The sequence below is a fragment of the Sphaerodactylus townsendi genome, linkage group LG05 (assembly GCF_021028975.2).
Source record: "Sphaerodactylus townsendi isolate TG3544 linkage group LG05, MPM_Stown_v2.3, whole genome shotgun sequence".
Classification (NCBI taxonomy): domain Eukaryota; kingdom Metazoa; phylum Chordata; class Lepidosauria; order Squamata; family Sphaerodactylidae; genus Sphaerodactylus; species Sphaerodactylus townsendi.
Genome location: NC_059429.1, coordinates 114685329 through 114746276, shown reverse-complemented (window position 1 = coordinate 114746276; position 60948 = coordinate 114685329). Strand labels below are relative to the sequence as shown.

Here is a 60948-nt window from a genome sequence, read left to right as displayed (position 1 = left end):
TGTAATTAACTAGCCGGCACCAACCACTTGCTCGCTTGAAAGAAAAAGAGAGACAGCGAAAGGCACAGGAAAGTGCTCTTCCACTGCAGCTGCTTCGCCCTTTATTAAAAGTAATACACTCCTAAATTTCGCCCACCCGAGCCTATCCCTTTCCCAAACGAAATACGTGCACCGGAAAATAAAAGAATCCCTGCGCGTTGCGACGGGACGCTTCCGCCAGCCCAACCCACCTCCAGTTTCCTCCTTTTTTCCCTTTCCTGCGCCCGCCCGCCTCGCCTTCCGGAGCCATCGATCAGCGGAGTCGCAGCTCACTTCCCGCGTGGCGGTGACGTGGGCGGCGGGAGGCGGGGCTCGCGGCGACAGCGGCTCAAGATGGCGGCCACCACGGGCTCGGGTGAGCGGGGACCGGGTAGCCCAGGCCAGCATGGCCGGCGGGAGGAGAGCCGCTGGCTGCGGGGGCGGCCCCGCGGGGCGGCTGAGACCCGATTCTCCCGGGCCCGGACGGGGAGGCGCAGCTCCAGGCCGGTCGGGCACTCCAGAGCCGGGACTGGCCGGCTGGGTGTGTCGTGGCCCGAGGGGCGGTGGCCGTGGAGGCTCGTATGGAGGGGGGGAAGCTGGGAGAGGAAGCGGCGGCTAGGAGAGAGAAGCCGGGGTCTCTATGGGTTGGCAGCAGGACAAGAGGTCGGCCCTCCCTTCTTGGAGGATGCCTCATGGCAAAGATGTGGTGGGGAGACCCCAAAGGAAACATGTGGGGTGAAGGGGTGGGCTTTAGCTAATAAGAGCTTCCGTGTCTACAGGCACCCTACCCTAGAATGCGTGTGGGTGCCTCATTGCACAGATATGGTGGTGGTGGGGACTCCAAAGGAAACATGTGGGGTGGGTGAGGTTGGCATATCGGAAGAGAGTGCGTTAGCTTATTTAGCTGAGTAGAGCTTCCGTGTCTAGAGGCAGCCTACCCTAGAATGCATGTGGATGGGAGGGGAGTTAGGTTGATACATGCGAGGATAATGCATATTGGGTAGGTTGGCTTAGCTTCCTGATTGGAGGTACAGTATTCCCGAACATGAGTTGGTTTGGGGTGGGGGGCAGATACACATTCAGGTTAGCCTAGAACTTCCATTGCTGGAAGCAGAATCCCCCTAAACATGTGGTTTGGGTTTTTTTTTTCGGGGGGTGGGAAGGGAACTAATCAGCCACAATAGGGAAATGGAGCTAGGCTTGGAAGACATGTATCTTAGAGGGTGTATGTGGGGAGGAAGTGGATTTGGCGGTGTTTATCTTTCAGTGCATTTTAAAAGATGGAGGATATGGGAAAAGATATATGTTAGCCAGGTTAGTTACATGACATTCTATGTTCAGAGGCAGCCAACCTCTCAATTCCAGCTGCTGGCAGGCATATTAAGGGATGGCTTTGTTGACTGTATGTTTCCTGTTGTGAGAAGGAGGCTGCTGTTCTGTATAACTTTTATTCTGATTTTGGAGGGCTTTTCTCCCTTTTTAAAAACAAAATCATAGCATGTGTTCAGGAAGGCTGGGTGGGTTTTATGGGAAATTCAGAGGAATTTATTTGCAGTTTAGCAATGTTTTGTGTGTTACTTTTCTACTAGCAGCAGTTCCTAAACTGGGGTAGCCATAATGTTAAAAAATTGAACTGTACACTTGTGCGGTAGATCAAATCCCACCTCTTCCCGAAGTCTGCTCTTGGATAATATGTAATCTTTTGTCTTTTAGGTAAAGTCCCCCCCCCCTCTCCCAGTGTGCAAAATAAGGCTAATATGATTTTACTGTACTATTTTGCGGGACTAGCTTGAAAATTGGTACGGTAATGTATTGAAGTATTGTTGACTAAACCAATACTTTAGCCCCTGCTTTGCCTCCTACCCCCAGCACTGTTTTGCTTCCAGAAGGTGCTAGAATATTTGGCAGGATAAGGTAAAGAAGGGAGGGGAGGTGATGATACAAAGGCTGCATTCTGTTCCGGTAGAATGGTTCTGAACATATAAGAATGTCTCACACTGAGTCGCACGACTGATCCTTGTCTCTTCTGATAAGTAAGGACTCTCCATAAGGTCTTTCTCAGCATCTGCCTCTTCATCCTTTCACTGAAAATGCCGGGGACTGGATCTAGAACCTTCTAAATTCAGAGCAGGTACTGTGTCTTTTGAGTTTTTGTCTTCCCTTTCGGAGTCTGGGGTTGGTACCATGAGCAGGAAAATCTCCAGGAAAGCCAATGCAGTCCTATATGTAAGTAGCTGGATTTGGGAGATGTGAATTCAGGTGCCTCCAGTTCTGTGATTTAGAACAAGTCACCACCTCTTGGCCTTGGGTTTTTTTCCTCCAATAAAATTGGAATAATAGCAGTCTACTTCACTGGGTGGTGGTGATGGTGAATAAAAATAGAAGTCCGTTTTGAAAATTAAAAACCCTTTAATGGGTATTGATTTGTAGCCACAGTGGCCTTTTAAAGACCTTTTCCTTTAAATATGAGGATAGAGAAACGGGAAATTTAGCAGGGTTTTCTGCACTGGAATTTTCTTTCAAGTGTTCACTTTCAGGCGGATGGGTAGTATTACGTTGCTGATTATTTTGGATGCTGGATCATCTCTGTACCTTAGGAGGAAATCCCTAAAATATAATAGATCTCAGATAAGTAGGGATGCATCATGGAAATAATATTGCAGAATATAAGGTATTAACAAACAACTGGACTTCTTGGAGTAGAGTCTTAGTCCGACCATATCCTAGGGTAGAAAATGGGATGGCATGTATGTAGAGGAAGAAACTGATTTTTATGCTCAGGATGTAAGCACAGAATGTGCTTCATTGTAGAGAGAGTAATTGGAGGCACAGGAGAATCCTGTCAAATGTAGTTGGAAGGGAATAATGTCACCCCCTTCCGTGGCTCACTTTTTAGGCTTCACTAGCTTTGGTTTTGGGTATGTGGGTGTGTGTTAATGGTTATTATTTGTGCAGTAAGAAATTAAATGCAGCTGACAATAGTGATGTGAGGATCTTGTCTTCACAGTGTAAGAGTTCTCATTGGAATTCTAGATAGAAACAAGGGGATTACAGCCTTTCAAAAATGCTGATGCAAACACTTTCTCGCTCTGTGTATCCAAAGCAGACATGAGGCTAATTTGGTTCACTTTTCTGACCTGCAGAGAGCCTGGACTTGCCCCATATAATGCATTTTTGTGCTTAAAGGAGAGTTCTGTCATCTTCATCAGTGGATTATGCTGGCCACAGCGTATTTCTCTTAAGGAATGTATCTTAATCTTTTACCCTCCACTCTAATGCTCAAGGTAACTTTTAATTACTTCTAAAAGTCAGTTGGGAGGTTATCCATTGGATTGTCATTGATGCAGTACTCTACTTTCCTCTTAGGGTTTTTCAACAGCATATTCGCATCTTCCTACCCCTGGTCAGCAGTGGCGTAGTGGCTAAGAGCAGGTGCACTCTGATCTGGAGGAACCGGGTTTGATTCCCAGCTCTGCCACTTGAATTCTGGAGGCTTATCTGGGGAATTCAGATTAACATGTGCACTCCCACACACGCCAGCTGGGTGACCTTGGGCTAGTCACAGCTTTTTGGAGCTCTCTCAGCCTCACCTACCTCACAGGGTGTTTGTTACGAGGGGGGAAGGGAAAGGAGATTGTAAGCCCCTTTGAATCTCCTGCAGGAGAGAAAGGGGAGATATAAATCCAAACTCTTCTTCTTCTTCCTGCCTTTTTGGCCTGTTAATCTAATGAAGGTATTTTGACTATTAAACAGCCTGACAGAGGAAATGCATGTTGTGCTAGATTGGTGGGATTGGAGGATTATTTACTTCTCAGATCCAGCTCCTCTTCCTTGAAACTCTGAGTGGTTTATTTAGGTGCTGTACTATTTAAAATAACCTAATATCAGAGAAAATAATACATAGGGCTGTACATTATCCATAAGTTTCGTATTCCAGTATTCGATGAATAATATCCAGTTCTTCATAAATCTGTTGGTTAGATTGCTGTTTCTTTCTCTCATACAATGTATGGGTTAACCATGTTAAGAATGCTATATTCCAGATGTGTCTGCAACATTCCATCATTGATGATGATGAGGCCTTAGATTTCAGTTTTGCAATAATTTGCTTCTTGCAGTTCCTGTTAGAACTGCAACCAGTTCTATGTTGTCTGTTCCCATACATTTTTAGAAAAAGCAGCAGGAAGTGGTGTACTTTTTTGCCCTCACAATGACCCTTTGAGGTAGGCTCAGTTGAGAGTGTGAAACTGGCTAAAGGCTACCCAATGAGTTTCTGATATTCAGTCCAAGTCTGACACTTGAATCACCTCATGACTAAGAACCCTATGGCGAATCTGCTGGCAGAAGCAGCACGCAGCTGTGCCAGCTGTTTTGCCCTCCCTGGGGCACTTACCCTGGCGGAAGGGTAAAACAGTTGGTGCGCGGCTGCCGCGGCCCTCTATAACATTGAGACACAGCGCCAGCATCCCTGTGCCTCCGCTGCCAGCTTCGTGGGGGCAGTCCAGGGCCATGGTTGGCCATTAATCCCATTGCCCTGGCGGACAGGATGGCTGACAAAAATGTGGCACAGGTCTTTTCTGGCCAGTAGGGGCTTCCTGGCAGTGGAGAATCTTATTGAGCCTCGCCACTCCACTGGGAAGCCCCTTGGGGGTGGGGGGTGGGGAACTAGTCTTCTACCTCTGTTTTTCCTAGACAGTTTTGTTGAGCAAATTCACTTTGGCCAAGCCCCCTGAGCAAACGCCTGCATTTAGTATGGAATTGTTGTGTTCTGCATAGAAGCTCTGTATGAATAACGAAAGGCACCTCTAATCTTAAAGCACTCATCAAGTTCCACTTTGCTTTTCTGTACTAGGACCTCCTGTGTTGCTGGGTTAGAATGGAACTGTGACATTGGTTTTACTTTTGCATTCTTTTTTGAACCATTAGCACAGAGGCATATTTGAACGCACATTTAAACATATGGTATTCAGGAAATCCTTCTTGCACAAGGAAATGATGAGCAGTCGTTGACTTGTATCTTTCTCTTCACTTTAGGGTTTCAAAATGAAAGTAGGGTTCACAGAATTCTGTAAAATGGCGGATAGTGGCTCAGTCTCATTTCAGTTCAGCATTTGGTGATAGGGTGTCCTAATCTTGCTACAGATGGCTGCTTTTACAGCAGCCAGAGTTGAAATGTGGGTGCTTTTCATTGTTCAGGTTTGTATTGGTCATATTATTTTAAACAGAAACAGGGAATGTATAGTAACAGAGATTCTGCAAACTCCATCTTTTTACAGCCACAAGGCACTGTAGCTATCAGAAAGGCAGCCAGATATAACAGAAAAGAAAAAAAATGGAAGAAAAGAAAAATAGGTTTCAGGAAAGAGATAAATGGAATATTGCACTGGTAGAGAAGAAGAAGAGTTTGGATTTATATCCCCCCCCCCTTTCTCTCCTGTAAGGAGACTCAAAGGGGCTTACAATCTCCTTTCCCTTCCCCCCTCACAACAAACACCCTGTAAGGTGGGTGTGGCTGACAGAGCTCCGTAGAACTGTGACTAGCCCAAGGTCACCCAGCTGGCATGTGTTGGAGTGCACAAGCTAGTTTGGTTTACCTGATAAGCCTCCACAGCTCAAGTGGCAGAATGGGGGAACCCGGTTCTCCAGATTAGAGTATACCTGCTCTTAACCACTATACCATGCTGGTTCTCTCACATATCTGTTTTTTTTAAAAAAAATCCGATGTTACAGGAAGTTCTCACATCAGTTTGTATAAAAGTTGATGCTAATGTGGGACTTCATGGCCTTTCATCCCGTCAAGCCTTCATTCCCTTAGTCCTCTACAGCTGCTGACTTTGTGGTTTACAGTTGGCTGGAGGAGCAAGACAAAATGACTCGCCCCCCCTGCCCCAATGGCTTTGAGGTCCTTCACTGAGAGATACTGTAGGAAATGTGCTCCCTGCCTGTCAAGGCAACTGAGATCCAGCTTTGGTGGGTGGTTTCCACATGGCAGAATAATAGTGTGGCAAAGTAGAATCTGTCAGCTACCATACATTTACAAGTTATCATTAGAGCTGCTTTGACGGGCCTGCCAAGATGCATTGAATAAATCTCTTTTTCAGTAAGTGGGAAAGCAAGATGCGCAGACACAAAGTTGTGATTTTAAAGGGGAAGACGGCATTGCTTGGTTCCTCTGTCAGGAGTGCTTTGTTTGTATGTTCCTGCGTTGCAGGGGGTTGGACTTGATGGCCCTTGGGGGTTTCTTCCAACGCTGCGGTTCTATGATTCTCTCTTGCTTGCTGGATTTGACAAGAGAAGAAAAGTCTGAACGACTGTTCTAGTAGGCCAGAGCTCTCTGAGGTGTTCTGGTTCTTCAGTTGTGATTGTGGGACAGCACATTTGTGTACTGACAGTGTCACATGTGTCTCTTACAAGCCTGCAGGTTGAAAGTAAATAACAGAAGTTGAACTGTAAAAGCAGAATGTCTAGCCTGCAACATAAGTTTGGACAATTACGAATAAGTTTTGGAGTAATTTGAGAGTTGGCTGCACAGTTGCTCTTCATACATGATTTCTTCTTGCTATTCTTTGTTGTTTCTGTATTACACAGACATAATAACCTGTAGGAGCCAGTGTGGTGCAGTGGTTAAGAGCAGGTGCACTGTAATCTGGAGAACTGGGTTTGATTCCCTGCTCTGCCACATGAGCTGCGGAGGCTTATCTGGTGAACCAGATTTGCTTGTGCACTCCAACACATGCCAGCTGAGTGTCCTTGGGCTCGTCACAGTTCTTCGAAACTCTCTCATCCCCACCCACCTCACAGGGTGTTTGATGTGGGGGGGGGGGGAAGGGAGATTATAAGCCCCTTTGAGTCTCCTACAGGAGAGAAAGGGGAGATATGAATCCAAACTCAAACTCTAGGAACAAATAGAATAAGGGACAATGCAATTACTGCTGCTTCAGGATGAAAAATGGTGCTGTACCTGCCGTGGTGCATGTACATGAAGCAGAGGTCTGTCAGTTTGAAATCCTTATAACCGAGGGTGCTGGGGATTGAACCTGGAACTTTATGTATACATAACATGTGCTCTGAAGTGAGTTATGGCCACTGAGTAATGACCATTTGCAAGGGAGGGGGGGGATCGCCGTTGCATTCAGCCAGTTGGCTTTCCCTTTTCTCTTTCTGTTCCTTGGCATGCAACAAATAGTGAAGTCACATGAGTTATGCAATGAAGTCAGTAAAGATTGTTCATTTTTAACCTGCTAGATCCTACGGCAAACTAGGGAACCCGTCGAGACTGCAGCTTAAAGCCAGGAGATAGTGTTTGTGGTGTTATACAAATGCTCCCAAGGACAGCGTGTTACAGTTTTCATCATTACTGAGGGTGCAAAGATGAACAGCAGCAATACATCCTATTATTATTATTATTATTATTATTATTATTATTATTATTATTATTATTATTATTATTATTATTATTATTATTATTATTATTATTATTATTATTATTATTATTATTATTATTATTATTTATATTTATAAACCGCCCTCCCCCGAAGGGCTCAGGGCGGTGAACAAAACATACAGATAGAGCACACAATAAAACAATAATATCAAGTTAAATTAAATAGCATAAAATAGTGGCTCTATATATGTTAAAAACTACCCCGTTAAAAGCAGTGTTCAGTCAAATAAATAGATGGCGTCCTACTAACAGATCCCCAAAAAAGAAAAAGAGGGAAGGGACGGCAGGATCCAACAGATGTTATAAAAGGAGAAAGAGCCATCAGCGGCCGGTCTCCCCAAAGGCCCAGTGGAACAGCTCGGTTTTGCAGGCCCTGCGGAATTCGTTAAGGTCCCGCAGGGCCCGCGTAGCTGGAGATAGAGCATTCCACCAGGCAGGGGCCAGAGCTGTAAAAGCTCTGGCCCGGGTGGAGGCCAGCCGCATCATCGAGGGGCCAGGGATCACCAGCAGATTGGTAAAAAGTTTTAGGTTCCAAAGTGTGCATGTAAGTCAGTGACATAAAGGCTCTTTTAGATGCTTCTGCTAAGTGGAACTCTTAATGTTGAATATTTCAGGTCAGTCTATACTAGTAGAACAGAATTTGAGTCAAGTAGCACCTGAGACCAACAAAATATTCACTTCCATGAGGCAAAGCTGAGTGGGAAATGTTGTTGATCTTTAAGGTGCTGCTGAACTCTGTTTTCTGATGCTGACAATGACTTTGGAAAGATCCCACTTAATTTTAGCATTCAAATGCATCTGTTTAGTTGATATAATGAGAGATGACAGATTCTGGTTTTCATTCCTCAGATGTCTTTGGGAGAATATACTAATGTGAATTGATCTTTTCTGAATAAGGATTCCATAACAGTTGAAAATGTGCCTACTGTCATAACTATTCTCCCCCACCCCCCTCCCCATGGCAGAGTTTGAGGCTTGGGAGGAGCCCAGCGGAGGTGGCTTTCTATTGGAGGAAGATGCAGATCTGGGCCTCATTTCATCTCTGCAAGTGCAAGGAGACGATAGGTTAGGAGCAGATGCATCAAGGGAGAAAGAGACCGGGTGCTGGAGAAATTCATGCCAAAATAGAAGCAGCAAATTGCACTGAGTAAAAATGGTGCCGAATGGCTCCATGGGGAAATTTTGACCCTAATGTTTACCAGTTCAATCTTGGGCGGCTTTGATTGTAGATGGTACCCCCAATCCTGTTGACTTGTAACTCACGTTACAAACCAAATATCCTCCTTAATATTTGCTGATTGAATTATAGCACCCACAGTGTGTTCCCTGGCACTGTGGTAGCTAACAGTGAATAGCAGGGCAGGGGAAGTCGCATCATGACAATGCCATGTTATTCATTCTGTTAGGCTAGAGATTACTGGGAAGATGGGCGGATGAGGCTCGGGGTGGTGGCTGCATTGTTGGTCCTATCTAGATCCACCCTGAACGAGATAAAGCCATACAAACATGAAAGTGGCAGGTGGTGAAGGATTGTTGGCAAAGGCAGGTGATGATTCTTATTTGTGTTATTTGGGTAGAAGCGTCTAACATGGGTGGAGTCACAGAATGTGGGGCGGGAGAGCAGAAAACCAGTTTTTGGATCACAGCTTTAGCAAAGTCTAAATTTCAGCTGTTGTAAATTCTGGTACAAAAGCACAATTCCATAGAGTTCATCACTGGCTGGGCTCCCATGTTGATTTCTGCAGGCGTGGAGTGGGTGGGCTTTTTGCCAATTCCTCTTTCCTGCAGCAGCTCCAAACACTTTTCAGAATGGTTCTCCTATTGGATAAGTGACCCCCAGGAATAGCTTCAGAGCAGTGGTTCTCAACCTTCCTAATGCCGCGACCCTTTAATACAGTTCCTCATGTTGTGGTGACCCCCATCCCTAACATTTATCCATTTTGCAGATGGAGAACACTGATGCAGAGAGTCTTAGGCAACCTCTGTGAAAGGGTCGTTCGACCCCCAAAGGAGTCCCAACCCACAGGTTGAGAACCACTGCTTCAGAGATCTCAGAGATCTCCAGTTGAGGGGAGGAATTGGTGGAAATTGTCCTCCCTTGTTTTATGAGAAATCGACTCACAGAGTGGATGGAATGGCTTGGCTTTCGCTTCTGCCTTAAATGCATACTAGTTAGGAAGACAGATCACAAAATTATGGATGATAGGCCATTAAATTTCAAAGTTGCTTGCTTTTTTCAAGTTAATATTGGGTTTAAGTCTGTTTCTAGTTGGTCTGATGCCATTGAAAATGCAACCTAGGTGACATCTTTTATACTTCATTGTATTTTTACCCTCCTTTTCAGCCAGGTGTTCCCTTTTAAACAACTTTCAGCTATTTATTTAAATAAATAAAAGATATTGGGGAGCAGTTCTTAGTGGGGGTCTAGTTCTAGTCCGGACATGATGCAAGCATTCTTCCCCTTCTTCCTTTCATCTTGCTTTTGCTGAGCATTTATTGTTTGATTTTTCCTCTGGATAGCCTAATGCAGTAAAGCATGACTTCTTACCAGCTTTATGCATATTGAACTCACTGTCACTGCCATATTGATTGACCTCCTCTCCTGTTCAGTCCGTTGCTCACACAGCTGTCTTCTTATGCTAAGACAGGCTGCTTGCTTCCTTTCTCATTTTCCGGTCTGTGTCAGGCTCAGTTAATTTTTGGGAACTGCCCCTTACATATGTAGTTATTTTAAACCTTTCTCCTGAACCCTTGAATAATCATCCCTGTCGCTGACCTGACTGGGAAGAGTAGTTTGTCACGGCATTTGTGGCTGGTGGTCATGCATGCAAGGGTGGTTAAAGCGCATCAGCCCAACTCTTGGCTCACAGCCCTCCATAGGAGCTTCCTTAAATTGAAGCAACTAAGTTTGGGGCTGGGCTACTGTTTGGTGAGCTGGCGCAGGGCGTGTAAAGGATCATTCATCAGCTGCCATCAAGAGCATAAGGACGGTTTTGGAGCTCACATACAGCTGAAATCCCCGCACTACTTGAGCAAGAGAGTCTGAGCGTCTGGGAGGTCTGTGTTCTGTTTTTTTGTTTTGCCTTTTTTTTAAGATAGCTCTATTTCTAGGGTTCTTTGTTGTTTTCATTTTGAATGATGTTGTAAGCCATCTTTTGGCAGGGAGGAAAATAGGAGATTAAGGGGGGGGGGATAATAATTATAGTTATAGAAGGTATGAAACAGAACTGAGCTTTCCTCATTTGCTCATAGCCTGGCCCAAATGGTCCCACTCTACCATTGGTAATGCTTGGGTATGTGAAAAGAAGATAATTTTCCTTTTTCAGATTGCACTGAAAAAATGAGAATTGTCTGGACTGTTTTTTGGTGTGCTTGTTTGTGGGGGTTGTAAATAACACTTGGAACCAAAAATTGTTCTCCTGTGCATTTGTTACAGAGACTTAGCTGATGTTCTTTAGTTCTCTAGACTGCTTAAAAAACCTTAATGTTCTACATAATTTTATCAGTGTTTTCCAAACCTGACAGAAATACGTACTTGAGGGACTAAAATAAACTGAATAATTGGAATAAATTGAATAACTGGAATTTTACTTCTGAGACATCTGTACTCTTTGACCCATAGTTGCTCTTTAGGCAGGTGCTGCCCAAGGTTGGGCTTCTCTTGTTCATGTTAATGAACAGTGGGATTCATGAGGAAACCTCTTGGTTATGATAAGAGTCACAAAACATTGTTAGCAATCCATACCATTGAAGGTCACGGCTAGCCAGTACTACTAACACATTGTAGAACCACAGTGTTCTTCACAATGCCCCCATCTCAGTTTGTGGGCTGTCCCACATACTGGCTGCAACTTCCAGAAAGTCTTCCAAGCTTGTTATAGTTTGTGCTTGAAGATGGCTGGTAGGCCCTTGCTTTCTTGTAAAGGATTACAGTTGGCATATCAGATATAGGGATCATATCCTCTAAGAGGAATGGATTTAGTCAAAACTGTAGCTTTATAACATTAAATGCCCATCACCTGTTAAGGTGGGCGTGGGTGTTTGTGGAGAGAGAAAGTGAGAGCTTTCTCAAGCTCTCAAGAGGCTGGATAGCCAAGTTGTGGTGAAGGACAAGGAAGGCCAGGCTAAATATGAAACCTGTGCCAAGGTCCTAAGGAAACATCATCACAAGGGCTATACTTAACTCACACAGTGGGTTTGTTTGTAGGTCTCTGCGGAGAAAGCACCTAGATATGGGACAGTGAAGCCTCTGAGGGTGTGTGTTATTTAATTAAAAGATTCAGGAGTGGGTTTTTAGGTGGAATACCCCAGAGCCTGCTCTGAGAATCCCAACGGGCCTCTCTTTTGGTGAAAGGAGTCGCATATTTAAGTATCTGTCAAGTTCTGTGAAGGAAAGATTTTCCGTGCGTAGGAAGTTTAGTAGGAACGTTAAAACCGAGCCGGAGAACTGTTTTGAAACTATAATAGAATATCTGAAACAACTAAAGTGTTTAGTAAAATATCCCTGCCAGAGAAAAAGAAAAGTTTAATTATTTCTGTAACTTATTTTTTTGTAATTCTATAAATAAATGTTTCATCTTTGTTTGCCTGTTAATAAGCCTCAAGAGTCGTTTAAGAGGGAAAGAGCCAGTTGTAGAGGGAAAAGTAAAAAATCCCCTCACAGAGCTGTGAGTATACCCAACCGGTGGCAGTAAGATAGGAACTCCTGAGGAACCTTAGGTGTGTGCCTTCTTGGTCTGCGCTAGCCACCGTTACGGGGGGGAAATAATAATTATAGTTATAGAAGGTATGAAACAGAACTGAGCTTTCCTCATTTGCTCATAGCCTGGCCCAAATGCCATCCATTTTCATTACACCAGCAACTTTCTTTTAACCCATTCACTGCTAGCCTCAAATCCTCAGGTCTTTTCGCACTTAATTTTGCTCAATATTCCTTTTGTTTTAACCTTGTCCCCTGGCCTTCTTGACACTTCATCACCGCGCCTGCTTTTTTTCTCTTTCTTGTTCTATTTATGTAGATCTCTATTCTTCTAATTGGTGGCAACATACACATCTCTCACACAGCGATTCCATACAGTAACAGAGTCCCCAGTGCAAGCAGGCAATGGAGCTGTGCTGGCTGTATGTGGGTAAACTATCAATGATTCCACCACACCCTCTTGAATTGAAGGAGAAATGGACCAGTGGTCAAGATGTTTCTCATACTTGCATTTTTTTGAGATGTGTTTTAATCATCCACAGAAACATTGGCAGCATTAGTTCACACAATCCACAAACACCCATGAGAGGCAGTATTATAGTATGTATTCATAAACAGACAAATTGATATCTGGCTTACAAGCATGACTTGATACAGTTTTTGTTATCTTTTACATAAATTAAGTTTGTTCCGTTTTCTATGATATAATCAGCCATTTGGAACTAGAAGGTAGTTCAGTATTGAGCTGTTTGGTTATCTAAGCCGCTGTGCAAACAATTATAAATCACACTGTAGTGTGTGGAATGGAGAATGCCAGTGAAAAGCCCAGAATAAAATTCAGAGGATCAGATTGATTTTTACAGCCTGTATCAATTCAGTGTTATAATTTTCCTCCAATATTTCTGAATGACAGGACATTGGTGCCACATAAAAAGTCTCTTTTTAACAGGAGCAATGCATATCATTATTGGTGTCATATATTGGTGTCATATGTTGCTGGTAATGTAACATACGTTGCAAGTGTGATATGGCGTGAGATACCAAAGCAATTTGCATACATTTTTTTCATATTTCATGGTCAATGAGGAAGGTAGACCATTGACAAGTAATGTATTCCAGTTTGAGAAACAATCAAATTCGTCTCCCTTTAAAATTATTGCTCAGATACTCTTCATTAAAACAGAATAATAGGATACATTTTAGTTTGGCGTTTTTAAGTATTTATGTACCTCTGCTGGCTTGCTTTAGGCATACCATGCCCAAGGACGTAGGTAAGGGGTGGATTCACAGGTTTGAAACCCCCCCCCCCAATTCGGTGGCGTATTTACCCGGGTCCCCGGGGGCCACTACCCTGATCACGTGGGGGCGCAAAATCGCCCCCCCTCCACGTGACCAGGAAGAAGTTGGGCACCCTCAACCCGGGGGGGGGGGGGGCGGCATGTCAAGGGCTGGGAGAATGCATGTGGGCAGTTACCGAACCCACCCCATTAAAAATCTACCGTATACCTATGTCCCTGACCTTGCCATTGATCATCACTAAGTAAGATTAATAGGCTGTTTAATATAGTCTTAATCTCCAGTTATTATTATTGGTAAAGATAAAATTTCAGACCTGGAAACATAGGTGGCAACGGCTTGGATTCTGATATTGTTATGAGCAAATGGGAGGCACCTGTATTAGTGGAACCTCTCTCTGCTTCCCACTGCAACCCAGTGCTGTCCCTGAAATGCTTCTCGGGGAGAGGGATGCTCAGGAACACCATGAGACACAAAATGAAATTCTGCAGTAGGAAGGGTTTAGTAGTCGGAAAACAAAAAGGGAAAAAGCTACCTTTTTCATGAGCAGAAATGACCATCTGGGTGCTTTCTGTCAGAACTCTCAAATCCATCCGACATAAATTGATTAATTACATAGCTAATTACATAGTTATGTTACAGGCTAATTGTCTGCTTTTATCACCTGATAGGTGAAATACAACGTTTAGCAGAATACCTGGGCTGGTTTTCCAACATTGGTGTCGCTATTTAAATAGGGACCTTGGGATAAATATGTGAGGTATTTTTGAATAGTTTTGTCCAGTAGCTTTAACTGCTCTAGTAAGTTGCCAGGGGGTGTGGGTTGAGCAATAATAGATGGGAATTACTGGCAGGAGGTGTTTGGCATCTCTTCAGGTCATCAAGGTGGCTTCTGCAATCAGCTAAAGATCTTATATTATTTGCAGCCTGCTCTAGAATGGAAAATTTCGTTTGTTTATCATGGAACAGGTGCTGCTGAGTTACCTGCTTCCCTAAGGGAAGAAACTGTAACTGTAACCAGGGTTCCAACCCCCTAGCTCCATGGTGGCCAATTGGCCATGCTGGCAGGGGCTGATGGGAATTGTAGTCCATAACTTATGGAGTGCCAAAGGTTCGCCACCACTGCCCTAGCTATATAGGTCAAAATGCTATAACCCCTAATTTGCCTCCCCAGGGTGAACACCCAGTCCCTGGTACCCACGGAGAACAGTCAGAAGGAAAGAGTCAGACTTCCTCGCAGCCTTAGCTTTATCAGTATGAAAGTACTCTTGACACTCCCAGGGCCACTCCATTTCCTTTGGAGGTTTGCTGGCAGGGGCTGATGGGAATTGTAGTTCATGAACATCTGGAGAGCCGCAGGTTGCAGATCCCTGTTCTAAACTATTAGCATAAGGTTACTTTTCTGCAGTAGAAATTAAATTCTAGAAAAGTTCTGTTTTTCCGCAGTCTGTTACTGATTGGTGGTATTAAGATTTAGCTGTGGGCCCAACATGGGGTTTCTGCTGGGTCAGGAGCTCAACGACCGTTGGAGGAGAAGAGAGTGAGTTTTGCCGGTTTCTCTTGCAGGTTCCCATATTGCACCCAGAACTGGTGGGGCGGGGCAGGGCAGTAGTATGGATGAATGTCATTCCGTGAGCAGAACTTTACTTCTGCGACCCACTGTAACTGCTGCATACAATCAAATGTACATCTTTAGCAGGAGTGAACATCAGGAACAAATGTTATAGTTTCTTGAAGTGTGGTTGCTCCTTCTTACAGCTGCTGCTTCTTACAGCTCATGCCAGTTACTGTGGCAATTAAAACAGGTATATGTGGGTATTCTTTTCCCTTTGCTCCTCTGAACTGTGCCGTTTATAACGATTGAACCATTTTGGCAGAATTCCAAAGCAGCAGGCCAGATTGCTGGTCTTACGTTCTTATCTCAAAAGCTTTTAATACTCTTTTTTTTTCCCCAGGAGTAAAAGTTCCTCGTAATTTTCGACTGTTGGAAGAACTCGAAGAAGGCCAGAAAGGAGTAGGCGATGGGACTGTTAGCTGGGGTCTCGAAGACGATGAAGATATGACACTTACCAGATGGACAGGCATGATCATTGGGCCTCCAAGAGTAAGCATCAGTAAAGATAGACCTGATTTCCTTATGGGGTCTGCAACCTGCAGCTCTCCAGATGTTCATGGACTACAATCCCCATCAGCCCCATGCTGGCAGGGGCTGATGGGATTTGTAGTCCATGAACATCTGGAGAGCCGCAGGTTGCAGACCCCTGCCTTATAACATGGATTTTTTTGATAGGTTTCTGTTGGATTTCGTGGGCCAGACTTTTTTGCTTGCAGTTTATTGCATTGGAATGGTCATACGAAATGAATCGTAGAGTGGAAAAAATGAGATGTAAAGGTGTATTCTGAAGGCCTCTGTATACAGCTCTCACCCCCCAAGCAGGGCCCACCAGTTATAGAATGGGGGCAACTTTGCATACTGGTAAACTTGCCTGCAAGTTGAAGATGGCCTCTCCTCTTTTTTTTAAAGCCCCCTCCCACAGAATGTTTACTTTTTTTGTTTTTGAGTTAATGCAGTAGTTTCCCATAGATTTTCCACCCACCTACTGTTTTGGGGGATGAATTCCACAATCTGTCTCCAGGACTGGCTTTCAATTTTGACTTAATGGGTTCTTAAATCCGTTGTGCAGTATCTGGCCACGAGTAATAGAATTATGTGAATGTATTTCCAGCTTCGTGGTGTGATGTTTTGGACTAAAGGATGAAGGAGAAGGTCAGCTGTACAAATTAGAAATCGCCTTGTTTCTCCTCTGTCAGAATTGGTAGCAATCTCGCATGTCTTCTGCTGTCTAGACGAGATCCCTGGACATTGGGAACCATATGCTACTACATCTAAGCTCATGAGAGAGAAATGACAAAGCAGATGCCACACAGTGGCAGATTCTGCATGGGCCAAAAACAGCTGTGTGAAAACGGTGTGGAAGTGGTGTAAACCCCTTTACACCGTTTTAAACCATTTTACACACACCGTTTTCACACCACTGGTTTTGGCCCATGCAGAATCCGCTAGTGTCTCTTAAACACAATAACTGACATTGAAGAGCTCGGTGTGTGCTTAGTGCAGTGTTTCCCAACCTATGAGTTGGGTGCAAAAGTAAGTTGCACGCCAGCTCTTCATAATGGCTGCCCTTGCCCTGTACATCGCTCACTTTCTGTCCTCCCAAAATGTTCCCATTATCATCTTCTCCCTCCCTTTGCAACAGTAACAGAGACAGGAAGCCCTCTGGCAACTTAGTGGTAGAAGCAGGAAGGAGTAGGGAGAGAAAGCTGGAAAGTTGTCAGGAGCTGTTTAGTGCATGGAAAAGCAAGAGGAGAGGAAGAGGCATGCAAGGGAGTGGGCTCTGTCTTAATGCTGCTCCTTCAGTGGACTGATCTCTTGCCCAGCCCCCTGCAGCCCCTCATTGTCCCCTGCCTGCTGTAAGAGATGTCCTGCACCCCACTGACTCCTTGGCTGCCATTTTCACGTGTTTCCTCAACCTGGTGCCCACCCCCAGAGCATGCCTCCTCAAACTCTGCTGTGGCTCAGTAGGCAAAGAAGGAGCAGATAACAGAGAGGGGGCCTCACTCAAAGGTACTTGACCTCAGGGTGGGAGCCTTGTGAATTTTCAACTCAAGGCATGTCTGTTGGCTTGTTGCATGGATGGACTTGGTAGATTTTCCCCAGCAGTGACAGCCATGACTCCCTTCTATATTTAGATAGAAACTAGGGGTGCTGATTGATTGACAGAGAATTAACTGAAATGTTTCTTGATGCATACTAGGATGATTTTCTTAGAGAATTGGAGGGAGTAATGGAGAAGAGGGGTGGAATGTCACCTCCATGTGGAAAGGCTGTGTTCTTTGCAAAGCCAATTGCTTGGGCATAGCTGTCTTTTGTGCAACATTTGTTGGCTTTTCAAAAACATCCAGTTAGCCACTATGGAAATTGGAATGTTGGACTTGATGGGAGATATGGTCATAGTTTACCTAAGGGTGCCAAAAAACCTTAGGCCAACCATTCTGGGTAATTTGGACTGTGGATCACCATACCAATAACGATCTAATGTATAATGGAAATCACTGATCTAACACAGGAGAGTCAATGTGGTATAATGGTTAAGAGTGGTGGAGACATGGGTTTGATTCCCCACTCCTGCACATGAATGGCAGACTCTAATCAGGTGAACCGGATTTGTTTCCTTTTTCCTGCACGTGAAGTCTCCCGGGTGACCTTGAACTAGTCACAGTTCTCTCTGAATTCCCTCAGCCCCATCTGAGGTATTTGTTGTGGGGAGAGGAAAGGAAGGAGTTTGCAAGCCACTTAAGACTCCTTATAGGCAAGAAAGGCAGGGTATAAATCCCAACTCTTCTTCTCCATCATCTTCCATGATCTCTTGGATAAATTAAGTCTGAACATACTCCTGATAAATCGTGTCTTATCTTTCATATGAGCTTGTGCCCTGCTGTGCGAAAAGGGTACTTAGCTTATGGAAGTACGGCTTGGTCTTCTCTTCCCCAAATAGACTGGGGAAGGCAGTGGCAAACTATCCCATAAACATAGTCTGCCTACTAAGTGTGATGTGATGTCACCTCATGGGTCGGTAATGACCCAGTGCCTGCACAGGGTCAGCTTTACCTTTACTTTTTACCACAGGTGCACTGAGGACTCATTTGACTTTCTGGGGAGAGGTGAGGGAAAACTGGGAACACTTTCAAGCACAAGCACAAATGGATCCAAGTTTTGATAGATCTGGTGGAGTGCCAATTTGCAGTTCTTCCCTCCCCCATCAGGTGTGGTTCTTTCCCTGCCCCGCTGTGACCTGACCATCACAAAAATGAGCCAGATATGCTTTGAAGTGTGTGGTGGACATTCACAGATTCATTCAGGGGAGATGATGAAGTGACCATTTGCTTAATTCAGACACATGAGGATTCTCCCAGAGGTGGGATCCAGCAGGTTCTCACCAGTTCCCGAGAGTGGGTTACTAATTATTTGTGTGTGCCGAGAAGGGGTTACTAATTGGGTCCGCTTTTCCATCTCCACGCCCTCGCCTCCCCGAGAGGCATACTGCCTTTGAACGTGAAGGTTCCATATAGCAATTGCGACTAATAATGTAACTCCCTGAACTGGGTTAATCCCTTTCAGGTACTGCAATTCATTGATTCTCAGCTTTTCGTACCTTTTATCTCACCAGTCTCTATCAAAGAACCTGTGTGTTTCACCATTGCTGTGTTCAGATTTGTGAGTTGGGGCATTTTCTATAATGTGATGATGATTTAGAAATGACCTGGTGCAAAAAAAATTTGGGGGTCGTGGTGGGGTGGCTGCCCATGGGGGGGGCATCCAACTCAGGTTTTGCCCAGGGCTCAGGTTTGCCTAGGTACGCCTCTGCCCCCTTTGCTGAGGGGGGGCTGGCGAGGGAACCTGTTACTAAAATTTTTGGATCCCACCACTGGATTCTCCCACCCCACCCCGGGGCTGTCTGCACTGTCTCTTTCTATCATGAAGCTGATTGTTCTATAGATTGCCTTAATACGACCCCCCCCCCTTCAGCGGTGGATCCCTTGACCCAAGATGTTTTTCTCTTCCAGACAATTTATGAAAACAGAATATACAGCCTTAAAATAGAATGTGGGCCTAAATATCCAGAAGCACCTCCATTTGTAAGATTTGTAACAAAAATTAATATGAATGGAGTAAATAGTTCTAATGGAGTGGTAAGTTTTTTCTCTTTACTGCTAACATTGCTTGACAAGTATTGTTTATAGAAGCGTGTGTCCTGCCTACATCAGTACTATTTTCCTTCCTTCAGGTACTGCAGCTGTCATTTTCCTTGCCTGCCACAAAGGGCTTTTGGGGGGACTTTTTACATATGAAGGCTGTATGACAGATGGCAGGCCTTTCCCCTTATAACTTCCCATCAGTAAGGGCTAGATACTTTAAAAAAGGGCTACATACTTTTAAAAAAAGAGATAAGAACTAGCAGATTGTGACAATAGATTGTATAATGTTGTTGCATTACAGGGATCAGCGTGGAGTAATGGTTAGAGAGCCAGCATAGTGTAGTGGTTACGAGCAGGTGGATTTTGATCTGGAGAACCGGGTTTGATTCCCCACTCCTCCACCTGAATGGCACAAGCTTATCTGGTGAACCAGATGTGTTCCTACACTCCTACATTCTTGCTGGGTGACCTTGGGCTAGTCACAGTTTTCTCCACTTTCTCAGCCCCACCTACCTCACAAGGTGTCTGTTGTGAGGAGAGGAAGGGAGAGGCTCCTTACAGGAGAGAAAGGTGGGGTATAAATCCACTCTTCTTCCTCATCATCAATAAGTTACCAATTTTGCTTTTAAAAGCCCAAGCATGTAAAAAAATGGCAACTCAGGGCTGAATGAAGGAAAGTGCAAAGAAAGCCACTGTGTTGATGTTCTGTTGGTGGTGTGGATGCCTCTGCATTCTCAACGAGAGGTATATGGAGAATTGTAGCCATGGGGAAACTGCCTAATACGTCCTTAGAGTTTACATTTATAGCTTTTCTTAAAAAAAGAAAACACCCCTCTCTCAAGTAACGTTTAGTTAGTGCTAAGCAACATTTCTGTGTTTTTAGGGATGACTACTGATGAACGGTTTGATTATCTGTGGATCTGTTTACTGATTTCACTTCAAATCAACATATTATCATAACTTCAGTGCAGATGTCTGTTTGATACAGTGAAGCACACATGACAGCTCAATTTAATAACCAGATCTACTCAGTAATAGGAGGAGAATGTACTTCTAGCACATTGAGGGACTGGAGCACCTTTTCTATGAGGAGAGGCTGCAGTGTTTGAGACTCTTTAGTTTGGAGAGGAGACGTCTGAGGGGGGATATGATTGAAGTCTATAAAATTATGCATGGGGTAGAAAATGTTGACAGAGATAAATTTTTCTCTCTTTCTCACAATACTAGAACCAGGGGGCATCCATTGAAAATGCTGGGGGGAAGAATTAGGACTAATAAAAGGAAACACTTCTTCACGCAACGTGTGATTGGTGTTTGGAATATGCTGCCACAGGAGGTGGTGATGGCCACTAAGCTGGATAGCTTTAAAAGAGGCTTGGACAGATTTATGGAGGAGAAGTCGATTTATGGCTACCAATCTTGAACTTTTTGATCTGAAATTGCAAATGCCTTAACAGACCAGGTGATCGGGAGAACAGCCGCAGAAGGCCATTGCTTTCACATCCTGCATGTGAGCTCCCAAAGGCACCTGGTGGGCCACTGTGAGTAGCAGAGTGCTGGACTAGATGGACTCTGGTCTGATCCAGCTGGCTTGTTCTTATGTTCTTATGTTACAGTAGTGCGTCAGAACTAACCTCACACCCAAACAAATGCCTCTCAACTTTCACCTCACCAAATAATTGATTTTTTGTTGTTGACTTAAAAAAGCTTCTGTTGCTTCCTCTGGTAACTTAAACTGGTTAGAAGCCCCTCGGCAAGATTCCACAGAGGACACTCTCAAGTTCTTTCAATAGGGTGTTTTGGAGGACATTGATCGATAGAGTCACCATGAGTTGCATGCAGCTTGACAGCGCTTAAGACACACAGACACGGGTTCTTTTTAGTCTGTGAACAGGCAGGTGCAAATAATGCATTCCTTGGCGTGCCACTGGAGGCTAACTGGTGTGTTTTATGTATTTGCCTATAGGTGGATCCCAGAGCCATATCAGTCCTAGCAAAATGGCAGAATTCTTATAGTATCAAAGTGGTTCTGCAGGAGCTGCGACGTCTAATGATGTCTAAAGAAAATATGAAACTTCCTCAACCACCCGAAGGACAATGTTACAGTAATTAATTGAAGCAAACAGGGAAAAAAAAGAAAAGAAAGAATCATGCCCCTTCATTCAATTAAAGCTCTCTTCATTTTCCACAGTAGTAAAATTTTCTAGGTGCATCTTGTAGACTGCAAGTACTGGAAAGAAAGTCCCCATTACAAAGGAAAGCCTCTCTTGACATACTGTAAATGATACTAATTATTTTTTTTTTCATTTTGAAAATAAGTTGTGCTATAACAAATAATCCTGTCATGTGTTAACCACTGTCCACTTAGTTGAACTTCTGGTATCAAGAGAAAGTCTATTTAAACCGATTACCGCCAAAAGACCGGTGTGGCACATTGAACTCAACTGTGAAAAAGTATACGTCACACAATCATATTGCTGTGCGCTTGGCCTGGGTCTGTTTCTCCTCTCTCTCTCCCCCCGGCCCCTCACCCTCGATCTTTCTCTGTCTCTCTTGTTTGCAACAGAGCGGGTGCTCAGGGCTATTTATTAGAGTAGGCACGAAGGGTGCAATTGACAAGAAAGCTCTGCTGCTCTAGCTCCCCCTGGAGACAAGAATGGGGGCTGCGGCATTTGGGCGGCCTTCCATTCATTCTGATGGAGCTCGGGCGGGAGAGCTTCTCGAGAGGATTGGGCCCGAAAGCTTCAGTTCCCAGTTCGGCACTGGGCCGTACAGACTACTAAGAGGACGCTGCGGCATCCTCAGTCAACCCTTCTTTTGTGCAGGCTCTAGTAAAGGCTGAATGTATCTAGGGCTGGGGGGTTCTTTTGTCTTTTTTTTACCATGCGCTTGGTTAATTTTGAGGGAAAGCTCTTCTTACTGTAACTTTTGCGCAAAAGCATAGATTGTATTTATACACCGCCCCTTTCTCAATATCAGCACAGGCCTTGTGGGATGAGAGTCCTTGTCTGGGGAGGAGGCAGCTTTACCTATTTCCTCTTTCCCCTTCTGTCTTAGCTGGGGTGCTGCTTTCTTTTTGCCCCTTCTGCGATGCTTTTCTTAACACCCTTGGCCAAAAAAGAGGGACAAGTGACTGGCAAAACTGCCTGTTTGTTTAAGGGTTGTTGTTGTTTTTTTCAACTGTGGGCTTCGCCTTCACCAACCTGGGAAAGCAACAGTGTCCGGTTTTATTTCTTTTGCTCGCAAGCATCCTTCCCTTCCCGCCCTTTGGCGCTGCTTCCACGCCACCAAGCTGGCCCCGGCTGACATGACTAGATAGGCTTTTGATACGGTGAAAAGAGCAGTCATTCACCAGGATCACTTCAGCTTGCTAAGAGTGGCCAAATGTGAAATGATTTTTTTTCCCCCAAAAAAAATCCCCAGGTAGAAATTTGCAAGCAAACCCTCCCCGTTCTCTCCACTCCCAGCCGAAGACCAGACATCACCATCAAAAGCCTCGTTAACAGCTTGCTTCTCTCTGTGCGTGTGTAAAATGTTTGGCTCCATAACAGACAAGTCGACAGTGTGGAGAGAGAGAGAGAGTATTGTCGCCACGCTCTGGAGTGATGAAAATGCCTTCATAAAGAGCAAGATGGCAAATCTCCGCATCAAAGGATCGGGGACCGCAGCTGGCAAACGCTTCCTGGCAAGTCACTTCCTTTTCGGACCTTCTTGTTTTGGACCACTGACCGCTGAAACAGTGGATGCGAGCATAAAAACGCAAACAATCTAGTGTGTCCTCTTTAAGCTTAATGGGGGGAAAAATTCAGTGTTTGTGTAAAAAAAAAAAAGAGTCACATTTAAAAGTAGCAACTATCCAGTCAATAAATAATTGATGTTTCCATTAACTCTTTTGAAGAAAATATTAGTTGTATGGATTTAACATCCTTTGTAATTAAAAAAAAATTAACATAACAGTATTCCATAAGCAGCCTTTTTATTGTATCAGACCCATTGCCTGATTTTAATATAATAAAAAGTGTGCATTAATATTACTGTGCTCTAACTGCATTTGATGCTTAGATGTGGGCTTTTATTTATTTTCGATTTTGGACTTCCATCCGACTCAGTCCCAAATGTGAAGATTGATTCCCAGAGTGTTTTACATTTGTATTATTAAACGTGAGCAAAGCGACCCGCAGAGAAACAAACCCTGTTTACAATCTTGAAATGTATTTGATTCTGACAAGTGAAGCCACTTCTCATCCTGAGGTTTTGATATACCTGCAAAATGCTTCCAATTCGGGGAATTCCTCTGGTTCGCAGGCATGTATTTCTGGGCAGATTTATTTAATCGGTGCCTTGTTTCTGCATGGTTCATCGTTTAAAACATGTTTATTCAATTGGTAACCACTGTGTTAGATTCAAAAGCCTTGAAAGGGAATAGGCAGCTATGGGTTTTCCACACTGCGTGGCCATGGTCTGGTAGTTTTTGCTCCTAAAGTTTTGCCCGCATCTGTGGCTGGCATTGTCAGGGGCACATTATGGTGTTTCTCTTGTGGCGCAGGGTGGAGTGATAGTGTGGTAAGATATGTTTTTGTCCGCAGCAGCCAGTTTATTCCAGGTCTGAAAGCCTTCGACAATACCTGAAAGAGAAGTTGGGAAACGTAAAACTTGTGTTCTGACTTTTTGCAAGTGTCCTTAACTTTTCTCCGCAGCTCAGCAAGTCGTTGCAGTCGCCAGAGCTGGAAACTTGATGTGAATGTATTCTACAAACATTCCAGTGCCAAAGCTAATATCGGATGATGAGTTAACATTATTAGTAATTTGATTCTCATATACTGAAATAATGAAATGTAAGCTATATTTCAGCAACCCTCTTTCGCATTCTCCCTAATGGTTTCCGTCCATGCTTTCTGGAGACTGGATATCTGCTGATTCTCTTTGTTTCTGCTGCACACCTCTGCTTACCTGTATACTTTCCCAGAGATTCTCCTTACTAGCAGGAAGAAAGTTTGGGTGATGAAGGAACTCAGTGAATGGAAGCTGGAAAATCCTGCTCCACAAAGGCCACAGATTGTTGGGTACCCACCAGTAATGATAAGGCAATTGAAGTACTTGGTTAGGTACATTCCTGTCAGGAATTCATGCTGTCAATGTGGTTAAATATTCTGATGTACCTCAACTGAGGTGTTTGAGTCAGGTAGGCCTGTAAACATTACTATAACTAAGTCCTTCACCAGTAGAGGGTGCCAAAAAACTTTGCAGCAAATGCACAGCGAAATCTGCCAGTATTCAGTTTCCCCCCCAATCTGCAAGCATCGTTTTCCGATTGAATAAGTAGCTCAACAGTTTTGACCCGGCCTTCAAGCTGTATTGCTGGAGATGCAGAAGAGGTTCATTTAAAAACAACGTGTGGTGGGAAAAATTCTAATTCTGCTTTGGCAAACAAAGCAAGGTCATTCATTTGTTCAGCCATTTAGTCTGAATATAAAAATTTGCATTTGTTTTGTGAATTGTGATATTGCCTGTTATCCTTGTCGGGCAGCCGGTATTCCCTTTGATCTGGGAATGTGTTGGTCACAGCAGACAGGTTCCATTATACAGTTTCCCTAACCTACAGACTTCCTTCCTGATCTTAGAAGATCTTGAACTTGTTGGTCCTTGGAAACCTAGAGACTTGATGCTAAGATTGTCTTCTCAAGTGTGGCTTAAAAATTCAGCAGCACCATGCCAATTGTGGCTCTTTCCTAATGTGCACCTGATGAAATGCATGTTGCAGGTCACTTGTACACCATGTAATGTGTGGGGAAAGTAGCTTGTAATGATGCTGTTGTAGTGGATTGGATTGTTTCCTGACTGGGCTTGATAGCTTTCAGAGTTCCAGAACTAATTAGGATTAGACTGAAGGATTTGGTGGATTTCTAGTTGAGTTTTTCTTGGCTGGTGTGATTGGCTGTTCAGTCATGTTTCTCCTTGTTCCATGGAAGATACAATCGCCCTGAGCTATTGACACAATAGTCCCAGTTGCCCCCTTTCACTGACAGGAATTGGGCCCCACTTTGGGGGGTTTAGTTGTTAAGAGCAAGTGAACTCTAATCTGGAGATTGGGGCTTGATTCCCCACTCCTACGAATGAGCGGCAGGCTTTTATCTGGTGAATCCCACTCCTACATTCTTGCTGGGGGACCTTGGGCTAGTCACAGTTCTCTCAGAACTCTCTCAGCTCCACCTACCTGACAAGGTGTCTGTTGTGGGGAGAGGAAGGGAGAGGAGTTCATAAGTCTCCTTGCAGGAGAGAAAGGGTGTTATAAATCCAAACTCTTCTTCCTGAGGACAGCAAAATATAGACTACAGCTACAGTACAGGTGTGTCAGAACATTCACAGAGAAGTCCCTTTGCAAGTCTCCTGCAGCCAAAAGAAGCTCATACTTTTCTGCTGACGTTGAGCAGGTTATTTGGGGGGAGGGGGGATAGGGGAGGGAAGTTACAGCTTAAGGTAGAAGAATCAGCCACAGATTGCTTCAACTTTATTTGTGAAGCATTAGACTAATGAAATCTACTCATGCGGTGTCCATCTTGGAAGAATCTTCTACTTTTAGTGGCGTCTTCATGGATGCTTTTCCATTACAGAGGCCCAAGGAAACTGACTGGGTGCTTGGAGAAAAATATGATGATCTGCTAGCATGTGCAGTCCCTACCCTCCATGGTTGGTAAACGTTAGCTGCAAGAGTGTAGTTGTTTTGCTTACAGTGATGTTAAAGGTTTCATTAGGAGAAAGGGATTTTCCAGTTTGGAAAATCCCTTTCTCCCTCCTCCCACCCCCAGCTCTGTTTTTCATCTAGTGTTCCTGATGAGGTGAATTTCCTTGATGAGCCTACGAAGGTGTTGATGGGCTGGTGGATAAATAAGCAACTCCTTCCAGACAGGATGTTGACATCCCTGATAGGGTTCCCAGCCATCTGTCTAGAGATTTATCCTCTAGGTGTCATGCATGGGCTTCCTTCTCTCTGTTTCATCCTCACAACAGCGCTGCGAGGTGGGTTAAGTTAAAAGCAGGTGACTGGCCTGAGTTCAACTAGCAAGCTTCATGGTTGATTGGAGATTCGAATGCAGGTCTCTCCAGTCCTAGCCAGCAAGCTGATCATGGCACGGACACAGCTTTTAATGGAATTTGCCTTTTCAAGGAGAGATCAGGTTCCCCATTAAGGGCCAGGTGTACAGCTTGTAATTTAAGGCCACTCTTGGATATTCCCAGAATTCCTCTCTTTTTAAAAAAATAATGCTTCCTTCTCTGAGAAGGATCTTGCTGCTTTCGTGCATGTTTCCAGGTTAGACTGTTGCGGTGTGCTGTAAGTGGGGTTGCCCCGGGTGACAGTCTGGGAGCTGTGCTCAGTTGAGCCTGTGTGATTATCATCAGGCACAAGCCCTGACAAACCATATTATGCTAGGGTTAAGACAGCCTTGCTGGCTGACATTTCATTACCACCTTAAGTTGCTGCTACGGAGCTCTTAGGACACTGTGACATCTTGAACCTGGGTACCTTAGAGAAAGCCTGTTCCTATATGAATTCCTTGAAGCATCTTCTCTAGATGTGCTCTTTGGCCAGAGTAAGGCTGGGAGTCCCGAACTGCAGGGCCTCATCCATGGTGGCCCGTGATATATTGAATGCTTCTTCCCTTATTTGTTTGTTTTATAATATTTATATCCTGCCTATCTGTGTAAACTCAAGACAACTAACAAGATGCTGCAATCATGTAAAACACAATTTGACAGGATAAAAACAGTATAACCCAATCAATAATTGACAACCTTGTGGATCCAAAATTGGATGGAACTGAAAAAACAATGGATTAAGCAAATGATATCAGTGTACCTCAGAAACTGCAGAAGGGGACAGGTTCATTCCATGAACAAGTAAACTCTGCCTAAGATGCTGCTGCTAATCTTCTATTGTAAGAGACAAAACGCTGTGAACTCTATGGTATTCTTTTCAAACTAGCCAAGTTGGCCGCAATAGGGAACACATAGATGAACAAAATGACTGATCTGTATTAATTCTGTAGCATTTTAACTACATTTTAACTACAAAAACTTTCTAGGAATTGTCATTTGAGGGTGCGAAAATGTTCTGATAAAAGAGAATTGTTTATTGCCTACTTTTCTCCCTAAGACTCAGGCAGCGTTAATACATGCAGCAAACGATGCAGTGCAGCCTTGTTTACAAAGTTAGAACATGATATAAGCAAAAAATAGTGTAGGATGTGACAACAAAGTAGTAGGAACAAAATCATCACTAAAACAGACTGCCCTCTTGAATCATTCTACTGGATTATCTTGGCCTCAGATTTTGCATGGATCAGAAATACCTGTTAAGTCCGAGTGTGTTGTGTCAGTGTACTTGTTGGCCTGTGTGATACTGATGCATGAACTAGTCTATAGATCTTGTCCCAGCTGGTATTGAAAAGCATAGCACAGTCTTTGGAACACATTATCATTTAGATTCATGCAAGAATAATTTGCATTTTCTAAACCTGGCTTTCATTTGGACACTCATGAGATGTTAGAAAATGAAGGAGGAGGGTGTAGCTACAGAAAATTGTGCCTGGGGCAAGCACTGGAAATTTTCCCCACCCCCACCTAGACTCCACTTCCCAGTGTGGCCTCCATGGTGAGACAGTAGAGTCTGGGGGCAGGGGGTGTGGGGGGACGACAGATGGACCGAGTCACCCTGGTTGTATTAACTAAAAGGGAGAAAGAGAGAAAGGAAGAGAAAGAAAGGCAGAAAGACAAAAAGAAAGGCTGGAAAGAAGGGAGGAAGAGAAAGAAAGAAAAAGACATTCCAGGCACGTTCTGAGCCGAGCAACCCCCCCCCCCCCCGGATGAGGGTTACCCCACCTGGACTCTGTTCCCCAGTGTAGCCTACACAGCTGTTCCTCACTGCACTGAGGAACAGCTGTGGAAGCCACACCGGGGCAGTATGGTGGAACCCTGGGGTGGGCAGCAAGGTGAGCACCCCTACACTGCTCTGTTGCCACATTGGGGTGCTAGATTCCATTCGGGGGGGGGGGGGCTCGACTTTTATCCTGGGGCTCAAGACCCCTCCTGTCTCTGTACTACAAACTGCGAAGGAGAACCATTAAAAGTTGAAAGAAGTGCATTGTGTTCCTGACAGTGAAATGATGGTCTCTGGAAAGCACTGCTTTTTCCATTATCGGATATAAATTTGGCAAGGGGAAATATTAATCTCAGCTAAATTTCTGAGCATGGAATGAGATTGCCACCAAAAATGCACCCTCTCCTAACCTTTGCCTTTAGAAAACTTGCTCATTCAGCAGATACTGAGCTGCTGCTCTTACTTCAGGGCTGCAATGTTTACCCTTGTAAATTGTGTCACTGTTTTTATTTCTGTTTTTTTAAATAGCACTATTTTCTGAAACGGTAGCCTAGTGCATTTGATTGTGCTTGAATTATATGAAGCGAGGGGTGGGTGGGTGTTGTGTTTCACCAGCCATATGAAGAAACACGTTTCAATAAAAAGCTGCATCTAATACTAATCGATGCTTGCTTTCTTTCCCACTATATAAGCCAGTCTCATTCTGTAAACGACAGATGCAGAGTTAGAAAGACTTCTGATTTAGTGTCAATTCATCATCATCAGTATCAAAATGGGGTTTTGAAATTGATTTTTATCTTAAGTTCTCTGTGAAAAAGCTCCAAAACTGATGGAATTTTAAATATCCACAAAGGTGTACAGTTGAACATTTATCTATTTAATTTTGTGTGCCAAATTTCTTACTTGCATCTTAAATTTTGAAATTTTGTCTCAGACCCCTGTGAAAGAGGCTCCCTGCTGATGCTAAGTTAGGTGATTCTCCTCTCCTTTTGTGGTTTTAGGTGAGTCCTAACAATACTATTTACATGAACTGTAACTGCATAGTGAGGTTACAGAATCCATTGTTTAAGCTCAACGTCGTGAACGGGGACAGTCACCTAATGATTGATCATGAAATTCAAGGTGGGCGCGGTCGCTTCAATGGACTCTGCTTCTTGTCCCTCATTGGAGCTGATTAAGTGACTTGTGGGTGAGAAACTCAACGTGAAGTGGTGCAACTTGACCCATTTTGAATTAGTAGGGATTGCAGGAAAGAGAAAAAGGAATGAGGCAGGGTTGCCATTTTCATCAGCAGTCAAACATTGTAATATATCATTCTGGTGACTGTTGCTTGCTAGTTGAGAACAAAGATAGATATCCTTAATTTACCAAGAAATGACGTCTTCTTAGCGAGAATCAACATACATTTTCAGTAGCAGGAAAGATATAGCGTCAAGTTTTATTCCACTGTAGGATCCTTTATCTGTTAAAAATCTTGAAAGATTATATAGCTGTTTCCACTCCCAGTGAAAAGCTCGACTTGAATTATATATGGTGCTGAATTTCTAAATAAGGGGGACTCCACACTTAAGTGGTGGAAGTAACAACAACCCAGTGAGGTAGATTGCACTAAAAGCCGGTGACTCTGCCTTCACGTCCTGGGATGTCAATAACTGAAAGAGCACCTTTCCCAAAATAAGATCACATAGTAACTTAATGTATTGTCGAATGTATTGTCGAACACAGTGTGTAACAGACTTCCCTCTGTGGTATGCCTCTGAAGATGCCAGCCACAGATGCAGGTGAAACGTTAGGAACAAGATCCACCGGACCACGGCCACACAGCCCGGAAAACCCACCGCAACCAAACATGGTAACTTAGTTCTGTGGGACAGCATCCATTGCCTGTCTTGCACCATCATAAGGACTTGGTCAGTGGTTGCATGTTCGTGGGCTTTGTCTGCATACGCTGTGGTCCTCTGGAATCACCTGCCAAAGGATATTAGTTGACTGCTGCAATTCTGCAAGGTTTGGACGACTGAACAGGGGCTTTGGGACTTTACGTGTGAGAATTTTTTGGAACTTGGCAGGATTGTTCGAGTTTGAGAGCACTGCTGGTTGGTATAGCTCAGTTTGATGTTGCTGTCGATGGAGAATCGGATTGGGTTGACTTTTGCTATCCCCCTTGCGTCCTGGTTATCTGGGAGAAAGGTTGCCTTCTGAGAATTTTTAAATGAAGGACGCATAACCGCCTAGTTAGGCTCATTGCTGAGTTTGGGTCTCCCTCGTGCAAGTCTTGACACTCTCACCCACTGCTTTGTTTCTTGCTGTTCAGTGTTACGTACAAACATTTCTAGCTACCTAAATGGGGAACACCACCAATAATCCAGAGAAATACACGCAGTGTTTACAGCAGCAATCAGTGCCTCAGGATCAACTGTAGTCAAGCAGAGATTCTCCATTTTTTTAAAAAAAAACACACACACACAAACTAAACTCTTGGCAAGGTTCATTCTCCCTTCCCCATGGGGAGCCTTCAAATCCTGGGCTACCAGATTAGATGTTGTCTAAGGTTAATGACCAGATGTTTCTCAGCTGCTGGACAGATTTCCAGCTGAGACCCAAATGAGTGGCTATCCAGCAGGCAAGTATTAATATAAACATTTTAGAGGCCTAGCCTTAAGCAAACCATTAAAAACTTCCCACGGTCCTGTGAGAGGAGACCGGCTTCCTTCGAGGCCCATCCAGAATGACGTGTGCTGGGCTAGAAGATGATTCCGGCCCGGGCTGCCACCTGCTATTGCGAGGCCGGGGCCAAGCCTCCCGCTTGGCTTAGTGGCGCCAGAGCCGTGTGGTCCTTGGAATTTGATTATTTGTGTTAGCAGGTAATTTAGGCCAGAAGGCTTAGAGCCCTCTCTTCATTTGTGTCACACTTCCCAGCGAACAAGCATTGTGGAGCCATCTCTTGTTTTCCCTATGAACAAGAGACTGCAGGAAAAGTTCTCCCTTCGACGCCATACTTCTTTCAAGGGGCCGAAGGGAATGTGTTTGGTGTTCATGGGACCACAACGTCAGTTTGTCGTTCTGCTCTTAGTGAATGCTGAATTTGCATGGTTCTAACCTTAGGGTTTTAATGTTGACCTGAAAAAGGGGAAACAATCATAGCTGGCTTCGGTTTCTGTTAAGGCATAGTTACAGATAACTGTCCTACGCAGTTGAAGGAACAGGCTGATAGTGATAGAGGTTGCCAATCTCCAGGTGGGACCTGGAGTTCCTCTGGAGTTATATTGCATCTCCAGGCAAGAGAAATGAGTTCCCCTGGAGCAAACGGCAGCATCAGAGCTCCCTCCCCAATATCCACTTTTCCCAGGCTCCACGCCCTCCCCACACAAATCTCCAGGATTTTCCAAACCTGAGTTGGCAACCCTAGGTGACCCCTGCAGGTGTTCCGTTCAGCATTCACTCTGTGCGCTTTGGGATGTCATCCATTAGATGGGGCGGATTGTTCAATGTCTTCTGCTGTCTAATCCAGAGAAAGAAACTGGTTATAAATGTAAGTAAACAAACCCAATGTGGCATAAGGATGGCATGTCAGACTACAGTTGTGGAAATCCAGGTTCAGTTCTCCCCTTTGCCATGAAAGATCGCTGAGAGATCTTGGGCCAGCCATTGCAAAAATTTGAGATGGTGTTCCAGACATGAATTTGGGTATAATTCTTCTCCAGTTGAACATCACAGTTTTAAAAAACTTACCTACCCAAAAGATTTGATTTGATATTTAATTTGTATACCGCCCTCCCCCGAAGGGCTCAGGGCGATGCACATCATAATATATCAACAATACATAGTAATACAACAAAATAAGCAATAATAATATCAATTGCACACGAGACAACAGTTCAATAGAGACTTAGTCATTGTACATCAGGTTAACAAATCAATAACAGTTAACAGTTAATAATGAGCATTGACATAATATTTCATACAGCAACAGCATAATAACAACATAGGACAAGCATAATTCCATAATATTCCAAATATTCCAAACAACATAACAATAATACAACAGCAATATTGAGATGATGTCCTAACAATGATTTACACAGTAACCTAAATCCACAATAAACATTGTTCCCTAAAAATAAAGCAAATCAACCAAAACTGAGATAATTTGAGATAATATTTAAGTCCTATATCCCACCCACCCACCACCCCCAGCTCCCAAATCTTCCTTGGAAGGTCGGTGCTGTTATATAATGTGTGTGCATGTTTGATTACCAAGAGGGAATTTTAATGAATGGAATGTGGGCTTACTTCAAGCAGGCGTCCCTTCAGTTAGTTTTGCTATTAAGTGGTCTCTGCTTTTATTATTCCCTTCTTGGGGAAGAGGTTATAATTTTGCATGTTGCTAGGGGATTTGGGGGCTTGTTTATGTAGACTGTGCTTGATCTGCAGATTGAATTCATCAGTTTGATAGCCCTGTGACATTTTTACACGGATGAACATTTCCTGTTAAACCATAAATACTTGCCAGGGGGGGGGGGGGGGGTTGGAGAATCAGGAGTTCTATAAGACACATTTCCCAAAGGACTTACAAGTTCAGTCTGTGCAGACTCCAGCGTTTAAGCAATAATCTCTGCTTACCGGCAAAGAGCGCCATTTGAAAATGCATGCTCTGCTGATCTTTCTGAGGTGGAGTAAATAATATCGCATTCTTTCTCGTCTGTTGTGGGGTTATAAAATGGAACCGTGGTTTATGAATTGAAATGCTAGCAAATGATGGCTTTGCTTAAAACTTTTGTATACAAAAGAAAAACGTGTGTGAGAAAGGCTTCCATTAGGTCATTCAGGTCTCGGTCATGTTCACAATTTGCACTCACCGTTTTTTGAAAATTTAAATGCTGTGAGTTGTGACACTAATAAAAGTGAACAGTTGTGGTGTTGAATACATGTACCAGAATGACCCAGAACTGAAGAATGAATTCTCTTATGTGCACTGTACAACAGCATAAAAAACCCAGAATTTGGAGAGGGGCACTTCTGAACAGCATCCATTCCCAGCTGGGATTGAAAAGGGAACTGTCTTTCTCTGCCAGACATAAGAACATAAGAACAAGCCAGCTGGATCAGACCAGAGTCCATCTAGTCCAGCTCTCTGCTACACGCAGTGACCCACCAGGTGCCTTTGGGAGCTCACATGCAGGATGTGAGAGCAATGGCCTTCTGCTGCTGCTGCTCTCAAGCACCTGGTCTGCTAAGGCATTTGAGATGAGAAATTTAGCAAGTGGCTCCTTGCATTATCTTGCATTATGGCTGCAATTTAGCTTGCATTAGTATCTTGCATTATGGCTGCAATTTAGCTTTTAAAAGAATCAGAATCTTGTCTGTAAAAAACGGTGGGAGAAGCTACACTAAGCAATGGAAGAAGTAGGCCATGGGGGGCACCCCTCATAGGAGAGGAAGCTCATTTTCAAATACAGATGTTGACCCTGTTCCATAGACTTGTCTTTATTTACTTCCTTTACATTTCCTCCGCCCCCCAAGTCTTTCTGATGCAGCCCCCAGTGCAGTTGACATCATTCTCCTGTCCTCCATTTTATCCTTGTGACTGGCCTAAGGTCACCCAGCAAGGTCCCTGGCAGAAGGAGGATTCAAACACGGGGCTCCCCAGTGCTAGTCTGATCTTCTGACTGCCCTGGGCCAGCACAATAGAATAAACAATTAACGCACACGAGCTCTCAGGCACTCACACCACTGACTCATGAGCTTCCTGACGCTTGCACCACCGGTGCCGCCTTGAGCTCCTGTCACCTGTGGACGTGGCTCTGAGCCTGTATAAACCACTTTCATCCTGTACGACAGGGAAGAGGGGCCTAGGAATTTAATAAGCATAAACACTGCACCATCCTGGCTGTCTTGTGAGCAAGAGGCCCTCAGGTCTTGAAGAAGAAATAAGTGTTCGGAAGCTAGTAACTATAAGAAGTCAAGCACCTGGTGGGCCACTGCGAGTAGCAGAGTGCTGGACTAGATGGGCTCTGGTCTGATCCAGCAGGCTCTTTCTTATGTTCTTAAGATTGGTGCAATTGTTTGTGTAGAATGGGGGCAGATAAAAAGGACTCTGCTGCACCCACAGCTGTGGTCCATCTAGTCCAGGATACTGTTCCACGCAGTAGCCAGTCACTTGCCACGGAGGGTCCACAAAAAGGGCACAGAGGCTGAAGCGTTCTGCTGTTGCCTCCTAGCATTGATATTCAGAGGCCGACCGCCTCTGAATGCAGAGATTCCATTTAGTCATTCTGGCTAACAGTCTCTGAAGAAGCGCACTGTGACTCACAAAGGCTCATATCCTGCCAGAAATGTTTGTTAGTCTCTAAGGTGCTATTGGACTCTTGCCCTTTTCCTGCTGCTACAGGCAAGCATGGCTGCCCGTGTGATTTATCTCCATGGCTAGTAGAACATTTGTCTTCTAGTACACAACCCAGTAGACAGCCAAGAGCTTAGATTTTTCAGGTTGCCCACAGTAGCATGCTCTAGGCACGGGGTGCAAACAGGGAAGGGTGGGGTAGGGAGACCAGCATTAAGCAACACTCTAGACCAGGGGTAGGGAACCTGCGGCTCTCCAGATGTTCAGGAACTACAATTCCCATCAGCCCCTACCAGCATGGCCAATTGGCCATGCTGACAGAGGCTGATGGGAATTGTAGTTCCTGAACATCTGGAGAGCCGCAGGTTCCCTACCCCTGCTCTAGACATTTCCCAAATCTCTATGGTAGAAACTATAGAGATTTGAAAATTTCCTAGAGCATCAAACCTAGGCTATGATGTCATTTTTAATACCACTTTCCACAGTCTCCACACCCATAGTGTTCCTGGGAATGACTAGCCAAGGGCTAGTAATCCTACTAGAGCTTGGGGTGTGGAGTCAGTAGTATAAGCACTGTGGTGATTGGGGCCGCAGTGCAAGAAAAGCAGCGAATTGACGGAGAAGCCAAAACTTGGTTTCTGTTTTTCCTCTGCAAGGTTAATCCCAGACTTCCAGAATCCCAGAAGCAAGGGGCTCGCTGTCAAACACGGGAAGGGATCGTTTCTGAACAGTTAAAGAATTATTGCATTTTAAAGTAATAGTTCTAGTCAGTATAGTTCCGTGGTGGCGAACTTTTGGCACTCCAAATGTTATGGACTACAATTCCCATCAACCCCTGCCAGCATGGCCAATTCCCATGGACTGATGGGAATTGTTGTCCATAACATCTGGAGTGCCAAAGGTTTGCCACCACTGGTATAGTTAATAGTTTAGGAGCAGCAGTAGCGTAGTGGTTAAGAGCAGGTACATTCTAATCTGGAGGAACCGGGTTTGATTCCCCGCTCTGCCGCTTAAGCTGTGGAGGCTTATCTGGGGAATTCAGATTAGCCTGTGCTCTCCAACACAAGCCAGCTGGGTAACCTTGGGCTAGTCCAGGGGTAGGGAACCTGCGGCTCTCCAGATGTTCAGGAACTACAATTCCCATCAGCCCCTACCAGCATGGCCAATTGGCTGATGGGAATTGTAGGGCTAGTCACAGTTCTTCTGAGCTCTCTCAGCCCCACCCACCTCACAGGGTGTTTGTTGTGAGGGGGGAACGGAAAGGAGTTTGTAAGCCCCTTTGAGGCTCCTACAGGAGAGAAAGGGGGGATATAAATCCAAACTATTCCTTCTCTTCTTCTTCTTCAATCAATTTTTTTTCATTTCCTTTATAACCTTTTTTCCCCACTGGGATCCCACGGTTTTTCATTTTTATCTACATAACAACATTGTGAGAGAGGCACCCTTAGGCTCTCCGTTTGTGACCGGCTTAAGATCACCAGCAAGCTGCCGTGGTAGAATGAGGATTCAAAACTTGGTCTTACAGACCTACTTTGACACTATAATTATGCTGGCACAGGTGAAGGGCCCATATACATAGTGTGCAGATACCAGCTGTGGCTGTTTGTGGAAATATTTTGCCCAAATTTATAGTGATGCTCACTCATATTACCTGCAGAGACAGGTGTCTTTACCACACCACAGAATATTTGTATGTCGTTTCACGATTGTGAAAACAATAACCATATTTCAAGATGAAGAAAAAAAAAATCTCTTTGAATTACTTCAGTGAGTGCAGAGAAAGGAGGGCATATTAGGGATAACTTCAACTGTCCAATCAAGGTTAAGATATGAATAGGAATCATGAATATCTGAGCTGTGTCCAGGTAATTGGGAGAGTTACAAAAGACAAGGGAAGCTTAATTGTGTGTACAGCAGATGTGTGTTGGTCATCAACTAAAACAAGTTAAGGTGTGTGGAGGCATGACGCTGATGCACCAATGATCTACATGTTCTCAGAAGTGTTAAAAGATTTCATTAAGTCTGCTTTGAACACACCTGTGTTGCATTTTCAGGGCAGAAAATGCATGTTCACATATCTTGCACGTGCAAATATGTACCACTGTGTGTTGTATGCCCAAACTAGCTAGTTTTTGGCAGTCTTCTTGTTACTGTATGGCCAATTACAGGAATGAGCTCATTTATTTGGAGCACTGTTTTGTTTGTTTTATGTGGTATGGAATCAATTCAGATCACGTTCAAGGCCAGGATGTCAAATAATTTCAGATCTCATTAATCACAAAAGCTATAAGTAGGGAGGGAGACTCTGATATCCCAATGCACCTCCCTTTCTCTCTCTGTTTTCGTGCTCCCCGGATTTTGGGAAGCTTTCCACAAATTTTGGGCCTGTCATTCTCAGGCTTGACCTACCGGGGTTGTTGTGAGGGTGAAATGGACCAGGAGAGGGCAATTTTGTAAACTGCTCTGGGTCTCTATTGGAGCCAAAAGGGGAATATCAATATCTGGATAAATGAATGCATACTTCCATTGGAAGGACAGTGCTGTGCTATGCATTAAAAAAGCAGAGATAACTGAGAAATGGGACTGCAGAAAAAGCTGCAGCAGTGGTTAAGAGCAGGTGCATTCTAATCTGGAGAAACCTGATTTGATTCTCCGCTCTGCTGCCTGAGCTGTGGAGGCTTATCTGGGGAATTCAGATTAGCCTGCGCACTCCCACACACCCCAGCTGAGTGACCTTGGGCTAGTCACAGTTCTTCTGACCTCTCTCAGCCCCACCTACCTCACAGGGTGTTTGTTGTGAGTGGGGAAGGGCAAGGAGATTGTATGCCCCTTTGAGTCTGCTACAGGAGAAAAAGGGGGGATATAAATCCAAACTCTTCTTCCTCTTCTTCTTATGTAGGGAAATAATAATGCAAATGCCTTAACAGACCAGGTGATCGGGAACAACAGCCACAGAAGGCCATTGCGTTCACATCCTACATGTGAGCTCCCAAAGGCACCTGGTGGGCCACTGCGAGTAGCAGAGAGCTGGACTAGATGGACTTTGGTCTGATCCAGCTGGCTTGTTCTTATGTTCTTATGTTCTTAATATGGGACAAGAAAATGAGGGTACATGTGTTCAGCAAAAATATGCTGCAAGACGTGTACTACAGAGGGAGAAAAAAGGATCAATAAAGCAGATTTGTAACAAAAAATGCTTTCCCATTACTAACATGAGGAGTTGGTAAAACATGATGGCTGTTGGAGAGACTTGAGATGAGCACCCCTGATCCACTGTGGCTGATTTTAGACGAAGGCCATGAAAACTCTGTGCTAATCCTAGGGTTGTCAACTCCAGCCTTGGGTATTCCTGGAGATTGGGGGATAATCACTGTGGGAGGTGGGAACTTGGGGAGAGATTTCACCTAGAATCTCTCCTACGCCCTACCATTTTCTCCAGGGAAACAGATCTCTGTAGTTTGAAGATCAGTTGTAATTCCTTGAGTGCTCCAGTCCCTACCTGGAGGATGGGAACCTCATCTTCTCTCACAGATCCCTTCTAGCTGTGGACATACCGATCCCAGCATGCGGCCGGTGAAGTTTGCCAAAGTTCAGTTTCTGTAGATCCTGTGGTTATATTAGCGTTAATTGATTGCAGTCACAGAAAGGAATTGGGGAGGGGGCCGTTCCTTCTTTCACATCTCTCCCTCTCTGCAATCCCACGTAGTACCCCTCGTGTTGATTTCCCATTCAGCATCTCTGACTCGCCCTCCCGCCGTGATGGAAAGTTTAGGAAACAAAGAAAGATTTGCCCATTATTACTTGAAATCCTATTGATCGTTGGAGAGCAGGGAGATAGCTGTATCAATAGTTCCCTCGGCGAAGACATGTGGCATCTCCAAAGGGGGGAGTTTTGACACTTCAGCAGTCATTAAACTTGCTCAGCATTTGTCTTAATTGCCTAGATTGAAAACCCGCAGGCATCCTTGCCAGCGGGATGACGCCTACAATTCTCAGAATCCAATAAGCTGCCGGTTCCAGAGGGAGGTTGCTGGAAGACGAGAGACTCTGCTTTGAATGCTTGCACAATCCGGACTCACACAGTCTATAAAGAAGCCAGATTCTCTTACTGTGCACAAGAGCAGCATTGATATTATGCCGTGTGTGTGTGTTCAAGTATGCTGTCAAATCACAGCTGCCAGGGCAACCCTAAAAGGTTTTCAAAGCAAGCCATGTTCAGAGGTGGTTTGCCATTGTCTGCCTCTGCATGGGCTGCGAGAGTGGTGAAATAATTGTGACTGACTTCATGTGGAGGAGTGGGGAATCGAACCTGGTTCCCCAGATTAGAGTCTGCTGCTCTTAATCATGCATTTTGCTGGCTCGCAATATTGCACTTCAGATAGATCAAAACATTTCACTTGCATTGTAAGGGCTGTTTTTCAAAAAAATTCCCACACTGTTTGACAGGTCAATATTGTTTGTCAGCTAGAGAGCTGACGTGGCGTAATGGCTAAGAGCAGGTGAACTCTAATCTGGAGAACAGGGTTTTATTCTCCACTCCTCCACATGAGTGTTGAACTCTTATCTGGTGAAAAGGATTTGTTTCCCCACTCCTACGTTGCTGCTGGGTGACCTTGGGCTAGTCACAGTTCCCTGAAACTCTCTCAGCCTCACCTACTTCACAAGGTGTCTGTTGTGGAAAGGGGAAGGGAAAGGAGTTTGTAAGCCCCTTTAAGTCTCCTTACAGGAGAGAAGGGGGGGGGGGTATAAATCCAAACTCTTCTTAAAGAAGTCTTCTTACCTGAAATCACTTTATTTTATTGGATTTATATCCCACTCTGTTCCCGCAGACTGAATTTGAGTCATTCTGAATCTACAGCACACATTACTTGTAAACCACAGATTATTAATCCCATCTTGCAGGTTGGGAAAAGGATGAGTCAGAGAGAGAAAGAAGGAGAGGAAAGCCAAGCTGTGCTAGATCACAGACCTATTGTTTCCAGTGGTGGGCCAGATGTTTCTGGGAAGCTTACAGCAGCAACCCTCCTTTGTATGTCTCCAGCATCTGGCAGTCAGAGGGATTTGGAATGCGAACAAAGTTGAATTAGCTATGAGAGCTACCAGGCTGGTAGGCAATGGCTTGCGTAAGGCCAACCAGCGAGCTCACAGCAGAGGGGAAACCTGAAAGCCCGGGTCCTCCTACTTCACAGCTCTCTCATAAAGCTTGGTAGGTCAAGACCACATCACTGTTACTCCCACCTGCCTACCCTCCTGCTAGGTCTTTTAGCATCCTCAGAGGGTCCTCAAGGGAGAATGGCATGGTATATATCTCAATCTTGTCTAATCTTGGAAGCTTTGCAGAGTCAGTACTTGGATGGGAGACCACCAAAGAAGGCTCTGCAAAGGGAAGCAAGTGGCAAACCACATTTGCCTCTCATTTGCCTTTTGAGCCTATTGCTGGGGTCGCCATAAGTCAGTCGCAACTCGGGAGGCCCGTGCATATAGTAGAGTCCCCACATTTCCAAAGGGGTGGAGCCTAGAAGCTTAAGGGTGGCACCTGCTGAAGCAGGAGGTGATACTTGGTCAAATTTCCTTTTTAAAAATCTCTAGCATTTCCTGCCAACTGATCTCCAGTTCAAGACTGCCCTTTTCTCTCATGTGCTGTCAAGCTATATTTATTGTGTTGCCTAACAACATCTATTTCCCAGTTATATGCTTCCATAGGAAGATTCATCCTCAGTGTGTCTCTGTGAACTCCATGAACTCCCAGAGTTTAAGGGATTCCTGGGTACTACTTCATCTTTGACTTTACCCAGTGTTGCCTCCTGTTAAAGAAACCTCTTGAGGCTGTTGTCTAAAGGGGACCCACAGATTTACTTTGGTCCCACGTAATAATCCTGATTGTATCAACTTCAATGCAAGGTTTGTCGTGGACGTGGCGATAGCGAAATCCTTGTACATTCCCTTCTTATCTGGCCACAGGCAAAGTATTTCTCCCAAGTTGGGATTTTTGCAGTAGAAGTCACATGGTTCCAATCTGCCACTTTCTCTCGTATCTTTTCAATTAATTTTTTTAACAGTCCTGACACCCTTGTTTATAATAATAAATATCAAGACCAGAGATACAATGAGACTGTTTCAGGTCACTTTTTAAAAAACGAATTTTTCAGGGAAAAAAAAGAACAAAAATAGAACAAATCCTTGTAAATCCGGTGAAACTTGATGAAGACTATATCCTGCTGCAGAGAAATATGATTTTGGTATTGGTGCTGTGAAAACACAGTTTGAGATAGCTAGCGTTTCATTGCTTTGACTCACTGCCAGCTCCCTGAGACAAGACTCCCCTTTGTGCCGCACACAGCTCCCCTTTCCATGTGCGGGCCCTTTTGTCTTCCATCTCCAATCTTGACTTAAGGCAAACAGCAAGGAAAGGTGTTTGGTTCAAGACATAATATTATTACTTTAACCAAGTGAAACCCTTAAGACGGGGTCCGTGCAGGGAAATGAATAGGAAGTGTTAAAGAACTAATCTCATTTTGGCTTCAAAAGATGGCTGTTATGGAGAAAAGGTTTCATCTTGGACTAAGGCTGTGGGAAAAGGATCAGCAGTTTCAAGTTAGTGCAGAATGGCTTTGGGCTGGGCCTTGAGAATAAAGGGTCATAGTTCCACATGTTGCCTTGAGCTGGATGGCTCAGCTAGCCTGATCTTAGAAGTTAAGAAGAAGAGGGAGTTTGGATTTATATCCCCCTTTTCTCTCCTGTAAGGAGACTCAAAGGGGCTTACAATTTCCTTGCCCTTCCCCCCTCACAACAAACACCCTGTGAGGTGGGTGGGGCTGAGAGAGCTCCAAAGAACTGTGACTAGCCCAAGGTCACCCAGCTGGCGTGTGTTGGGAGTGCACAGGTTAATCTGAATTTCCCAGATAAGTCTCTGCAGCTCAAGTAGCAGAGCGGGCAATCAAACCGGTTCCTCCAGATTAGAGTACACCTGCTCTTAACCACTACGCCACTGCTGCTCCCAATTAAGACAGATTGGCCCTGCTTAGATTGAAGACCAGCTAAACAGGGTCGCCTCTGGTTGGGACTTGGGTGAGAGACCACCAAGGAAATCCCAGGTCTCTATGCAGAGGCAGGCAATTGCAAGCCACCTCTGTTGTTCTCTTGCCTTGAATATCTTACAGGGCTGCCATGAATCAGCTGAGACTTGGAGGAACTTTCCACTGCCACTCTCAATTTCGTTTGAGTGTGACTTGATGTTTTCAGTTGAATGTGACCATTCCTGAGGAGATTTCTTCAAAAAGCATGGCCTCTTTTTATCATGGTGCCATTCAGTCAGAAGTCAGCGGTTGCATAAATACATCTTTCCCCTGTTCCATCTTTGTGATCAGGAATTCTTTCTCGCCACTAAAAGAAATGCCTGCAAAATGAAATAGGTTTCCAAAAAAACTGAGGGATCTCTTTCCCAAGAGGAAACAGAGAAAGGATCAATGTTGAAATGTGGCAGGGGTGTGTGAGACCGAGTGAGGTATCATTGTGAGTAGGAGAGAGGAAACAGATCTGATCCAATGGATGTAATTCACCAGAAAATGTTCCTAGTGAGCACCATCCTGAGTGGGACTTCGCAAGGGGTGGCTTGCACAGAGTAAGTGGAGTTTTCCCATCAGGTACAATTGCTGTCCACATGGGGAGCTCACAAGAGTCTCCCGCCAGGACCCAAGGCTTGAGCTGACCAAATGACGCTGGACAGACCTACAGATGGAGTTTCCAATGCCCAGGTTGATTGGGAGGTCTCTTGGAATTACAACTGATCTCCAGTTTACAGATATCAGTTTGTCTGGAGAAAATGGGCACTTTGAAAGGCGGACTGTAAGCCATTATATCCCCTTGAATTCCCTCCCCTCCCTAAACCCCTCCTTCCCTAGGCGCTACCCTCAGTTCTCTAGAGATTTCCCTCCCTGGAGTTGGCAACCCAATCTGTAAGGTTATTGAGGTGGAGTTTCCTCAGAAAATCCACTGGAGTGTTTCTACAGGAAGAACACTTTCCGTTTGTTGAGTGCCACTTTCTCACCTCCCTCGCCCATTGCAGCCAAAATGGCCCCCACAAATCTGTTAGGGGGGGGGGGGCAGGGAACATTTGGGCCTGTAGTGTGAGGTGGTAGCCAAGACTGTCATGCTCCACAGATGGAAATCCTTCCCACCACAATAGTTCCAGTGGATCCCAGCCATAGAGTCCTTTGGGAAGAGCCCTCAAGCGATCTCTCTCAACTGGAACAATCCCTGGAATATCCACTCCATCCTTGAACCGAATTCAGACAGCTTTCCTTAGGGCTTTTTGTTCTCTCGGGACGGTCTGCTCATCCTACTGCTAGCTTTGAATCGTGAAGAACGACTGAGGGCAGGTGTTTCTGCATCCTTTTGTACTTGCCACAGATTAAAGGAAGCCGTTCCCAGCATCCTTTCTTTCTTGGTCATCCCTCTGTTCAGAATGTTCCCTCACAACTTCTGCATTAACAAAATACAAAATTAGCCCTCTGAAGTAGCTCAGTCTTGATAATTGGTTAACCTGAAATCTCCTTTAATGGGAAATGGTGAGAATTGATCCTAGCACCTTCTGTACTTGACAGCACATGCATCCAGAGCGCAATCCCACCCACACTGATTTGCATCAGATAGCAGATGGAGGAAACCTTCCACTATAACGTCTGCCTGTTAATTCCCATGTGGCAAAGAGGCGTCTGGAAACCTAGGGAGGGGAAGAGGTGAGGTGACTGAGGGGGTTAAACACTCCTCCCCAAGTGGTGTTATTTCCCACAGGTTTCTCGCTGTTCGGGAGACCTGCCAGAGTCCAGACAACTCTGCGGCACGTACTCTTTCCTTCTTACTCACTCTAACTGTACATTATTGCCTCACTCGGCTCACAAAATCCATCACTCAATCTCTCAAACTTTGTCTAGCAGCCAGAGCAGAGGTTTTTGCCCTTTTGAACTTCTGTCCCGCAGGCCATTTCCAAGTAAGGGCCGTTTTCAGAGAATTCTGAGCAATCTGGAAGGGAGTTTCAGCCACCGGCTGGGTGGTATGGGTGGACTATCCAAGCCCCTTTTTTCCTTTCCAAAAACCAGGGTTAGAATTACTGCAATGAGAGGGTTTAATTTAGTAAGAATATTAAGAAATGTTGGATCCCACCCAACACGTGCAAATCAAGCTTGCTAATTGCACCCTTTACACTTGTTAACAGGCGAATGGTTCTTTCTCCCACCCTGGACATTCCACAGGTATAAATACTCCACTTGCTTTACTACCATCAGATCCTCTGAAGATGCCAGCCAGAGATGCAGGCGAAACGTCAGGAGAAAATGCTACCAGAACACGGCCATACAGCCCGGAAACCACACAACACCCCAATATTAAGTAAGTTGGAAGGTGTCTACCCATTTGCCAAGGTAAACAGCTACATCCATCCTATCCCTAAGCAAATGTGAGGCTGCCCAGTGACTTTAGTTTAAGACAAGTTCCCAGAGCAGATCTACAGAAAACCCACATGAGTTTCAAGAGAATGATACTTCTCTATAACAATCATAGCAATTGTAACTGAAATAGGCATTGTTGTATTACCGAAAGGCACCAAGGACCTGTCAGATCATCTGCTTTGCTCTCTCTCTCTTTTTTAGTGATTTTGAGTTATTGTTATTTATAGTCCTCCTTTCTTAGTGGGACTCAAAGTGGATTGCCAGTGAGAGATTTACTGCATAATGAAGTCTTTTTCCTCCAAGGAATGACCCAGAAGTTATGTTATTGCATATGGATGATGCGCTAGCACCTTCCAAAACTTTATGAATTAACCCTAATGCTTAGACTTTATGGTTTGAAAGAAAGCTACAGCACCACCCAGTACGATAATATCACTTCTAGGTTGGGCTGGAAGTGATGTCATGCAATGTGCTTTTGCAAGCATGCACCCACATCACACAGGAAGTCCCCCAGCACCCCTCCCCCCCATTTCCCCCTACATTGTTCCTCTGCAGTCCAGCTGAGCAGTGATGGGCAAAGCTAGCAGAGGACAAGAAGAGTTCCACCAAAATGGGACATCTGACCTCCCTAATTAAGGGTTGCCCGGGGAAAAAGAGATCATGTTATTGTTGGAAGAGAAAGACTTTACGCTGTTTTCTGCATCAACCCACAGAGTGGGTTTTACTAGATAGCCAGTGGCCAGATAGGGACCTAGGGATTGACACCTTTACTCTATCATGCTGGCTCTATCCCTTTGATATTAGATTGCTACTCTCAGGGACTTCCTTCCGCCTTCTTCTCGGACTTCTCCATCTTACTTTCACCATGCCTAGAGGGAGGACGGGTGCTCTATGCATCCATATCCATCCAGCTAGATTAGGATAGATTAGCGAACCTATCTACCTACCTTTCTAACCAGAATTGGAGTTCACTAATAAATACTCTTTTTATTAGATTAGAAACTACAATTGGCTCCGACTTTCTTTTGTGCTAGCTGGCACGCACATGGGATCCTCACACCCACACACATAAGGTAGGGCTTCTGCTGTGCTCTCAGCTTCCCGTGCACTCTGCGTGTTATGAACAGGAATAATCTCCATTACCAGGAGATATTATTCCAACAGTTATGATGCCCACTGTTAGTCCTGGTGCATTCTGGAATGAGCTTGAGCCAGGGTAGATAAAACAAAAAAGGGTCAGCCCTATTTAGTGGCTGGAGGTCCTTGGAAAAAAGGACAGAATAAAAATGCTCTAGAGATTATGCGTATTTTATTTGCTACCATTGTGCAAATCAGGAGATGAAACTCTAGACAAAGGTGGTTTCCACACAGCACAAATATAAAGGGCTGAGGAAGCTATTTATCTCGTTTAAAGGAAGAACTTTGCACAGAGCTCTTCCCCACAAAGGGTTTAGCCCGTTATATTTCCCTCAACCCTCAGGTTTTACAAAAGTCCCTACACTAGCGATCTTGTTGGAACCACAGCAACCCAGACTGTTTGCAATTGCTTCCTGGAGGGGTGAAATCTCCAATGCCAGGCAAACTAGAGGAAGCAGAGTTCATTAATAACACGTTACACATGTTATTCGTTTGCTGCGCAGAAACCACCACCAAACCTGATTCTGAGACCTGAAACTAACTGCAAGAAGAAGCGGCCGCCGAAAACAAAGCCACGTATTTTAAAGGCAATTAGTCCTGAAGGTAGCACATCTTCCACAGAACTGACCTGTGGTCTTTGGAGACTATTACAAGCTCTCTGTCTTTCTCCCCCAAGTCATGAATGGCTTAGCTCCTTGCTGTGTGACTGATTTGGCAAGCCGGCGTTAAGCAGTGTGAAAGGTCTGGCCAGCAGGAGCCGGGCTCCTGACTTCCTACTGTGCTGGTATAAGGGTCATGGACCTTGCAGCAAATTAAAGGACAAAGTGCCTTTTATCCAGGCTCCAAGATTAGCAGTAGCTCTTTGGAAGGCCGGGGGGTGGGGTGGGGGCCACAGAAGAGAATAATTTCCCCCCCTTTCCTTCATGAATGTAGGGTGGAAATCAACCACCGCCCCCAAAAGAGAAATGATCCATTCTATCTAACCTAAGCACGTCACACAAACAGTGAACCTGTTTAAAAGGAATTTTATACTAGTGTGGGGATTCCATCGCAGCAATGTTTGTGCGTGGCTTTTCAGAGCTGGGGTGGTGGTCCAGACAGCCGATGTGCTAGAGTGGTTAAGGCATCAAACCAGGCTCTGTGAAGCCCAGGTTAACATCGCCCCCAAAAGTTCCCTGGCTCTCCCAGGCTAGCCTACCTCACAGGCCTGTTGTGAGGGTACAGTGGTGGAGAAACCAACCTATGCCATTCAAAACTCCTCCGAGGATGGGTGTCCTTTGTCCTTTAATTTGCTGCAAGGTCCATATAATTATGTACCACATAATAAAAATGTCACCTGTCCTTAAGAAGAACATAAGAACTAGCCTGCTGGATCAGACCAGAGTCCATCTAGTCCAGCAACTCTGCTACTCGCAATGGCCCACCAGGTGCCTTTGGGAGCTCATGTGCAGGATGTGAAAGCAATGGCCTTCTGCTGCTCCTGCTGCTCCTGAGCACCTGGTCTGCTAAGGCATTTGCAATCTGAGATCAAGGAGGATCAAGATTGGTAGCCATAGATCGACTTCTCCTCCATAAATCTGTCCAAACCCTTTTTAAAGAAGCAATCATGCTCAAAGGGGGAATCTGATGTGGACTAAAGGCATTTTAGATTTGGACCAGAACATGCATGATTAATCTCCCAGTCTCCTCTCTCCAAATCCTGCCCTCCTCGGGCTCCACTCCCAAATCTAAAGCAATGTCCCAACATGGAGTTGGAAGCTCTACCAGGAAATCATTTGAGATCTGGAAAATTAGGTGAGGAGGAAAAACTCCCCTCCCTCCTCCCCTCCACAGTGCTGATCTGAAGTAGGACTTTCCATGGCTGCTATTGATGAAGAAAAACCACACTGAAGAGCCAACTATGTACTTGGTAGCTGCTCCTAGTAAAAAATATGTCATTGCTGCTTTAAGACTTTTAACTGTGCTGCTGTTCTACACCAGTCTTTATCTTGAGTCAGACCATTGGTCCATCTAGGGCAGGGGTAGGGAACCTGCGGCTCTCCAGATGTTCAGGAACTACAATTCCCATCAGCCTCTGTCAGCATGGCCAATTGGCCATGCTGATAGGGGCTGATGGGAATTGTAGTTCCTGAACATCTGGAGAGCCGCAGGTTCCCTACCCCTGATCTAGGGCCCCTTCCGCACATGCAGAATAATGCACTTTCAATCCATTTTCACAATCGTTTGCAAGTGGATTTTGCTTTTCTGCATAGCTTCAAAGTGCATTGAAAGTGGATTATTCTGCATGTGTGGAAGGGGCCTAGGTCAGTATTTTGACTGACCACAGCTCACCAGGGGTCTTAAAGGAAGATCCTTCACATCCCCTGTTGCCTGATCTTTCTACTTGGAGATGCTGGGGATCAAACCTCTGGGTTGGAACTGAAGCATTTGGGACTCTAGTTTGGAAAGGAGACGTCTGAGGGGGGATATGATTGAAGTCTATAAAATTATGCATGGGCTAGAAAATGTCGACAGAGAGAAATTTTTCTCTCTTTCTCACAATACTAGAACCAGGGGGCAAGGGTTGTGGTGGAGGAAAAATCTCTTCTAACCTCTGTACTGAAGTATTACCTCCAAGAGCTTATCAAGGATGCTTAGACAATAACAGTGCAATCCCAGGCAGAATTATACCCTTCTAAGTCTATTGATTTTGGTGGACTTAGAAAGGTGGAACTCCGCTAAGGATTGCACTGGTAAAGTAATTTCCAGAATGTGTGATGCAGCATTATTTTCTGCCCTTCTTTTTGGGAAGGAGTAGATTCCTTTGCTCTGCTTGTCAGCAGTGTGTAGGAGGTTAGGAGGTCGTGTATCTAATCTGGAGGAACTGGGTTTGATTCCCAGCTCTGCCGCCTGAGCTGTGGAGGCTTATCTGGGGAATTCAGATTAGCCTGTGCACTCCCACATACGCCAGCTGGGTGACCCAATTGGCCATGCTGGTAGGGGCTGATGGGAATTGTAGTTCCTGAACATCTGGAGAGCCGCAGGTTCCCTACCCCTGGGCTAGTCACAGCTTCTCGGAGCTCTCAGCCCCACCTACCTCAGAGGGTATTTGTTGTGAGGGGGGAAGGGCAAGGAGATTGTAAGCCCCTTTGAGTCTCCTGCAGGAGAGAAAGGGGGGATATAAATCCAAACTCTTCTTCTTCTTCTTCTTAAGGGGTAGAGGTGAGCATTGCCTGCCCTAAGAAGTTTCTACTAGAAGGCTTTGCTCTTTGGCTCCTAACTGGTCTTGTTCTCTTTCCCCCCCTCCTCCCTCTTCCTGGTGTGGGAAAACTGATCCCATTAGAGAGTTCACAAGAGGTCAGCTCAAAATATGTTGATCCTAGGTAAGCTTGAGTGGTGGAATAGCGCCGAGCACAGAGGTGTCTGGGTTGGAGCAGGTCCATCTCTCCTAATTGCAAGTAATGATGATGACTTGCAGTCAATCTAGCAAATTTCCATCAGCTTATGTTCTGGTTTTGCTGCAATGAGGATGCTGGTTTCATCCATTCTCTTCCTGTAATGGCCACCTGGCAGCTGGCCTCTCCTTTTAAGCAATCTGGCGATGTTTTGAATAGCTTTCTGGATTTCCAGGAATCCAGATTGCTGCCATTTCTAACTAGTAAACATCTTGTGGATTTTCCCTGGTCTAGTACAAAGAGTTAAGAAAGCAGTGCCGTCGTTGATGGCACAGCAGAGAAGGATGCCATAAATGGTAACTAGAAGAAGCCAGTATTGCTACTGCATGGTCTTCCCAGAGCCTCTTGATTCTGCAGGTATGGGCAACTAATTTTTTTTAAAGGACTCTCAGGCCCCTTCCACACACGCAAAATAATGCGTTTTCAAACCACTTTCACAACTGTTTGCAAGTGGATTTTGCCATTCCACACAGCTTCAAAGAGCATTGAAAGCAGTTTGAAAGTGCATTATTCTGCATGTGCCTCAGACAGAACATTGGTTGCTTTGTGTAAATGCATCCAAGTCCAGTCCCACTCGGGCCATTTACGCATGAGCTACTGAACCTGGGGCTATTTGCTTTGCCGTGGGTTTTCCCATGGTTTTTTTGGTTCACGTGGGGATTCTCCTCCTTCAAATTCTCCCCTTTGCAGAATTCCAAATGTGCCTGCAGGCTCAGAGAGGTTGGGGATCTTGGTTATGCCAAAATAACTAAAGATTTTTTTAAAGTAAGCAACAGAGCAACCTGGTAGAGGGGAAGGGTGGGGGAAACAGCAGGTGGAAACAGTGACGAAGGGAGGGAGAACTGCATCCGGGGCATGAACTGCCCACGTGTCCCCTCCCACCCCCGCCCCAACATGCCCCTGCCCCCGACATGGGCGGCAATGGTGGCGCCCGGGACAAGCTGCCCCGGATGTCCCCATAGCCTCTTCACATCTGGGTGGAAAGGAATGTGGAGGAGAAACCAGAGAATTGTTCAGAGTGGGTACAACAGTGCCACTGCAGATACCTTCTGTGTTCACCACAGCAATGAGTCCATGACGGAGAGTCACCCCTGAGTGGTGGCAGTCCCAGCCTTGCACTTATTTTGTACATCTGTGCGATAAAAGCAAAGCCCTCTTTAAACTGGAGGAACTGGAGCAGGCTCCCAGCACTGGTGTTTCTCTTCAAAGCCATTGCAAAAGGAGACAGACTCAAGTGAGCCAGAGAAGCTAGCACTTAATCGCCCTCTTTGTCTGTCAACAGGGTGAGCTCTGGGGGTTAACAGCCTGGCACTTGGAGATGGATGAGGTCCCATGACGGGATGGCAATCCAAGGTCACTGTTCTGGCAGCCAAGTCCCTGGCTGACCCCCTCATGAGATAAGTGTGCTCTGCTCAGGCCTCCTTACTGTCTCTTTCTAGCAATTGCTTTCCTGGTGTATAACCCCCCTTCCGCTCCCAGAATCTGACACGGTTTCCTCTCTGCATTGGAAACCAATAGATTTCTCCGCTTGCAAAAATGGCAGAGAGCATTTTTGACACTCTGCACAGCTTCTACCAGACCTGTCAGACAGAGAACTTTAGTGGTGGGAACCTTATTTTATAATCCAGCTATGCTGGTAGAGACCCTATTGGATTCTATAATTGTGGCGACTCCAGCAAAGGACTTTCAAAGCAACTGAGGGGCAGAGGTGGTTTGCCATCGCCTTCCTCTGCAGAGTCTTTCTGATGGTCTCCCTTCCAAGCACTGACCCTGCTTAGCTTCCAAGATCTGATGAGATTGGACTATAGCAGTGGTGGCGAACCTTTGGCACTCCAGATGTTATGGACTACAATTCCCATCAGCCCTTGCCAGCATGGCCAATTGGCCATGCTGGCAGGGGCTGATGGGAATTGTAGTCCATAACATCTGGAGTGCCAAAGGTTCGCCACCACTGGGCTATGCTGTACCATACCACACCACGGGGCCTTTAGAGCCGTGCTAATAAACTTACCAAAGTTTGTCAGCCACAGTGTTGTTGGGTCTATTTGTTTGTATAACTAACTTATCTTGCTGTCTATGTATACAGTTATTTCCTTACCGGTCACCTAACGGAGAGGGGAAAAAACAGCACAAACTTTTGGAACATTTCATTCTCTGATTCCCTGGAGACAATTGTAAATTACCACAGCTGACTAACCAAGTGGCTGACCGTAAACCTGGGTACACATAATCACTGATGTGGTGTTAGTCTTTAATACACTCTAATGCCCAATAGAAGCAGCTTTATCAAGTCAGACCTTTTTTTTTTTTGCCTTGCATCTATATTGTGATTGACAGTGGCTCTCCAGAGTCTTAGACAGAGAAGGGTCTTTCTTATCATCTCCTGCTTGTGACCTTTAAACAGAAGTGCAAAGGTTTGAAAGTAACACCATCTTTATGCAAAGCAAATGTCATTCCCCCTGTCAGGGATGGAACTCTGCATGCCCAGAATATGCTCTACAGCTGAGCTATGTTCTCTCCCTGTTCCTCCCAAATTTGAACGGTTAACTTTCTAGCCTGTAGAGGGTGCTACAAGCAGAAAGCAGGAGCAAATATCCTGCCTTCCTTGAGGTAGATTTAAGAGGAGTGGATGTTCTTGATACCTTTTATCTAAAGAGCCCAGACAGACTCTGCAAAGAAAGGATTGCTAGTCTCGGAGCGTTGTGGGATGGGGAGTAAACATGACTTCCAAAGTTGAATCCCAGTGGTGGGATTCAAATAATTTAACAACCGGTTCTGAAAGGACTCAGTGGTGGGACTACAACCAGTTCTCTGAACTAGACAAAAAATTAGCTGCCAGTTCTACCAAACTGGTGCAAATAGGCTGAATCCTACCACTGACTATAGTTATTAGTTATACCCTGAGCAAGAAGCAAAAGACAGCAACTTTTCTTGGCCACTTACCTCACGTTCATTTTACTCAATGGGCAATGTCCTACCACTCCATGCACTGAACTCAGACTTTTCCCATGTGGGACTCCATTCTTGCAGCCCCTTCCAACCCCAAACCCCCCACCCCCCGAAAGATCACAGAGCAATAGTTGAGTGGGTTTAAGGCAGGGGTGATTGTAACAATACTGGGCTAAACTCAAATATGGGACTTCCCCAGACCCTTTTATTACATACCTCAGTCACTTTTTTGGGGGGGAGGGGGGGATGTCTGAAGATACCCCCAGATTTCAATTGTTCTCCAGGTGGCAGAGATCAATTCCCCTGGAGAAAATGACTGTGCTTGAGGAAGGGGGAACTGTGTGGCATCACACCCTGCTGAAGACCCTCCCTTGCCTCCACCCCCAAATCTCCAGGCATTTCCCAACCTGGAACTGGCAACCCTTCACTGTGCACTGCTGGTGCTGCTACTGTGGTGGAGGACAGTGCATAGATGGAGATGGCCATTGAGCAGCATGTGAGCAGAAGAAGCACATAATGCGTTTGTACTGTCTTCTTCCCACACAGCTGCAACCTGCTGCTCCAGCTGGCCAAAGAGCAAGGGGGGCTTGTTGAACAGCCATGGGCCTTCTCTTCCAGCAGTGGGCCATGAAGGAGAGGGGGGAGCTGCGTGGGACTCACTCATCACCTGTTCAATCACCCACCAGCCCCTGCAACCTACCGCTGTGGAGTTGGCTGGCCAGCGAGCATGCAATGTGGTTCCTGTGTGGCAGTGGCAGGTCACGAATATATAAGGGTCCCAGGCCATGTAAGTCCTTAAAAGCTAGGACTAACACCTTGAACGTGACTTGGAATTTGATTGGCAATGCAGATGATGGCGGACGAGAGTGATATGCTCCTTCACTGAAACTCCAGTGAGGAGCCTGGCTGCTGCGAGCTGGACCAGTTTTAACTTCCGGGTCAGGCTCAAGGGTAGGCCCATGTAAATACCACACCCAGATCCCTTACCTCCCCCGCCCAAACCTTCCTTTCCTAGTCCCACCAAATCTGCAGGAATTGTCCAACTTCAAGATGGCAACCATTAAATATGGGGATATAAGAACATAAGAACATAAGAAAGAGCCTGCTGGATCAGACCAGAGTCCATCTAGACCAGCACAGGATGTGAAAGCAATGGCCTGCTGCTGCTGCTGCTGCTCCCGAGCACCTGATCTGCTAAGGCATTTGCAATCTCAGATCAAAGAGGATCAAGATTGGTAGCCATAGATCGACTTCTTCAATCAATCAATCTATCTATCTATCAATCAATCAATCTATCTATCTATCTATCTATCTATCTATCTATCTATCTATCTATCTATCTATCTATCTATCTATCTATCTATCTATCTATCTATCTATCTATCTATCTATCTATCTATCTATCTATCTATCTATCTATCTATCTATCTATCTATCTATCTATCTATCATCTTTCTCTTTTTCTCTATCCTATCATCTATCTATCTGTCTATCATCTATCTATCTGTCTATCAATCATGATTTGATTTGGTTTGGTTTGTATCCCGCCCTATCCCTGCAGGGCTCAGGGCAGGTCGCAATATAAAATAAATTACACAACATTGCATTTGACAGTACAAACATTAAATCAAGAACTATGAACACGTCCTCATTATCTGAGTATATGTAGCAATCCACCTGCCGTGCTTGCCCCAGCTTTGAACTATGCCTCTTGGGTCTCGATGCCGGTGAGTGATTGGTGGGTTTGGGAAAGCATTTCTTCCTGTCAGAGCAGCGGTTCTCAACCTGTGGGTCGCGACCCCTTTGGGGGTCAAACGACCCTTTCACAGGGGTCTCCTAAGACCATCAGAAAACACATATTTCTGATGGTCTTAGGAACCGAGACACAAATAATTTTATGAGGAACTGTATTAAAGGGTCACAGCATTAGGAAGGTTGAGAACCACTGTATCCGAGTCTAGGTCGGTTGGCCCCACATTGCAGTAATCTCTGCTCATGTTGTCTAGGAAAAAACAAATGTGTGCAAGTTAGTCAGCAGCAGCGAGATCTGATGGAATGCACATATTGCATAATCCAAGATTATTTCGTTACCACATTGACCAGCGTCTGGGTCTGTCTGTGGGCCGGCCATATTGCTCAGTCTAGCCAGGAATTGTAAGGGATTCTCGGCTCTGAACACACAGCTTTGCAAAAAGTGCTCAGCCCTCAGGGCTGGAAAATTACCCTTGAAGTGTATTTAAGCAGAGCTTATGCTCCATTCGTGTTGCTGTTCTGGCCTTATTTGCCTGGTAAGAAAAGTTACCAGAGAAGTAGGAAATCAAGGGGGGGGGGGGGGGACACAAGAAGGCTTATACATGGTTTTCACCCAGTATTCCAAATGTTTTCGTAAAACAAAATTACTTCTTTTGCATAAAGCTGCTCAATTTTCTACTTTTTCATCCCGCCTTTCCTCCAATGATTCTCCCTTCCCCATTTTACCCTTTTACCATTTATGCAACACCCTTGCATGGTAGGCCAAGCTCAAAAAGCTTGACTGCCTTAAGATCACACAGTGGGTTTCCATAATTTTAACCCCAGTTTCCCTTATCCAAGCCAAAAACATGAACCATTACCCAATCCTTTATTTGCAAGTATTTAGTAAAGGTTCTGTATTCCACCAGTGTTGGCATCTTGGCCAGTTTAAAACTCTATACGACCAGCTGTTCTTGAACATACATGACAAGGTATTGTTGAAGGCTTTCACGATGAGAATCAACTGGCTGTTGTGGGTTTTCTAGGTTTTGTGGACATGGTCTGGTAGTTTTTTCTTCTTACGTTTTGCCCACATCTATGGCTGGCATCCTCAGAGGCGTAGATACCATAGGGCTGGGTGGGCACAGGCGCCCCAGGAGGACGCTGTTGGTAATCATGGGGGTGGAAAATCGCCCCCCACACCCCTCCTCCTTCCCCCCTCACCCTGCCCAGCCCTGCCCCACCAGGCCCTGCCGCCAGCTAAGGTAAGTGGGGTGCAGGGAAGAGGGCGGGTGGTGGGGGCCCATGGGGGCCCCCCAGAAAATTCAGAGTCTGCCCTGGGCTCCATTTTCCCTAGCTAAGCCCCTGGCTGTCCTAGTTCCCCTTCTCTATTTATTTTGGACATTATACCTTGTTTTTCTCCTGCACAGGCACCCTGCTTAGGCAATCTGCTTCGACTACAACAACTTTATTTGATAGACCAGGCTGGGAGTGACTTATCCTCAAAGCCACCATGTGAAATAGATTAGGTGGAGAATGGCTGGCCCATGGTCACCTAGTGAATATCAATGGCAGAGCAGGGTTTTGAACTGCGTTCTGGTCTGCCACTCTAATCATGACACCGCACCGTGCTTCTGGGTGGTCAGATCAGTTACATTTCTGCGGAATATGCATCATAAGTCATGTAACACCTAATAACTATGCATATCTGGGAGTAAATACAATGTGCGGGAACCCTGAAACTTAAGAAGAGGCTTGCAGAATGAGACCAGCAGTTAACATAGGCCAGAGAAGAGCATGAATGGGGCTCTTTCCTATTGTTAAAATTCTGCCTGCTGCCATGCCTGCAGAATGTGGATAGATCCTGTACAAACTCTCTCTCTCTCTCTCTCTCTCTCTTTTTTACTGTTTTCAGCAAATAGCTAGTGACAGAGGAAATCTAAGTGGTGAAGAACAATAGAAAGGCATAGGATGTCTGGGCTACAGTACTCCCTCAGGCTCTGGTTCTCAGGTCCTTTCAACAGAGGCCGTTTCCCCACTTTTAAAATGACGTCCGTTTCATCTGGTCCAGGACCTTTTTAGCGCGAGGGTCCTGTTCCCCGGGCCTCCCCACTGCCCCACGCCCTGCACGGGGTCATCAAAAGGCGCCATTTTGAGCAGCGCCAGAATGACCCGCTGGCTGAGGGGCTTAAGAGTAGCAGAGTCGGGCAGCCAAGGCTGTAGCCGCCCCTGTAGTGGGGAGTGCAGTTGGAGAGTAGCGCACAGCAAACAGTGAGTGGGGAAAGGGCCAGAGACAAGCTGGTCCAAAACAAGAGCTTTTTATTTACAATAGGAGCAACTCTCACAGCCATCAACTTTAGCTAACATGCAAAAAGTGGGAACCGAAACCGAGAGCGCCACCAATGGGGCCAAACTAAATCAGCAGGCAATATGAGAGGAGCAGACTGTTCCATTACACAGTGGTGGGATTCAGCCTATTCGCACCTATTCGGTGGAACCGGTAGCTAATTTTGTATCTAGTTCAGAGAACGGTTGTAATCCCACCACTGAGTCCTTTCAGAACAGGTTGTTAAGTCATTTGAATCCTACCACTGCATACATATATGCACAGTAAATGCACCACATAACTGGTGACTGCTGTGTTTGATTCCTCCATCCCCCATTCCCTCTTCTGCATCATGACTGTGCAGAAGCACAGATGCAAAGCAACTTTGCTTCCCTCCCCTCCCCCAACAGCCTCCTTCCACTTTAAGCATCCAGCAGTGCGGCAGTGTTGCTCAGCTGCAAAAACTTAAAAGCCTTTAAAAGGTTGAAAAGGCGGAAATCATCCATGTGCTATTTTGAAAATGAAGCTTAGCCAGATCCTTTCTCATGTGGATGCTCCACTCACAACCATCCATGGTTTCCCCAGAGAGCCAGGAGAATGGAGATTTTCTTTTAGTTATGCCTGTAGGGAAAAATGTAGGAGACATCAAAGTCATGCCCACCTTGGGCACAACATTGTGGGCATTTATACTTTGTCTCTGATAAAGATATTAGCATGATCAGTTGAGGGGCAGAGATCGAGAAAAGTGTATGCTTCCCTATTAGAATATAGTCCCGAACAAATTTGCCAAAGCCATTATTTTGTGCATAATTGAACATGGTACTTTGATACAAGAGCATTTATCTTTCATTGAACGACTATCATCAAACTTTCAAATGGATGGGGGAACAGGGCTAGACAAGGGGCACTAAGACCCAGGCGGAGAATTCTACAACAAAGAAGGTCCAGCAAGTTAAGTTCGGTGGTGGAGGAATATACAATCTACTAACGTCTTTTTGTGAGGCAGAGTATGATCTTTCCCAACACTTGTCAGCAAAGCAAGTTTGGGAAATCTTGGAGAAAAGCCATGGAAAACCCTGGAGATGCCTGTATGATGGGAAAGAGCATCATACTGCCATTATACTGCTTCCCAAGAGCATCATAATGCCGATATTGTATATGGAGAAATATTTTACCTCACACGTTGTGGAGGGCAAAATGGAGGAGGGAAGAGTTGAGCAGGCAACCCTGGGGTCTTCAGAGGAAGGCCTGGATTTTTAAAAAATGCAATGGATAGGTGTAAAGCTTTGAATCCACTACTCACCCACCCCTTGTAGCTGTGCCTTCAAACAGGAGCATGATCTATGGACATGAGCAGGCGATGACACTTATGACTTATCTCCTTGATTTGTAAAGCTTCATCTATTGCTTGAAGTCTCAGGTAAAGGCATGAAAGTAGACCAAGGGCTCCCCCACCTAGGGCTGGCAACCTGCAGGTGGTAGCTGGAGATCTCCAGATGAGATCAGTTCCTCTAAAGCACAGGTGCCAAACTCGTGGCCCTCCAGATGTTATGAGCTACAGTTCCCATCAGGGGATGATGGGAACTGTAGTCCATAACATCTGGAGGGTCAGTGAGTTTGATTAACTATGTTTAGAGAAATAACTTCATCGGCCCTCCAGATGTTATGGACTACAGTTCCCACCATCCCCTGCCAGGATGATGCTGGCAGGGGATGATGGGAAACTGTAGTCCATAACATCTGGAGGGCCGTGAGTTTGACACCTGTGCTCTAGAGAAAGTGGCCACTTTGGAAAGTAGATTCTGTGGCATTAAAGTCCACTGAAGTTCTTTCCTTGTCCAAATCCTCCCTCAGGCTCTGTCTCCAAAATCTCCAGGCGCTTTCCAACCCAGCAACCCTACCCCCAACCTTACTCAAGACAAGAAGAGTAAAACATCATCCTTAAAGCCCCCCAGACCCTGTCTGAAGATAGGCCTGCTGTAATTTTTCTTCATATTCTTGTTTGGCTATCAACCTGGTTTCATTCCCATCTCGAGGATATAGAGGTGAGAAAGCTGTGTGGGCCCCTTTCCCACAACATCACATTTGGAGAGAGAGAAACGCCCCGCTCCCAAATCCTGGGGTTTACCCCCAGCTGCCTGCCCCCCTGCACCAATATGGACCATCCATGTCGAATTCAATAAGAGCTCTGATCCCCATGATGCATCTTGAAAATTGCCCTTATAACACAAAAGTGACTTGGGTGAAAACAATAATATATCTTGTGTGTGTGTGTATATATATAAGGGAAGAAAATTCCTCTAAATCTCGGGGAATCCCAGACAAATTAATAACGCCAGAAGAAATTGAATTTCTGAGCAGTTCAGTGTATTAGCCAAGAGGTAATAGTGCTGTGGATTTCAGTTACAAAAACAAAACAAGCATGTCTCATCGCTTCACACTACACACACTGGGGTTCAAACATGGGCTTCAAATCAAACACATCAGGAGAGAAAACAAAATTGGCCAGGAAAGGGGAAAGGACACTGCATCTGGACAGTGTTTCCACACTCCATCTCTCTGATGACAGAATTTCATATTACCTACATATCCCATTTCGATCCTCTCCTTTCTCCAAGGACATATTTTTATGAGGCAAAAGAGCGCACCCTCAGAGCCATTTTTGATTGGTAAAAGGAGGAAGCTTTAACCCTCCCCTCACCCCAGAACATGTTATGATCCCAAACCAAACTGGGCTCACGCATGCCAGGAATGTGAATTTTTTAAAATTCTAGGAATTTTGTACGCAGAATTCCCAGCGAACTGAGTAGCTGTTCATGGCTCCTGAGCAAGATCTGCTTTGCTCCCCATCTGACTGACCAATGACCTTATTGTCCATGTCTGGACAGGCATCACAAAGACATTAGTAGGGTGGATTCAGGCAGCAGCAGAACTAGCCGGCAGAGACGAACCGGGGCCAAATGGCGCCTGGAGACAAAAAACCCTCCGGGTGTCCCCTCCCCCCACATGGGGAGCCCTGCTTACTCGTGAGTTGGGCTCCAGCCCCTCTTCGCTGCCTAGAAGCTGGGTGTGAGGGAAACTTGTGCCCGGCTTGTAGGCAGGGAAGAGGGGCTGCCCATTTAGTCACGTGACCAAAAGGCATGCGCCTGGGGACATGGGGTACCACACGTCCCTAGGGCTATACATCACTGCCAGCCGAAAAGGGGGTGCCATTGGGTTTGTGTGGATCAGACTGGGCTGGCTGGAGAACAAGAATGAGGTTCGGAGGAGCTGGGATCCTGGGTTTGCTTGCTCTAATGCCAAGCCAAGTTTTTCCCACCCTATACTTTTGTGTCTGATTGGTTTTGCCTGAAGGCAGGATTGCCAAATAAGACTTTATGCTTACCTGTTGGATTATTTTGAGAACATCTGGAGTTGTTACTGGGAAACAAAGACAAAATTACCTTATTGGTTATTGGTTAAGATTTTACTCACTTTGTGAGTTTAAGCATGCCTTGGTGTAACTTCTTTGACTGAAGGCAGAATTGGGCATTTGTGTCTGTTGGATTTTATTTGTGTTAGTTCGTGCCAACTTTCCAAGGTAATTTTTAATTTTTATTTCTGTCTTCTAAGGAGTTCACTAGACAGCCCAGCTTTGAATCCTCTGCATGTTTGATAAGGATTCTCTCCGTCTAGTCATCAAAAACATGGATAACAATATTGAATCAATATTGAGATCCAGGCCCTGAGCAGAATCTCAATATTGAGATCCAGGCCCTGAGCAGAACCTCATTCAAGTCCCTCCAGATTGAAAAGGGTTATTAATAAGCACAGCTATAAATCTACCTGATACAGAGAACCATTCTGAAGTTAGGTACCAGTTAAATTCCCCCATGATACAGCATAGATGTATATGACAGATCCCATAAATCTAGAGTTGCCAACCTAAGGTTGGCACAGAGCAGGAGACCCGCTGTGTGTTTGTCAGGTGGGGGCGTGGGGAACCTTGTCAACCCAGAAGTGATGTCATTACCAGCAGTGTTCTAGTGCTTGGCCAAAACTCTACAGTTAACTATAGATTTGGGGGGAAATGCTAGTCTCCTAATACAATTACACCACCAGAAGTGATGTTGTTGGTAGCAGTGCTCTAGCCCTTGCCCAAAACTATGGTTTAACCGTAGGTTTGGGGGTAATTGTTAAACTCCTGATGCAAGTACATCATTTTTTGGTCATGCCAGAAGTGATGTGATGACATCACAATCATGATGTCATCACATCACTTCCAGCATGACCCAAAAGTTCTGAAGTGACCTATTTCCTGGAAAATGTTATTGGTCTTTAAGGTGCTACTGGACTCAAACTTTCTTCAGACAAGCAATGGCTTTTCAGGGTCTGGGGTCTTACATATTATCTACAACCTGATCCTTTCTGGGGCGGCGGCTGGGGATTAAACCTGTGACCTTCTACATGCCAAACAGATATTCTGCCACTGAGCCATGGCTCCTCTATTAAGAATTTCCTCAAAGCAGTCGCAGTTACAATCTAACGAAACAGCCTGTCCTTAGAATCAAAAGAGCAAAACCTCAAGACAAAAACTCTAGGTATTATTATTTGCTTCCTTCTTTCCCCCCACTGCCGGTCCTTCTAATTAAAGAGCAGCATTGCTTGAGCATGGAAAAGGTTTGTTGTTTTTCAATCCAGTTCTACAGCCCCTCGGCTTACTCGCTACCCCCTCGAGGGCCAGGGAATTATATTGTCCGTTTAATAGAAGCTTATAAATCAGCACAAAACATTTTATAAAATAATTGAAGGTAATAGGAACCATTTGTTTAAATAACATCTTCCTCATGCCCCAGAGGTGTAATAAAAGCTAGATTAATTGATAGGCTTTTATATCTCCATGTGAAAACTAAAGAAAGAGCTCTCGACGCCGACAGTTTGGGAAAGCAGCACATTTCTGAGACACCCAGCTACTATCCAAATAGTCCGTCCCAGGCAAAGAGGCACATTTATGTGACCCCCCAGAGGACTTGGAGATGAGAATTATTTACTTAAACTGTGAAGTGAACTAGCAAGTGTGAGATCCTGACCTATATAGGATTCCCCCCCTCCTTTCCCTTTGTATCTCTTGTTTCAAGATTTCCCCCCCATTGTGATAAAAGTTACAGAAGGGTCGTTCCTAATCCTGGGTTAAAGATTCCTGAATCCATCTTTACCCATGAGAATAACGCTTGAAGTCTGCAATGAAAATATCATAGAAATGTGCATGTTGAACGCAGCTGTGGAGCGCAGCCCCTACCCAGGCTAGTTTTACATCTCCTCGCTCGTGCCATTGTGTGGAAGACAACTGACCTGGAAATCAAACAGGCTATTCTGCGCTTGCATTTTTCCCCCATCGGTTTGAGTGTTGTAAATTGGCAGGTGAAGTTTTTTCTCAATATGGAGAAAATGCAACAGGTATTATCACCCACCCCAGCTCAGCTGTTATTAAAGGCAGAGTTATATGGACTGATT

At 45.1% G+C, this 60948-nt stretch overlaps 1 protein-coding gene across 2 annotated transcripts; it reads left to right on the top strand.

Annotated features, from left to right (window-relative positions):
• Positions 1-262: 262 nt before the first annotated feature.
• UBE2V1 (ubiquitin conjugating enzyme E2 V1) lies at positions 263-23264 on the top strand. 2 transcript variants are annotated; one of them, XM_048496123.1, is made up of 4 exons: positions 263-394; positions 15413-15561; positions 19083-19208; positions 21181-23264. In XM_048496123.1, exons 1-4 carry the CDS (start codon positions 373-375, stop codon positions 21325-21327), a joined length of 444 nt encoding a protein of 147 aa, XP_048352080.1. In that variant the 5' UTR covers positions 263-372; the 3' UTR covers positions 21328-23264. The 2 variants fall into 2 exon arrangements, with proteins under 2 accessions (XP_048352080.1, XP_048352082.1); XM_048496125.1 differs by lacking the exon at positions 263-394 and adding an exon at positions 3190-3302.
• The last annotated feature ends 37684 nt before the right edge of the window (positions 23265-60948 follow it).

What these genes read in the sequence shown, in the direction of transcription:
- UBE2V1 (XM_048496123.1), top strand. Translation starts at nt 373, where the DNA reads ATGGCGGCCACCACGGGCTCGG. An exon ending in GGCGGCCACCACGGGCTCGG is followed by an intron (nt 395 to 15,412) that starts GTGAGCGGGGAC and finishes TTTTTTCCCCAG; the next exon opens with GAGTAAAAGTTCCTCGTAAT. An exon ending in TAAATAGTTCTAATGGAGTG is followed by an intron (nt 19,209 to 21,180) that starts GTAAGTTTTTTC and finishes ATTTGCCTATAG; the next exon opens with GTGGATCCCAGAGCCATATC.